At 44.1% G+C, this 62,662-nt stretch overlaps 1 protein-coding gene across 1 annotated transcript; it reads right to left on the bottom strand.

Moving 5' to 3' along the window:
- Nucleotides 1-13,484: 13,484 nt before the first annotated feature.
- LOC139413945 (dual specificity tyrosine-phosphorylation-regulated kinase 2-like) lies at nucleotides 13,485-49,813 on the bottom strand. The gene is made up of 6 exons (XM_071161836.1): nucleotides 48,854-49,813; nucleotides 41,507-41,616; nucleotides 24,788-25,192; nucleotides 22,102-22,266; nucleotides 19,528-19,917; nucleotides 13,485-16,942 (listed from the first exon to the last, which is right to left on the bottom strand). Exons 1-6 carry the CDS (start codon nucleotides 48,894-48,896, stop codon nucleotides 16,229-16,231), a joined length of 1,827 nt encoding a protein of 608 aa, XP_071017937.1. The 5' UTR covers nucleotides 48,897-49,813; the 3' UTR covers nucleotides 13,485-16,228.
- Between the last annotated feature and the right edge of the window lie 12,849 nt (nucleotides 49,814-62,662).

The following is a 62,662-nucleotide window of genomic DNA, read 5'->3' as shown; positions in this document are numbered from 1 at the left end:
TAGCCAATAGAAACACATTGAATAACAGAGTCCTTACTACTATTAGAAACACAATGAATAACAGATAGTCCTTACTGCTATTAGCCCCTCCTGTTCAACCTGTACATTAATGATCTGCCTTCTGTCTGTACTGGGTCTGAAGTTCAAATGTATGCAGATGATACAGTGATATATGTGCATGCAAAGAGCAAACTACAAGCTGCACCAGAACTCACTACTGTAATGGTCCAGGTTACATAGTGACTCACTACTGTAATGGTCCAGGATACATAGTGGCTCAGTGACTCAGTACTGTAATGGTCCAGGTTACATAGTGACTCACTACTGTAATGGTCCAGGTTACATAGTGACTCACTACTGTAATGGTCCAGGTTACATAGTGGCTCAGTGACTCACTACTGTAATGGTCCAGGTTACATAGTGACTCACTACTGTAATGGTCCAGGTTACATAGTGACTCACTACTGTAATGGTCCAGGTTACATAGTGGCTCAGTGACTCACTACTGTAATGGTCCAGGTTACATAGTGACTCACTACTGTAATGGTCCAGGATACATAGTGACTCACTACTGTACTGGTCCAGGTTACAAAGTGACTCACTACTGTAATGGTCCAGGTTACAAAGTGACTCACTACTGTAATGGTCCAGGTTACATAGTGACTCACTACTGTAATGGTCCAGGTTACATAGTGACTCACTACTGTAATGGTCCAGGTTACATAGTGACTCACTACTGTAATGGTCCAGGTTACAAAGTGACTCACTACTGTAATGGTCCAGGTTACATAGTGACTCACTACTGTAATGGTCCAGGTTACAAAGTGACTCACTACTGTAATGGTCCAGGTTACAAAGTGGCTCACTACTGTAATGGTCCAGGTTACATAGTGACTCACTACTGTAATGGTCCAGGTTACATAGTGACTCACTACTGTAATGGTCCAGGTTACATAGTGACTCACTACTGTAATGGTCCAGGTTACATAGTGACTCACTACTGTAATGGTCCAGGTTACATAGTGACTCACTACTGTAATGGTCCAGGTTACATAGTGACTCACTACTGTAATGGTCCAGGATACATAGTGACTCACTACTGTAATGGTCCAGGTTACATAGTGACTCACTACTGTAATGGTCCAGGTTACATAGTGACTCACTACTGTAATGGTCCAGGTTACATAGTGACTCACTACTGTAATGGTCCAGGTTACAAAGTGACTCACTACTGTAATGGTCCAGGTTACAAAGTGGCTCACTACTGTAATGGTCCAGGTTACATAGTGACTCACTACTGTAATGGTCCAGGTTACATAGTGACTCACTACTGTAATGGTCCAGGTTACATAGTGACTCACTACTGTAATGGTCCAGGTTACATAGTGACTCACTACTGTAATGGTCCAGGTTACATAGTGACTCACTACTGTAATGGTCCAGGTTACATAGTGACTCACTACTGTAATGGTCCAGGATACATAGTGACTCACTACTGTAATGGTCCAGGTTACAAAGTGACTCACTACTGTAATGGTCCAGGTTACATAGTGACGCACTACTGTAATGGTCCAGGTTACATAGTGACTCACTACTGTAATGGTCCAGGTTACAAAGTGACTCACTACTGTAATGGTCCAGGTTACATAGTGACTCACTACTGTAATGGTCCAGGTTACATAGTGACTCACTACTGTAATGGTCCAGGTTACATAGTGACTCACTACTGTAATGGTCCAGGTTACATAGTGACTCACTACTGTAATGGTCCAGGTTACATAGTGACTCACTACTGTAATGGTCCAGGTTACATAGTGACTCACTACTGTAATGGTCCAGGTTACAAAGTGACTCACTACTGTAATGGTCCAGGTTACATAGTGACTCACTACTGTAATGGTCCAGGTTACAAAGTGACTCACTACTGTAATGGTCCAGGTTACAAAGTGACTCACTACTATAATGGTCCAGGTTACATAGTGACTCACTACTGTAATGGTCCAGGTTACATAGTGACTCACTACTGTAATGGTCCAGGTTACAAAGTGACTCACTACTGTAATGGTCCAGGTTACATAGTGACTCACTACTGTAATGGTCCAGGTTACAAAGTGACTCACTACTGTAATGGTCCAGGTTACAAAGTGACTCACTACTGTAATGGTCCAGGTTACAAAGTGACTCACTACTGTAATGGTCCAGGTTACAAAGTGACTCACTACTGTAATGGTCCAGGTTACATAGTGACTCACTACTGTAATGGTCCAGGTTACATAGTGACTCACTACTGTAATGGTCCAGGTTACATAGTAACTCAGTGACTCACTACTGTAATTGTCCAGGTTACAAAGTGACTAAGTGATTCACTACTGTAATGGTCCTGGTTACAAAGTGGCTCAGTGACTCACTACTGTAATGGTCCAGGTTACAAAGTGACTCAGTGACTCACTACTGTAATGGTCCAGGTTACAAAGTGACTCACTACTGTAATGGTCCAGGTTACAAAGTGACTCAGTGACTCACTACTGTAATGGTCCAGGTTACAAAGTGACTCACTACTGTAATGGTCCAGGTTACATAGTGACTCACTACTGTAATGGTCCAGGTTACATAGTGACTCACTACTGTAATGGTCCAGGTTACAAAGTGACTCACTACTGTAATGGTCCAGGTTACATAGTGACTCACTACTGTAATGGTCCAGGTTACAAAGTGACTCACTACTGTAATGGTCCAGGTTACAAAGTGACTCACTACTGTAATGGTCCAGGTTACAAAGTGACTCACTACTGTAATGGTCCAGGTTACAAAGTGACTCACTACTGTAATGGTCCAGGTTACATAGTGACTCACTACTGTAATGGTCCAGGTTACATAGTGACTCACTACTGTAATGGTCCAGGTTACATAGTAACTCAGTGACTCACTACTGTAATTGTCCAGGTTACAAAGTGACTAAGTGATTCACTACTGTAATGGTCCTGGTTACAAAGTGGCTCAGTGACTCACTACTGTAATGGTCCAGGTTACAAAGTGACTCAGTGACTCACTACTGTAATGGTCCAGGTTACAAAGTGACCTCTACTGTAATGGTCCAGGTTACAAAGTGACTCAGTGACTCACTACTGTAATGGTCCAGGTTACAAAGTGACTCACTACTGTAATGGTCCAGGTTACATAGTGACGCACTACTGTAATGGTCCAGGTTACATAGTGACTCACTACTGTAATGGTCCAGGTTACAAAGTGTCTCAGTGACTCGTGAATCACAATGTGAAAAAAAAACTGTCTGCATGTTTTTCACAAAGAGGGCAACAGATGCTACTGAACCAGATGTCTATATGTCAGGGGAGAAGCTCCAGGTGGTATCTGATGCCTCTGAGCCAGATGTCTATGTGTCAGGGAAGAAGCTCCAGGTGGTATCTGATGCTACTGAGCCAGATGTCTATGTGTCAGGGGAGAAGCTCCAGGTGGTATCTGATGCTCCTTAGCCAGATGTCTATGTGTCAGGGGAGAAGCTCCAGGTGGTATCTGATTTTAAGTACCATGGCATCATACTCGATTCCAACCTCTCTTTTAAAAAGCAAGTGAAAAAGGTCATTCAAATAACCAAATACAAACCTAGCTAATTTCCGATTTATATGAAATTGTTTGACTACAGAGGTAGCAAAACTGTACTTCAAATCTATGATACTCCCCCACTTAACATACTGCTTGACTAGCTGGGCCCAAGCCTGCTGTATAACATTAAAACATCAAAACCTATTCAGACACTACCTCATTTAGCAGACAAGATTTGCTTAGAATTCCGTGGCATAATTTTATATTATTTTATAGTATGAAGAATACAATTGAACAAAGCTGAATAAAATAGGAAGTTGTTCTCCAACCAATTTGAGGGAGTGTCACATGGCTGTTCTGTGCTGAAGGGTTAACAAAGACACAGGTACTCCTACATGCTTAATTTGGAGTAATTCATGTAACTTTAGTTGTTCTACAAACGTTGGGATATATGTTTTCATTAATACATTGTAAGGCTGCATGACGAGAATAATGGTGATTTGAAAAATGTTGCTTGAAAAGGCATGAGCTCTGCTTTGTTTTTTTTTGCGCAGGCTGTACACCAGTCACTCATTCACACACTTCATCAGTCTCTCATTCACAATTTGACAAGCGGTTGATAATGCCTCGAATTTCCCGGCGGCATCCCCTTTCTGTGGCCGTAACGCCCCCTAAAAGAATCCCTGCCTTTTGCGGCCAGTAGCCGTTGTGCCCTTGGGATGAATATAACAACACACACATGCCTCTCTCTGATATCTAAATTCTTATTAGCCAATGACCGTCACGTGATCGGCTCTTTCTCACAGGCTACAAGTGAAGACAGACACATCGGAGACGCAACTGCGCGCATCCTTATCTGAGGCGCATGTTGAAGATATTGGAAGAACTGTCCACATTTACTTTTCATCAGCCAACAAGATGAGTAAGTCTAACGAACAGTAAAAGCACTAGCCTATGTCAATCTACTATCCCCCATAGTACAAAATTCATCCTATTCTATTCGAGAAAGAAATATTCCAAACATAGTCTGGGACAGTTGTGGGATGCGATTTGATACCACAACCACAACCACAACCACTAGCATATTTTTTTTTGTTTTTAATTAAGCCATGAGGCTGACGCAACAGATCATAACGTTTATCTTAAAATGTTGATAAACTATTAGGCTATTACTACAGTTGCAGTCAGAAGTTTACATAAACTTAGGTTGGAGTCATTAAAACTTGTTTTTCAAGGCCTCCACAAATTTCTTGTCAACGCACTACAGTTTTGGCAAGTCGGTTAGGACATCTACTTTGTGCATGACACAAGTCATTTTTCCAACAAATGTTAACAGACAGATTATTTCACTTATAAATCATTGTATCACAATTCCAGTGGGTCAGAAGTTTACAGACACTAAGTTGACTGTGACCTTTAAACAGCTTGGAAAATTCCAGAAAATTATGTCATGGCTTTAGAAGCTTCTGATAGGCTAATTGACATCATTTGAGTCAATTGGAGGTGTACCTGTGGATGTATCTCAAGGCCTACCTTCAAACTCAGTGCCTCTTTGCTTGACATCATGAGAAAATCAAAAGAAATCAGCCAAGACCTCACCTCAGAAAAAAGTGTAGACCTCCACAAGTCTGGTTCATCCTTGGGAGCAATTTCCAAACGCCTGAAGGTACCACATTCATCTGTACAAACAATAGTATGCAAGTATAAACACCATGGGACCACGCAGCCGTCATACCGCTCAGGAAGGAGACGTCTCTTAGAGATGAACGTACATTGTTGCGAAAAGTGCAAATCAATCCCAGAACAACAGCAAAGGACCTTGTAAAGATGCAGGAGGGAACAGGTACAAAATTATCTGTATCCATAGTAAAACGAGTCCTATATTGACCTGAAAGGTCACTAAGCAAGGAAGAAGCCACTGCTCCAAAACCGCAATAAAAAAGCCAGACTACGGTTTGCAACTGCAGATGGGGACAAAGATGGTACTTTTTGGAGAAATGTCCTCTAGTCTGATGAAACAAAAATAGAACTGTTTGGCCATAATGACCATCGTTACGTTTGGATGAAAAAGGGGGAGGCTTGCAAGCCGAAGAACACCATCCCAACCGTGAGGTGGTACGGGGTGGTAGCATCATTTGTTTTGCTGCAGGAGGGACTGGTGGACTTCACAAAATAGATGGCATCATGAGGGAGGAAAATTACGTGGATATATTGAAGCAACATCTCAAGACATCAGTCAGGAAGTTAAAGCTTGGTCGCAAATGGACAATGACCCCAAGCAAACTTCCAAAGTTGTGGCAAAATGGCTTAAGGACAACAAAGTCAAGGTATTGGAGTGGCCTTCACAAAGCCCCGACCTCAATTCTATAGAAAATTTGCGGGCAGAACTGAAAAAGCATGTGCGAGCAAGGAGGCCTACAAACCTGACTCAGTTACACTAGCTCTGTCAGGAGGAATGGGCCACAATTCACCCAATTTATTGTGAGAAGCTTGTGGAAGGCTACCCGAAACATTTGACCCAAGTTAAACAATTTAAAGGAAATGCTACCAAATAGTAATTGAGTGTATGTAAACTTCTGACCCACTGGGAATGTGATGAAAGAAATAAAAGCTGAAATAAATCACTCTTGACTATTATTCTGACATTTCACATTCTTAAAATAAAGTGGTGATCCTAACCGACCTAAGACAGGGACATTTTACTAGGATTAAATGTCAGGAATTGAGTTTAAATGTATTTGGCCAAGGTGTGTGTAAACTTCAGACTTCAACTGTACATGGCAGTAGACTGTGAATGTTCTAAAATGCAGTCAAATAACATTAAACTTTTGAAGAAAAAAAAACATGCTGTTTGTCCACGTGTCCTTCAGACAAGGAAGTGACTGAAAATGTTGTTGTGTTGTTTGATGTAAAAAACATGCTGGGCTGTTTGTCCACGTGTCCTTCAGACAAGGAAGTGACTGAAAATGTTGTTGTGTTGTTTGATGTAAAACACCACATGACAACATAAAATGCATTATTATTACAGAGAATCAGTCAAATTATGCTACCTTCGGCCTATTGGCTACTTAGCTTGTTAATACCTTTCTCAAAATACAGCACTGCTCCTTTAAGACATAAAAAAAGCTCTTTACCTGACTCACTTTTTAAAGATGTCTAGAAATGTACACGTTTTGTGCTCTTGTAGGAAGAAACCACTCCCCCATTGTTGACTAGAAATTATCAATAACTGGGCTAATAACTCACTATCTAGCAAACTATATTAACAAAATGTGCACACATCACTACATGCACCTCTCGCCTTGATCTCAAAACAAGTGCATCTACTCATGACCGATCATGCTGTAAACACAGTCCAGTTCAAAAGAAATGGCACAGATCCATATATGGCAATGGTCTATTTGCATATAGGCCTACTGCAGCTCTGATGGTTTATGCCACACTGGTCTGTGTAAAGTATGGGCTGAGTAGTGCCTGTCAATGCAATAGAATCCTACTCCGATGAGTTCTGGCTACAACAAAATCTCTTGCATAGTTTGTTTTGTTCTGGTGTGTTGCATTGAAAGTGAAGAATATCACATTGATTCGATCGCAATTGCCACAGTACAGGGACACGTTGATAGTGTTAACAGGGAAAACTCTAGAACAGTGGGAACTCTAGAACCTTTTCTGAGTGAAGATCAATGTCATTTGAGGTAGGCTATATGATAACAAATATAATAGACCCATTGTTTTATTTATGTGAAGCACATCTGATTGAGCATACATGTAAATCATTAGCTTTTTATTTTACTGGGCTGATGGTGCCTGCATCAAATGGTCAGTCTCAGCAGAGGGAGAGAGCAGCAGACTGAGGGTCAGTCTCAGCAGAGGGAGAGAGCAGCAGACTGAGGGTCAGTCTCAGCAGAGGGAGAGAGCAGCAGACTGAGGGTCAGTCTCAGCAGAGGTAGAGAGCAGCAGACTGAGGCTCCATCTCAGCAGAGGGAGAGAGCAGCAGACTGAGGGTCAGTCTCAGCGGAGGGAGAGAGCAGCAGACTGAGGCTCCATCTCAGCAGAGGGAGAGAGCAGCAGACTGAGGGTCCGTCTCAGCAGAGGGAGAGAGCAGCAGACTGAGGGTCCGTCTCAGCAGAGGGAGAGAGCAGCAGACTGAGGGTCCGTCTCAGCAGAGGGAGAGAGCAGCAGACTGAGGGTCAGTCTCAGAGGAGGGAGAGAGCAGCAGACTGAGGGTCCGTCTCAGCAGAGGGAGAGAGCAGCAGACTGAGGGTCCGTCTCAGCAGAGGGAGAGAGCAGCAGACTGAGGCTCCATCTCTCAACCTCCCTCCGCTCTCCCTTTCCTCCGCTGACACTGACCAAAAAGGTACACAAGGTCTTCCAGCTGATTGCGAAACTCGAGTCGCACCGTATTATTTCAGCCTCATTTATTAATTTTTTTTAACCTTTATTTAACTAGGCAAATCAGTTAAGAACAAATTCTTATTTACAATGGCGACCTAGGAACAGTGGGTTAACTGCCTTGTTCAGGGGCCGAAAAACAGATTTTTTTCCCTTATCAACTCGGGGAGTCGATCTTGCAACCTCTCAGTTACTAGTCCAACGCTCTAACCACTAAGCTACCCTGCCACCCCACAAATTGTAGTTGATACTCTTATGAACAAGTGAAATATTAATAAAGACCCATCAATAATAACACAAGCCTGATGATACACGTTCCTACAGGAAGAACGTTCAACACTTTTATAAGCCGTAAAGAGCTGAGTAAGAACTTAAACATGAAGTCACTCATAAAAAACAACAGCACTTTGCTGTATTCGTTGACAGTCTCTCTAGTCATGGTTTTAAATGTTTTGAAATCAGTATCAAGTTTGCTGTAACTTTTTTTTTATGCCTGCTACGTTACTGCAGACATGGTCATCTGAGCCATCCGATTGGCCAGCGGTAGGCCTATAGTACACTTGATTTGCTCTCTGGGCCTGCCAGGAAGGCAGAATTTGTAACTTCAGTCACATGGAATGGTTCAAAATGGCAACAGTTGCCCACCCGACACGCAGGATGGCTGAATCACCTACTGCCAACAACAACAATAAAAAAAATAGCAAGACAAGGCTTTATCGTTGTTTTTTTTACAGAAATGTTTGGCGATCGACTAGGAATGCCTTGGAGATCATAAGAAACTAGCTACCTGGTATACAGAAAATACCCGAGCTCTGAAGCAAGCTACCAGAAAATTAGAACGGAAATGGCACCACACCAAACTGGAAGTCTTCCGATTAGCTTGGAAAGACAGTACCGAGCAGTATCGAAGAGCCCTCACTGCTGCTCGATCATCCTATTTTTCCAACTTAATTGAGAAAAATAAGAACAATCCGAAATTTATTTTTGATACCGTCGCAAAGCTAACTAAAAAGCAGCATAACCCAAGTGAGGATGGCTTTCACTTCAGCAGTAAGGAAAAGATCATTAGAAAGCAAATTACGGACTCCTCTTTAAATCTGCGTATTCCTCCAAAGCTCAGTTGTCCTGAGTCTGCACAACTCTGCCAGGACCTAGGATCAAGAGAGACACTCAAGTGTTTTAGTACTATATCTCTTGACACAATGATGAAAATAATCATGGCCTCTAACCCTTCAAGCTGCATACTGGACCCTATTCCAACTAAACTACTGAAAGAGCTGCTTCCTGTGCTTGGCCCTCCTATGTTGAGCAGGCTACCCTGGGCGGCAGGGAAGCCTAGTGGTTAGAGCATTGCACTACCAACCGGAAGGTTGCAAGTTCAAACCCCTGAGCTGACAAGGTACAAATCTGTCGTTCTGCCCCTGAACAGTCAGTTAACCCACTGTTCCTAGGCTGTCATTGAAAATAAGAATTAGTTCTTAACTGACTTGCCTAGTTAAATAAAGGTAAAATAAACGGCTCTCTATCCACTGGATGTGTACCAAACTCACTAAAAGTGGCAGTAATAAAGCCAAACCTTGACCCAGAAAATATTTTAAAAACTAAATCGGCCTATATCGAATCTTCCATTCCTCTCAAAAAAAAATGAAAAGGCTGTTGCTGTCACTGCCTTCCTGAAGACAACAATGTATACGAAATGCTTGAGTCTGGTTTTAGACCCCATCATAGCACTAAGACTGCACTTGTGAAGGTGTTAAATGACCTTTTAATGGCGTCAGACCGAGGCTCTGCATCTGTCCTCGTGCTCCTAGACCTTAGTGCTGCTTTTGATTCCATCGATCACCACATTCTTTTGGAGAGATTGGAAACCCAAATTGGTCTACACGGACAAGTTCTGGCCTGGTTTAGATCTTATACGTCAGAAAGATATCAGTTTGTCTCTGTGAATGGTTTGTCCTCTGACAAATCAACTGTACATTTCGGTGTTCCTCAAGGTTCCGTTTTAGGACCACTATTGTTTTCACTATATATTTTACCTCTTGGGGATGTCATTCGAAAACATAATGTTAACTTTCACTGCTATGCGGACGACACAGCTGTACATTTCAATGAAACATGGTGAAGCCCAAAAATTGCCCTCGCTAGAAGCATGTGTTTCAGACATAAGTAAGTGGATGGCTGCAAACTTTCTACTTTTAAACTCGGACAAAACAGATGCTTGTTTTATGTCCCAAGAAAGAAAGAGATCTTCTGTTGAATCTGACAATTCATCTTGATAGTTGTACAGTCGTCTCAAATAAAACTGAAGGACCTCGGCGTTACTCTGGACCCTGATCTCACTTTTGACGAACATATCAAGACTGTTTCAAGGACAGCTTTTTTCCATCTACGTAACATTGCAAAAATCAGAAACTTTCTGTCCAAAAATTATGCAGAAAAATGTATCCGTGCTTTTGTTACTTCTAGGTTAGACTACTGCAATGCTCTACTTTCCGGCTACCCGGATAAAGCACTAAATAAACTTCAGTTAGTGCTAAATACGGCTGCTAGAATCCTGACTAGAACCAAAAAAAAATATCAAATTACTCCAGTGCTAGCCTCCCTACACTGGCTTCCTGTTAAGGCAAGGGCTGATTTCAAGGTTTTAATGCTAACCTACAAAGCATTACATGGGCTTGCTCCTACCTATCTCTCTGATTTGGTCCTGCCGTACATACCTACACGTACGCTACGGTCACAAGACGCAGGCCTCCTAATTGTCCCTAGAATTTCTAAGCAAAGGCTTTCTCCTATAGAGCTCAGTTTTTATGGAATGGTCTGCCTACCCATGTGAGAGACGCAGACTCGGTCTCAACCTTTAAGTCTTTACTGAAGACTCATCTCTTCAGTGGCTCATATGATTGAGTGTAGTCTGGCCCAGGAGTGTGAAGGTGAACGGAAAGGCTCTGGAGCAACGAACCGCCCTTGCTGTCTCTGCCTGGCCGGTTCCCCACTCTCCACTTGGATTCTCTGCCTCTAACCCTATTACAGGGGCTGAGTCACTGGCTTACTGGTGCTCTTTCAGCCGTCCCTAGGAGGGGTGCATCACTTGAGTGGGTTGAGTCACTGATGTGATCTTCCTGTCTGGGTTGGCGCCCTCCCTTGGGTTGTGCCGTGGCGGAGATCTTTGTGGGCTCGGCTCTACTCGGCCTTGTCTCAGGATGGTAAGTTGGTGGTTGAAGATATCCCTCTAGTGGTGTGGGGGCTGTGCTTTGGCAAAGTGGGTGGGGTTATATCATCAAATGGGGCCACAGTGTCTCCTGACCCCTCCTGTCTCAGCCTCCAGTATTTATGCTGCAGTAGTTTATGTGTCACAGGGCTGGGGTCAGTTTTTTTATATCTGGAGTACTTCTCCTGTCTTATCCGGTGTCCTGTGTGAATTTAAGTATGCTCTCTAATTCTCTCTTTCTTTCTTTCTCTCTCAGAGGACCTGAGCCCTAGGACCATGCCTCAGGACTACCTGTCATGATGACTCCTTGCTGTCCCCAATCCACCTGGCCCTGCTGCTGCTCCAGTTTTAACTGTTCTGCCTGCGGCTATGGAACCCTGACCTGTTCACCGGATGTGCTACCTGTCCCAGACCTGCTGTTTTCAACTCTCTAGAGACAGCAGGAGCGGTAGAGACACTCTTAATGATCGGCTATGAAAAGCCAACTGACATTTACTCTTGAGGTGCTGACTTGCTGCACCCTCGACAACTACTGTGATTATTATTATTTGACCATGCTGGTTATTTATGAACATTTGAACATCTTGGCCATGTTCTGTTATAATCTTCACCCGGCACAGCCAGAAGACGACTGGCCACCCCTCATAGCCTGGTTCCTCTTTAGGTTTCTTCCTAGGTTTTGGCCTTTCTAGGGAGTTTTTCCTAGCCACCGTGCTTCTACACCTGCATTGCTTGCTATTTGGGGTTTTAGGCTGGGTTTCTGTACAGCACTTTGAGATATCAGCTGATGTAAGGGCTATATAAATACATTTGATTTGGAGATGGACCAGTGGATCGTGATCGACTAGGAATGCCTCGGAGACGGACCAGTGGATCGTGATTGACCAGTTGGTGACCATTGCTCTAGAAAGTGGAGTTAAGTTCAGTCTCCTGCTTACCTCTGTGGGCTGAAATTTCGGCGCTGAGCTGTAGTCTTGGGGCTACTGCACCCGTGTCCGCACACGCTCAGTTTAGAGGGAATATTGTTCACAAGCTAATATTGTCACCCACAGACTATTCTTGATTTAATCTTGTCCTTACATATACTAAATAATGTGTGTTAGAATAGACCATTGTCATACAGCGGTATCGAAACAGGGGGAAAATACATGTCATCTATGCACTTAAATATCAACTGGAGGACGCTTTTCATGCCAGCCAGGTAGACTATACTCCTGTTGTAAAGAGAAGCAATGTGCTTCATATTAAGAAGGTTGAGAAATTTAGTAGGCCTAGCCTATAGAAAGCTGATGGGATACTCCTCTTTTTAGTAGAGGCCATCACTCTGTTTTCCCACACAATTGCATAACCTATAGAAATGTTGCGCAACATGAGCTCAAGGGGTCTTATGAAGTGTTTGATTAGATTTTCTATTCCATTTGCATTGATATCAGAGTGATTAGAGGGACAATAGAGTGCTGAGTACTCCAGGCAGGTAACAAGTTTGGTAGGCTGCTAATGACCATCAGCAGCATCAGAGCTTGGAGAAGACTAATTACTGTGACTAAATAGTCACGTGGAATTTGACTGCCTTCATGACTCGTGACTGCTGGTGTTGTAGTAATACGGTCACCGTAACAGCCCTACCTCTGACCACCGTAACGTTCTACAAGGCGCTTGGTAGTTAAGACTAACGTTCTACAAGGCGCTCGGTAGTTAAGACTAACGTTCTACAAGGCGCTTGGTAGTTAAGACTAACGTTCTACAAGGCGCTTGGTAGTTAAGACTAACGTTCTACAAGGCGCTTGGTAGTTAAGACTAACGTTCTACAAGGGGCTCGGTAGTTAAGACTAACGTTCTACAAGGGGCTCGGTAGTTAAGACTAACGTTCTACAAGGCGCTTGGTAGTTAAGATTAACGTTCTACAAGGGGCTCGGTAGTTAAGACTAACGTTCTACAAGGGGCTCGGTAGTTAAGACTAACTAACGTTCTACAAGGCGCTTGGTAGTTAAGACTAACGTTCTACAAGGCGCTTGGCAGTTAAGACTAACGTTCTACAAGGGGCTCGGCACTTAAGACATGTCCGTGCTCTGAACTCAGTAATAAGTTTTATCCTGCTTACCATATAGAGACTCAGCAGGATCTCACGGTGCACACAGCTGAGTACGTGCCTACATGGGCAGAGCAGCTGCGTTATAAGGAGGGGCTGTGAGGGTCAGTTGCCCACCCAACCCAACCCACCATTCCATACCACATACACACACCCACACACACTGCTGGGGAGAGGGAATGTGGTGTGTAGCAGTGTACACCGACACAACAGGACAGAAATGTGAGGAACATGAAGGTTCAGTTAATATTTTATTACAGCTCACCGGTTAACAGTAGGTCTTCATCTCAGTGTTGAAACAGTTTCATGTGATTCCATCATGCTGAAACAGCCTACAACACACATCACCACCGTTAGCGCTATACACACATCACCACCGTTAGCGCTATACACACATCACCACCGTTAGCGCTATACACACATCACCACCGTTAGCGCTATACACACATCACCACCGTTAGCGCTATACACACATCACCATCGTTAGCGCTATACACACATCACCATCGTTAACGCTATAAACACATCGTCACCTTAATTTATGCTTTTAAAAACCTCTCGTCGTTGAGTAACAAAAAGCTATAAAAAAAAAAACATTTCTATAAAAAAAGAAAGAAAAGGAAGGAATAAGTCAAAATAAAAACAAACCCTGACAGTGTCGTTGAGTGAAGGAGAAACAGAAAGGAGGTTGAACCCTGAACTATAACCTCTGTGACCTGGTCCATACAACATGCACCTGATGCATACATGTCGTCTGTGTGTGTAGTGACAGCACCATTTACACAATGTGTGTGTCTAAGAGTATCAGCAGTGTCCGTGATCTGAGAGTGAGAGACTGAGCTGCACTGCCTGACCTCATGCTAAATGTATAACCACATTACAGATACATATTTCACACAGAAACACAAAGAATTTGAAAAGAAAAATCAAACATGGACTATTTGAAATGTTGCTATTTTTTGTAAAAACCTTTTTGAGTGCAATGTTTACTGTTAAATTCAAATCGTTTTTTTGTTGTTGTTGATGTTTTGCCTTCTCACTTTTGTTTAATATTTCTCACTTGTAAACATGTTTCCCGTGCCAATATAGCCCCTTGAGAGCGAGAATGTCTTTTAAATCAGCCTCCACCATCTCAGGATGTAGAAATGTATTGTGTAGAACAAACACGGTCAGGTCTGTTATGTAGAACAGGGAGTCGTTCCAGCTCTAGTTAATCTATTTCTATCTGCAACGTTCTGAACGCTTCACGTCAATGATAAAGCCCTGGAGCTGACAGAGAGTATGTCGTCACTCTTCTGTCTCCTTTAACCTATCCTACTGCCCCTCTTCTGTCTCCTTTAACCTCTCCTACTGCCCCTCCCCAACAACACCATGGCAACCACGGCAGGCTCCATAGCGACCATTGAGTGACAGGGAGGTGTGGCATGTGCTACTTCTTTCCTCTCGCCTTTCAGTGTAACCTCCCTCCCCCCCAGGCTGCTTCCTACATGTAACATCCTTCCCTCCCCAGGCTACTGTAAACGACAGAGATATACCCACATTAGTGTTAAAGAGCCGCACTCTCCCTCTCCCCCCCCCGCCACATACCAACAGGGAGCGATAACGAGAGATAAACAACTCTGGACACAATGATTTAATAAACATTGTGATTTAGCAGAGAGATAGCCCAGTCTCTGGCTCAGCTCAATGATCTAACGAGGTGGTCTGTGATGAAAGATATTTTTCTGTGCAGGAGTGTAGGTGCAGAGAGGTTCCTATCTCTTCAGAAGGACCTGTCTCATCAACATGTAGGAGCAGAGAGGTTCCTGTCTCATCAACATGTAGGAGCAGAGAGGTTCCTGTCTCATCAACATGTAGGAGCAGAGAGGTCCGTGTCTCCTCAGAGGTTCCTGTCTCATCAACATGTAGGAGCAGAGAGGTTCCTGTCTCATCAACATGTAGGAGCAGAGAGGTTCCTGTCTCATCAACATGTAGGAGCAGAGAGGTCCGTGTCTCCTCAGAAGGACCTGTCTCATCAACATGATTCAATGATTTTTATAAGCTGGTTGTTGCTACATGATCCAACAGATCTCCTTTAGCCCTTATATATATATATATATATATATATATAGACACTACACCGTACAAACAAGGGCAGACATATGTGTGTGTGTGTACACACGTTTTAGTTGTTGTCCTAGCACAACATAATCAAAGCTCGATGAGTTGGTTATTTGAGTCAGCTGTGTCGTGCTAGGACAACAACCAAAACGTGTACCCAAGAGGGGCCCCGGGACCGAGTTTGAGAAACCTGCTGTACAGCAAAACACACTGGAGATGAAAACAGCTGATCCTGGCTGATTAAACCCATATAATAACATGTAGAACAGCTATGACCTCTAGGACCCTGGAGCTCCAAGCCAGCGCCACTGTTCTCCTCTCATCAGGGTCTAGACCTGGGACACCAGGTGGGTGATTCTCCTCTCATCAGGGTCTAGACCTGGGACACCAGGTGGGTGATTCCCCTCTAATCAGGGCCTAATTTAGACCTGGGACACCAGGTGGGTGATTCCCCTCTAATCAGGGACTGGTTTAGACCCGGGACACCAGGTGGGTGATTCCCCTCTAATCAGGGCCTAATTTAGACCTGGGACACCAGGTGGGTGATTCCCCTCTAATCAGGGCCTAATTTAGACCTGGGACACCAGGTGGGTGATTCCCCTCATCAGGGACTGGTCTAGACCTGTAATGAATGATGAGGTAGGAGAGCAGCAGGGCCAGAGCTGCTCTAAGGTGTCTATGTAGTAATCACTGAGTCAGTTAACCTGCTGTAAACACCTTTATATAGTCTGTCCAACGGCCGTTCATCAGATACAATTCTAAATCAACACCTGGAGTGTCCACACGTTCCAAAATAATTAAAAACACAGAAAACCAAAAGAGAAAAGAACAACCCAACTAATTTAAAACCTCCTGGTTCTGTCCCTCTCTCCATCTGTCTATGAGACCAGTTTGGGCAGCACGGTGCGGAGGGGTATGGACCCTGCTGAGTCTCCCATCATGTTGGCTCTCAGTTTGTGATTTGCCGCTGTGCCGCTCCCTCCTTTAGCCGGCAGGATGGATGGGAAGGAGGTAGAGTGGTGTTCTGTCGCTCCCTTCCTCTCCCCAGCGGCGAGGGCCAGGGGCTTAGGCAGGCGTCGGTAGAGCCAGGGGTGTCTGAGGGCCTGACTAGGGGTCAGTCTGCTGGAAGGGTCCCAGTCTAGACACCTCTTAATAAAGTCTGTAAAGGTGAGATCTTCACATCCCTTCAGGGCCGCGCTCCACTCTTTACTGGCAGGGGGACCCCGGAGCTTCCCCCTGCGCGAGCGGGAGCCCGTGAACACCGTGGCCCCACTGGGCAAGGTGTTAGCCCCGCAGTAGCGCGGGTGGCCCTTGGAGGAGATGAAGTTCTTAGCCCTCTTGGCTTGCTCCAGCAGCTTGGTAGGGGGCATGCCCAGTAGCTCCATGACACAGGCCAGCTGGTCCCCCTCGTCCTCGCCTGGGAACATGGGATACCCTGTCAGCAGCTCAGCCAGGATACAGCCAAATGACCACATATCAATGGGGAGACCGTAGCGTGACCCCAGGATGACCTCAGGGGCACGGTAGAAGCGGGACTGGATGTACGTGTAGACACGCTGGTGATGGAAACATGACGAACCAAAGTCTATCACCTGGACAGAGAGACCGAGTCAGACACAGAAATAGCAAGGCAAGGAGAAAATCCTGTGTGTGTGTTTCTTTCTGTGTCTGTGTGTAGTGTGTGTTCCTGTGTGTGTAGTGTTTTCCTGTTTATGTAGTGTGTGTTCCTGTGTGTAGTGTGTGTGTGTGTAGTGTGTGTGTAGTGTGTGTAGTGTGTGTGTAGTGTGTAGTAGTGTGTGTGTGTGTAGTGTGTGTGTAGTGTGTGTGTAGTGTGTAGTGTGTGTGTGTAGTGTGTAGTGTATATAGTGTGTGTGTAGTCGTCCCATCCTCACCTTGATTCCACTCCGTCCCTGCTGTTTCAGCAGTATATTCTCCGTGTGTAGTGTGTGTGTAGTGTGTGTGTGTAGTAGTGTGTGTGTAGTGTATAGTGTGTAGTGTGTAGTGTGTGTGTGTAGTGTGTGTATAGTGTGTGTGTGTAGTGTGTATAGTGTGTAGTAGTGTGTAGTAGTGTGTAATGTGTGTGTAGTGTGTGTGTAGTGTGTAGTAGTGTGTAGTAGTGTGTAGTAGTGTGTGTAGTGTGTAATGTGTGTGTAGTGTGTGTGTAGTGTGTAGTAGTGTGTAGTAGTGTGTAATGTGTGTGTAGTGTGTGTGTAGTGTGTAGTAGTGTGTAGTAGTGTGTAGTAGTGTGTAATGTGTGTGTAGTGTGTGTGTAGTGTGTAGTAGTGTGTAGTAGTGTGTAGTAGTGTGTAATGTGTGTGTAGTGTGTGTGTAGTGTATATAGTGTGTGTGTAGTCGTCCCATCCTCACCTTGATTCCACTCCGTCCCTGCTGTTTCAGCAGTATATTCTCCGTGTGTAGTGTGTGTGTAGTGTGTGTGTGTAGTAGTGTGTGTGTAGTGTATAGTGTGTAGTGTGTGTGTGTAGTGTGTGTATAGTGTGTGTGTGTAGTGTGTATAGTGTGTAGTAGTGTGTAGTAGTGTGTAATGTGTGTGTAGTGTGTGTGTAGTGTGTAGTAGTGTGTAGTAGTGTGTAGTAGTGTGTAGTAGTGTGTGTAGTGTGTGTAGTGTGTGTGTAGTGTGTGTGTAGTGTGTAGTAGTGTGTAGTAGTGTGTAATGTGTGTGTAGTGTGTGTGTAGTGTGTAGTAGTGTGTAGTAGTGTGTAGTAGTGTGTAATGTGTGTGTAGTGTGTGTGTAGTGTGTAGTAGTGTGTAGTAGTGTGTAGTAGTGTGTGTAGTGTGTGTAGTGTGTGTGGTGTGTGTGTGGTGTGTGTGGTGTGTGTGTAGTGTGTGTGTATAGTGTGTAGTAGTGTGTGTGTGTAGTGTGTAGTGTGTGTGTGTAGTGTGTGTGTGTGTGTGTGTGTAGTGTGTGTAGTGGTGTGTGTAGTGTGTGTATAGTGTGTGTGTAGTGTGTAGTAGTGTGTGTGTGTAGTGTGTAGTAGTGTGTGTGTGTAGTAGTGTGTGTGTGTAGTAGTGTGTGTGTGTAGTGTGTATAGTGTGTAGTAGTGTGTGTGTAGTGTGTGTGTGTAGTGTGTGTAGTGTGTAGTAGTGTATAGTGTGTAGTGTGTGTGTGTAGTGTGTGTGTGTAGTGTGTGTGTGTAGTGTGTAGTGTATATAGTGTGTGTGTAGTGTGTGTATAGTCGTCCCATCCTCACCTTGATTCCACTCCGTCCCTGCTGTTTCAGCAGTATATTCTCCGTGTGTAGTGTGTGTAGTGTGTGTGTAGTGTGTGTGTGTAGTGTGTGTAGTGTGTAGTAGTGTATAGTGTGTAGTGTGTGTGTAGTGTGTAGTGTGTGTGTGTAGTGTGTGTGTAGTGTATAGTGTGTGTAGTGTGTGTGTGTAGTGTGCGTATAGTCGTCCCATCCTCACCTTGATTCCACTCCGTCCCTGCTGTTTCAGCAGTATATTCTCCGTGTGTAGTGTGTGTGTAGTGTGTGTGTAGTGTGTGTGTGTAGTGTGTGTAGTGTGTAGTAGTGTATAGTGTGTGTAGTGTGTGTAGTGTGTAGTAGTGTGTAGTAGTGTGTGTGTGTGTAATGTGTGTGTAGTGTGTGTATAGTGTATAGTGTGTAGTGTGTGTGTGTAGTGTGTGTGTAGTGTGTAGTGTGTAGTGTGTAGTAGTGTGTGTGTAGTCGTCCCATCCTCACCTTGATTCCACTCCGTCCCTGCTGTTTCAGCAGTATATTCTCCGTGTGTAGTGTGTGTGTAGTGTGTGTGTAGTGTGTGTGTGTAGTAGTGTGTGTGTTGTGTATAGTGTGTAGTGTGTGTGTGTAGTGTGTGTATAGTGTGTGTGTGTAGTGTGTATAGTGTGTAGTGTGTAGTGTGTGTGTAGTGTGTGTAGTGTGTGTGTAGTGTGTGTGTAGTGTGTGTGTGTAGTAGTGTGTGTGTAGTGTATAGTGTGTAGTGTGTGTGTGTAGTGTGTGTATAGTGTATAGTGTGTAGTGTGTGTGTGTAGTGTGTAGTGTATATAGTGTGTGTGTAGTCGTCCCATCCTCACCTTGATTCCACTCCGTCCCTGCTGTTTCAGCAGTATATTCTCTGTGTGTAGTGTGTAGTGTGTGTAGTGTGTGTAGTGTGTGTAGTGTGTGTAGTGTGTATAGTGTGTGTATAGTCGTCCCATCCTCACCTTGATTCCACTCCGTCCCTGCTGTTTCAGCAGTATATTCTCCGGCTTCAGGTCACAGTGGATGATCCGGTGTCGGTTCAAAGCCTCCAAACACTGCAGGATGCTGTGGGCAAACTTCCTGACCAGCGGCAGACTGAAGCCCTGGAACTTATTCCTCTTGATCAGCTCATACAGGTTCATGCTGAGCAGTTCAAAGGTCATGCAGATGTGGTTTCTGAAGGTGAAGTGTTCTAGCATGTGGACGGCGTTCATGGTTCCGGAGCGGTCCTGCTTACGGAGGTGTTCGAGGATACGGATTTCTTCCTGGGCTTGGCGGTGGAAACGCTTCTCGTTACGGACCATCTTCAGAGCCAGGTGCTGCTGCAGCTTGTGGTCGTACACCTTCGCCACCTGGTCATCAGATCAATATTTATATTTATATATGTCAATACGTCAGTTATCCCATCAATACATCTATCGGGTAATCAATCAAAAACCCAACCAATAGGCTGTTGTAGCACCTTGAGGGGACTAGGGTTAGGGTTCATGGGTTAAGGGTCAGGTTGCATAAAACCTCTTAAGTGTTTCACTTGTAGTTTGATACCAAGGAGATCACTGATTAGTAAGGAACTCCCCTCACCTGGTTGTCTAGGTCTCAGTAAGGAACTCCCCTCACCTGGTTGTCTAGGTCTCAGTAAGGAACTCCCCTCACCTGGTTGTCAAAGGTCTCAGTAAGCAACTCCCCTCACCTGGTTGTCTAGGTCTCAGTAAGGAACTCCCCTCACCTGGTTGTCTAGGTCTCAGTAAGGAACTCCCCTCACCTGGTTGTCTAGGTCTCAGTAAGCAACTCCCCTCACCTGGTTGTCTAGGTCTCAGTAAAGAACTCCCCTCACCTGGTTGTCCAGGTCTCAGTAAGGAACTCCCCTCACCTGGTTGTCCAGGTCTCAGTAAGGAACTCCCCTCACCTGGTTGTCCAGGTCTCAGTAAGGAACTCCCCTCACCTGGTTGACTAGGTCGCAGTAAGGAACTCCCCTCACCTGGTTGTCTAGGTCTCAGTAAGGAACTCCCCTCACCTGGTTGTCTAGGTCTCAGTAAGGAACTCCCCTCACCTGGTTGTCCAGGTCTCAGTAAGGAACTCCCCTCACCTGGTTGTCCAGGTCTCAGTAAGGAACTCCCCTCACCTGGTTGTCCAGGTCTCAGTAAAGAACTCCCCTCACCTGGTTGTCTAGGTCTCAGTAAAGAACTCCCCTCACCTGGTTGTCCAGGTCTCAGTAAGGAACTCCCCTCACCTGGTTGTCTAGGTCTCAGTAAGGAACTCCCCTCACCTGGTTGTCCAGGTCTCAGTAAGGAACTCCCCTCACCTGGTTGTCCAGGTCTCAGTAAGGAACTCCCCTCACCTGGTTGTCTAGGTCTCAGTAAGGAACTCCCCTCACCTGGTTGTCCAGGTCTCAGTAAGGAACACCCCTCACCTGGTTGTCTAGGTCTCAGTAAGGAACTCCCCTCACCTGGTTGTCTAGGTCTCAGTAAGGAACTCTCCTCACCTAGTTGTCTAGGTCTTAATTGAAAGGAAAAACAAAAACCAGCAGACACTAGGCCCTCCATGGAATGAGTTTGACACCTGTGCTTTAAGGAATCATTTCCCCTTGTTTAATTGTTTAAGGGTGTTACTAACATTTCCCCAGGTAAGGGCACAATTTAAGGGTTTTACGGTAGTTTGAAGGCAAGTACTGCAGAAAGAGTCTCTGGTTACCATGGAGACGACCTGGTTCATTGACAAAGTCTCCCCAAAGAGATTGCCTTTATTTTGGGAGATCACAAAACATAACTTCTATATTCAAGACAGGAGAAACAAATTGATTCAGAAGATAAAACAATTTTCTTGTAGTTGCTTTTCCTCAACTTGTTTTTATTCCTTTCTAGTACATGAAGCTAGCTCACAGAGTAGCTAACTAGCCAGCTAGCTCACGGAGTAGCTAACTAGCCAGCTAGCTCACAGAGTAGCTAACTAGCCAGCTAGCTCACAGAGTAGCTAACTAGCCAGCTAACTCTAGCTAGCTAGCTCACAGAGTAGCTATAGCTAACTAGCCAGCTAGCTCACAGAGTAGCTATAGCTAACTATCCTGCTAGCTCACAGAGTAGCTATAGCTAACTAGCCTGCTAGCTCACAGAGTAGCTATAGCTAACTAGCCAGCTAGCTCACAAAGTAGCTATAGCTAACTACCCAGCATTGATTGTGCACTTTTCATTGAATAGCTAAGTAGCTAGCTGGTTGATATTTTCCTTTTGTAAACAGAGCAGATGAAAGCAACATTCACCTACACAAATGCAGTTTACATTGATATCCATACTGAATGAAGCCGTTAAGGGACCTCATGGGCCTTTTGCCTCTTGGTAGGCCATCATTGTAAATAACAATTTGATCTTAACTGACTTGCCTAGTTAAATAAAGGTTAAATAATCAAAAATATAAAAATGTTTCACTTAATTTAAGGGGGAAATAAAAAGTTTGGTGCAACTAATTAAGTTAAGGAAACATTAAGAGAAAAGATGAGGGGGAAATTAACTGGGTCCAGGGGTCAGAGGTTAAAGCGTTACCTGTCCGAAGCTGCCCTTGCCGATGACTTTGAGGAACTCGTATCTGAAGGCCAGGTGATCGTGGGGTACATGGATGTACCCGCCCTGCTCGTCATCAAAACCCCCATTGTTGTTGCCCCCAGCGACTGCAGGACGCTTCTTAGCGTTGGGACCCAGGAAATACACCTGTTGGAACCATAATATCATTAACAAATTAATCACAGAATTGTTTTAATGTAACAAAATACATGTTTGTATGTGTGTGTGTGTTTGTCGGTGTCTCAGTGTGTGTGTGTGTGTGTGTGTTTGTTTGTCGGTGTCTCAGTGTGTGTGTGTGTGTGTGTTTGTGTGTGTGCACGTGTGCTTGTCTCAGGAGGCTGAAGAAATTTGGCTTGGCACCTAAAACTTTTACAGATGCACAATCGAGAGCATCCTGTCGGGCTGTATCACCGTCTGGTGCGGCAACTTCTCTGCCCACAATCGTAAGGCTCTCCCAGAGGGTAGTGAGGTCTGCACAATGCATCACCGGGGGCAAACTACCTGCCCTCCAGGACACCTACACCACCCGATGTCATCTTTATTTAACCAGGCAAGTCAGTTAAGAACACATTCTCATTTTCAAATACGGCCTAGGAACGGTGGGTTAACTGCCTCGTTCAGGGGCAGAACAACAGATTTCCACCGTGTCAGCTCGGAGGATCCAATATTGCAACCTTACAGTTAACTAGTCCAACGCTATAACCACATGTCTCTCGTTGCACTCCACGAGGAGACTGCCTGTTACGCGAATGCAGTAAGCCAAGGTAAGTTGCTAGCTAGCATTAAACTTATCTTATAAAAAACAATCAATCATAATCACTAGTTAACTACACATGGTTGATGATATTACTAGTTTATCTAGCGTGGCCTGCGTTGCATATAATCTGACTGAGCGGTGGTTGGCAGCAGCAGGCTCGTAAGCATTCATTCAAACAGCACTTTCGTGCATTTTGCCAGCAGCTCTTCGCAATGCTTCAAGCATTGCGCTGTTTATGACTTCAAGCCTATCAACTCCCGAGATGAGGCTGGTGTAACCGATGTGAAATGGCTAGCTAGTTAGCGGGGTGCGCGCTAATAGCGTTTCAAACGTCACTCGCTCTGAGACTTGGAGTAGTTGTTCCCCTTGCTCTGCATGGGTAACGCTGCTTTGAGGGTGGTTGTTGTTGTTGTGTTCCTGGTTCGAGCCCAGGGAGGAGCGAGGAGAGGGACAGAAGCTATACTGTTACATTGGCAATACTAAAGTGCATGTAAGAATAACCAATAGTCAAAGGTTAATGAAATACAAATGGTATAGAGAGAAATAGTCCTATAAATACTATATTAACTACAACCTAAAACCACTTTCCTTGGAATATTGAAGACTTGTTAAAAGGAACCACCAGCTTTCATTTGTTCTCACGTTCTGAACAAGGAACTGAAACATTAGCTTTATTACATGGCACATATTGCACTTTTACTTTCTTCTCCAACACTTTGTTTTTGTATTATTTAAACCAAATTGAACACGTTTCATTATTTATTTGAGGCTAAATTGATTTTTATTGATGTATTATATTAAGTTAAAATAAGTGTTCATTCAGTATTGTTGTAATTGTCATTATTACAAATAAAACAAATTTTTAAAAAAAATAGTCCGATTAATCGGTATCGGCTTTTTTTGGTCCTCCAATAATCGGTATCGGCGTTGAAAAATCATAATTGGTCGACCTCTAATGAAGAGTGTCACCGCACAGCTGGTTAATAGGTCTCTCCAGAGATGTTTGATTGGGTTCAAGTCCAGGCTCTGGCTGGGCCCCTCAAGGACATTCAGAGACTTTGCTTAGGGTCGTTGTCCTGTTGGAAGGTGAACCTTCGCTCCAGTCCGAGGTCCTGAGCGCTCTGGGGCAGGTTTTCATCAAGGATCTATCTGTCCTTTGCGCCATTCATCTTTACCTCGATCCTGACTAGTCTCCCGTTCCCTGACACTGAAAAACATCCCCACAGCATGATGCTGCCACCACCATGCTTCACAGTAGGAATGGTGCCAGGTTAACTCCAGACATGATGCTTGGCATTCAGGCCAAAGAGTTCCACACTTGGTTTCATCAGACCAGAGAATCTTGTTTCTCATGGTCTGAGAGTCTTTAGGTGACTTTTGGCAAACTCAATGGGCTTCCATCTGGCCACTCTACCAGAAATGCCTGATTGGTGGAGTGCTCCAGAAATGGTTGTCCTTCTGGAAGGTTCTCCCATCTCTACAGAGGAACTCTGGAACTCTATCAGAGTGACCATCAAGTTCTTGGTCACCTCCCTGACCAAGTCCCTTTTCCGCCCATTTCTCAGTTTTTCCGGCCAGCCAGCTCTAGGAAGAGTCTTGATGGTTCCAAACTTCTTCCATTTAAGAATGCCTAAGCTCAACTTCGAGTCTCATAGCAAAGGCTGTGAATACTCATTTAAATAAGTTTTACATTTTAACATTTTATAAATTTGCAAACATTTCTAAAAACCTGTTTTGGCTTTGTCATTAACGGGTATTGTATATATATTTTATTTGAATCCAGTTTAGAATAAGGCTGTAATGTAACAACATGTGGGTAAAGGGAAGGGGTCTGAATACTTTCTGAGTACAATGGTCACACTGTAGAGCGCTGGTGTGAATGTGTGTCTGTGAGTGAGTGTGTGTGTGTACCTCTGGGTAGGAGTGTATCTCAGTCTGTTCCAGGATAGTAAGTTGAGAGCGGTACTGTCTGAGGGCCTGTTCAGGAGTCAGGGGTCCCACCAGTTTGCCTCCCCAGGGTCCGGTACTCTCTGACGACCCTTTACTGGAGCCCGTACTGTCTGAGCTGCGTTCTTTAGACAGTCCAGACACCGGGGCGGGTTTACCGGTGGTCTGTCCGGCGGTGCGCTCTTTAGACAGCCCAGTCACCGGGGAGGGTTTACCGGTGGTCTGTCCGGTGGTGCTGTTGCCGTTGTGTGTTGTCGTGGTAATAGCATTGACCTTGCGGTTGTAGGTGGAGTCTTCGTACGGGTACTTGACTTTCAGCTGACCCCCACTAACACCGATCTGGTCCCGCATCACACCTGTCTTATTCACCTGGGGAAGGGAGAAGAGAGAGTTAAAGAGAAAGTGACAGAGAAAGAGAGAGGGGGAGAACCAGTGGAACAGGAACCAATTCCTGCCAGACAATGTTGTCCGGTAATAGGGTCAGGTGCAACAAAGAAAGACTCATCAGAGCTGTAGCTGGCTCAAAACAGAGGTGTAGCTGGCTCAAAACAGAGCTGTAGCTGGCTCAAAACAGAGGTGTAGCTGGCTCAAAACAGAGCTGTAGCTGGCTCAAAACAGAGCTGTAGCTGGCTCAAACGTTGTAGTGGTTTATTGGTTGTAATGGTGGTATTGAGGTTGCGCCTTGTGGTTATTTTTGTTTTATTTGTAATGTACATTTTTCTTCCTGTTAATCAAATAACACACAGCTCAGACACCCATACATACCCCACAAGACCTGCCATCAGGGGTCTCTTCAGACACCCATACATACCCCACAAGACCTGCCATCAGGGGTCTCTTCAGACACCCATACATACCCCACAAGACCTGCCATCAGGGGTCTCTTCAGACACCCATATATACCCCACAAGACCTGCCATCAGGGGTCTCTTCAGACACCCATACATACCCCACAAGACCTGCCACCAGGGGTCTCTTCAGTCACCCATATATACCCCACAAGACATGCCACCAGGGGTCTCTTCAGTCACCCATATATAACCCAGAAGACATGCCACCAGGGGTCTCTTCAGACACCCATACATACCCCACAAGACATGCCACCAGGGGTCTCTTCAGACACCCATACATACCACACAAGACATGCCATCAGGGGTCTCTTCAGACACCCATATATACCCCACAAGACATGCCACCAGGGGTCTCTTCAGACACCCATATATAAACCACAAGACATGCCTCCAGGGGTCTCTTCAGACACCCATATATAACTCACAAGACATCCAACCAGGGGTCTCTTCAGACACCCATACATACCCCACAAGACATGCCACTAGGGGTCTCTTCAGACACCCATACATACCCCACAAGACATGCCACTAGGGGTCTATTCACAGTCCCAAAGTACATTAAGCCAATGCACAGTATTACACAGAGCCATGATCGCATGGAACTCCCATCTCCAATTACTCAAGCAAACAGATAAATGACCTTTACAAACAGATTAAATAACATCTCATGGAACGGACCATGAGGGGACACAAACACACTAACATTATTCTGTTGTATTGTTAATATATTCTTGTATTTTAAAATTGGTCTGTTCTTGCCTATCACTGTTTTGTTTACTTGTCATGTTTTGTGTTTCTTGTGGATCCCAGGAAGAGTAGCTGCTGCTTCTGCAGATCAACGAGGACAAACACAAACTCTCCATGTGTCAGCTGTTATCAGACTGGGAGGGTAGAGACAGTTAGACAAGACACATGCACGGACTATAAAAACCTAGTTACATTTCAATCTGTCCCAGAAGTCTACCAAGAGATCTAACTCCCGAGTCTGGTTCAAACTTCCTCAAGCTCAACAGGGATAAAACAGAACTTCCTCAAGCTGAGAATGAGAACTTGTTATCAACTGGCCTACCTGGTTAAATAAAGGTGAAATAAATGAAAGCTCAACAGTGATAAAACAGAACTCCTCATAGGCACCAAATCCACCCTCGCCAAAGCTGAGAACCTCACCATTGACAACACCTCCACTGTTTCTCCCTCCCTCCACGCACACAACCTTGGTGTCACCCTGGACTCTCATTTGACCACCACATAAGATAGACCGTCAAATCCTCATTCTTCCACTTCCGCAACATTCAGATCAACTGTATTATCCCACCAGGGGGACATTCATTCATGTGCTTAAAAAAAAAAGACGGTACATAACACATGAAACACACAAAGAAAACATTCATTCAAAGCGCTATAGCTACACATTGAAAGTGAATGTGCAGTATACTGGAGGGACCAACAGACTATCTATTATACAGCCTGATGGCTGTTGGAATAAAATAGTCCCTATGTCTATCTGGTTGAATCTTCTATTGAACAAGTCTCTTTCCCCTTGTCTGGCTGCTGCTTTCAATCAGTTTTCAGTGATGAGTACTGTCCTGTAAAACACTTTCAAGTTCTACGAGGATGAGTTTTGAGTGAAGGGGGATGAATACTGTCCTGTAAAACACTTTCAAGTTCTACGAGGATGAGTTTTGAGTGAAGGGGGATGAATACTGTCCTGTAAAACACTTTCAAGTTCTACGAGGATGAGTTTTGAGTGAAGGGGGATGAGTACTGTCCTGTAAAACACTTTCAAGTTCTACGAGGATGAGTTTTGAGTGAAGGGGGATGAGTACTGTCCTGTAAAACACTTTCAAGTTCTACGAGGATGAGTTTTGAGTGAAGGGGGATGAGTACTGTCCTGTAAAACGCTTTCAAGTTCTACGAGGATGAGTTTTGAGTGAAGGGGGATGAGTACTGTCCTGTAAAACGCTTTCAAGTTCTACGAGGATGAGTTTTGAGTGAAGGGGGATGAGTACTGTCCTGTAAAACGCTTTCAAGTTTTACGAGGATGAGTTTTGAGTGAAGGGGGATGAGTACTGTCCTGTAAAACGCTTTCAAGTTCTACGAGGATGAGTTGAGTGAAGGGGGATGAGTACTGTCCTGTAAAACGCTTTCAAGTTCTACGAGGATGAGTTGAGTGAAGGGGGATGAGTACTGTCCTGTAAAACACTTTCAAGTTCTACGAGGATGAGTTTTGAGTGAAGGGGGATGAGTACGGTCCTGTAAAACACTTTCAAGTTCTACGAGGATGAGTTTTGAGTGAAGGGGGATGAGTACTGTCCTGTAAAACGCTTTCAAGTTTTACGAGGATGAGTTTTGAGTGAAGGGGGATGAGTACTGTCCTGTAAAACGCTTTCAAGTTCTACGAGGATGAGTTTTGAGTGAAGGGGGATGAGTACTGTCCTGTAAAACGCTTTCAAGTTCTACGAGGATGAGTTTTGAGTGAAGGGGGGTGAGTACTGTCCTGTGAAACGCTTTCAAGTTCTACGAGGATGAGTTTTGAGTGAAGGTGGATGAGTACTGTCCTGTAAAACGCTTTCAAGTTTTACGAGGATGAGTTTTGAGTGAAGGGGGATGAGTACTGTCCTGTAAAACGCTTTCAAGTTCTACGAGGATGAGTTTTGAGTGAAGGGGGATGAGTACTGTCCTGTAAAACGCTTTCAAGTTCTACGAGGATGAGTTTTGAGTGAAGGGGGATGAGTACTGTCCTGTAAAACGCTTTCAAGTTCTACGAGGATGAGTTTTGAGTGAAGGGGGATGAGTACTGTCCTGTAAAACGCTTTCAAGTTCTACGAGGATGAGTTTTGAGTGAAGGGGGATGAGTACTGTCCTGTAAAACGCTTTCAAGTTCTACGAGGATGAGTTTTGAGTGAAGGGGGATGAGTACTGTCCTGTAAAACGCTTTCAAGTTCTACGAGGATGAGTTTTGAGTGAAGGGGGATGAGTACTGTGTACAGGTTGGCGGCTGGTTCTTGTTCTATACCAATTTTTCTTTCCTGCCGCCTTAAGCAAGCCCTGAAGCTTGTTCTCGCATGTTTCTGAACACGCATATCAGACCAAAGGTCAGCACTCTCTGCAGGACAGGTTTTTAGAACATTTGTAAGATATGGCGGTCGACAATAAAATGGTTCAGTTTGCATAAAAAAAAAAGAACTCCTGCAATTTCTTTATCTTTGCAAAGGCACAGACAGAGGTTAGAGGAACAGGGGGGAGGGGCGCAGCTTAGAGGAACAGGGGGGAGGGGCGCAGCTTAGAGGAACAGGGGGGAGGGGCGCAGCTTAGAGGAACAGGGGGGAGGGGCGCAGCTTAGAGGAACAGGGGGGAGGGGCGCAGCTTAGAGGAACAGGGGGGAGGGGCGCAGCTTAGAGGAACAGGGGGGAGGGGCGCAGCTTAGAGGAACAGGGGGGAGGGGCGCAGCTTAGAGGAACAGGGGGGAGGGGCGCAGCTTAGAGGAACAGGGGGGAGGGGCGCAGCTTAGAGGAACAGGGGGGAGGGGCGCAGCTTAGAGGAACAGGGGGGAGGGGCGCAGCTTAGAGGAACAGGGGGGAGGGGCGCAGCTTAGAGGAACAGGGGGGAGGGGCGCAGCTTAGAGGAACAGGGGGGAGGGGCGCAGCTTAGAGGAACAGGGGGGAGGGGCGCAGCTTAGAGGAACAGGGGGGAGGGGCGCAGCTTAGAGGAACAGGGGGGAGGGGCGCAGCTTAGAGGAACAGGGGGGAGGGGCGCAGCTTAGAGGAACAGGGGGGAGGGGCGCAGCTTAGAGGAACAGGGGGGAGGGGCGCAGCTTAGAGGAACAGGGGGGAGGGGCGCAGCTTAGAGGAACAGGGGGGAGGGGCGCAGCTTAGAGGAACAGGGGGGAGGGGCGCAGCTTAGAGGAACAGGGGGGAGGGGCGCAGCTTAGAGGAACAGGGGGGAGGGGCGCAGCTTAGAGGAACAGGGGGGAGGGGCGCAGCTTAGAGGAACAGGGGGGAGGGGCGCAGCTTAGAGGAACAGGGGGGAGGGGCGCAGCTTAGAGGAACAGGGGGGAGGGGCGCAGCTTAGAGGAACAGGGGGGAGGGGCGCAGCTTAGAGGAACAGGGGGGAGGGGCGCAGCTTAGAGGAACAGGGGGGAGGGGCGCAGCTTAGAGGAACAGGGGGGAGGGGCGCAGCTTAGAGGAACAGGGGGGAGGGGCGCAGCTTAGAGGAACAGGGGGAGGGGCGCAGTTTAGAGGAACTGGGGGAGGGGCGCAGTTTAGAGGAACTGGGGGAGGGGCGCAGCTTAGAGGGACAGGGGGAGGGGCGCAGCTTAGAGGAACAGGGGGAGGGGTGCAGCTTAGAGGAACAGGGGGAGGGGTGCAGCTTAGAGGGAACAGGGGGAGGGGTGCAGCTTAGAGGAACGGGGGAGGGGTGCAGCTTAGAGGAACAGGGGGGAGGGGCGCAGCTTAGAGGAACAGGGGGGAGGGGCGCAGCTTAGAGGAACAGGGGGGAGGGGCGCAGCTTAGAGGAACAGGGGGGAGGGGCGCAGTTTAGAGGAACAGGGGGGAGGGGCGCAGCTTAGAGGAACAGGGGGGAGGGGCGCAGCTTAGAGGAACAGGGGGGAGGGGCGCAGCTTAGAGGAACAGGGTGGAGGGGCGCAGCTTAGAGGAACAGGGGGGAGGGGCGCAGCTTAGAGGAACAGGGGGGAGGGGCGCAGCTTAGAGGAACAGGGGGGAGGGGCGCAGCTTAGAGGAACAGGGGGGAGGGGCGCAGCTTAGAGGAACAGGGGGAGGGGCGCAGTTTAGAGGAACTGGGGGAGGGGCGCAGTTTAGAGGAACTGGGGGAGGGGCGCAGCTTAGAGGGACAGGGGGAGGGGCGCAGCTTAGAGGAACAGGGGGAGGGGTGCAGCTTAGAGGAACAGGGGGAGGGGTGCAGCTTAGAGGGAACAGGGGGAGGGGTGCAGCTTAGAGGAACGGGGGAGGGGCGCAGCTTAGAGGAACAGGGGGGAGGGGCGCAGCTTAGAGGAACAAGGGGGAGGGGGGCAGCTTAGAGGAACAGGGGGGAGGGGTGCCGCTTAGAGGAACAGGGTGGAGGGGTGCAGCTTAGAGGAACAGGGGGGAGGGGCGCAGCTTAGAGGAACAGGGGGGAGGGGCGCAGCTTAGAGGAACAGGGGGGAGGGGCGCAGCTTAGAGGAACAGGGGGGAGGGGCGCAGCTTAGAGGAACAGGGGGGAGGGGCGCAGCTTAGAGGAACAGGGGGGAGGGGCGCAGTTTAGAGGAACAGGGGGGAGGGGCGCAGCTTAGAGGAACAGGGGGGAGGGGCGCAGCTTAGAGGAACAGGGGGGAGGGGCGCAGCTTAGAGGAACAGGGTGGAGGGGCGCAGCTTAGAGGAACAGGGGGGAGGGGCGCAGCTTAGAGGAACAGGGGGGAGGGGCGCAGCTTAGAGGAACAGGGGGGAGGGGCGCAGCTTAGAGGAACAGGGGGGAGGGGCGCAGCTTAGAGGAACAGGGGGAGGGGCGCAGTTTAGAGGAACTGGGGGAGGGGCGCAGTTTAGAGGAACTGGGGGAGGGGCGCAGCTTAGAGGGACAGGGGGAGGGGCGCAGCTTAGAGGAACAGGGGGAGGGGTGCAGCTTAGAGGAACAGGGGGAGGGGTGCAGCTTAGAGGGAACAGGGGGAGGGGTGCAGCTTAGAGGAACGGGGGAGGGGTGCAGCTTAGAGGAACAGGGGGGAGGGGCGCAGCTTAGAGGAACAGGGGGGAGGGGCGCAGCTTAGAGGAACAGGGGGGAGGGGCGCAGCTTAGAGGAACAGGGGGGAGGGGCGCAGTTTAGAGGAACAGGGGGGAGGGGCGCAGCTTAGAGGAACAGGGGGGAGGGGCGCAGCTTAGAGGAACAGGGGGGAGGGGCGCAGCTTAGAGGAACAGGGTGGAGGGGCGCAGCTTAGAGGAACAGGGGGGAGGGGCGCAGCTTAGAGGAACAGGGGGGAGGGGCGCAGCTTAGAGGAACAGGGGGGAGGGGCGCAGCTTAGAGGAACAGGGGGGAGGGGCGCAGCTTAGAGGAACAGGGGGAGGGGCGCAGTTTAGAGGAACTGGGGGAGGGGCGCAGTTTAGAGGAACTGGGGGAGGGGCGCAGCTTAGAGGGACAGGGGGAGGGGCGCAGCTTAGAGGAACAGGGGGAGGGGTGCAGCTTAGAGGAACAGGGGGAGGGGTGCAGCTTAGAGGGAACAGGGGGAGGGGTGCAGCTTAGAGGAACGGGGGAGGGGTGCAGCTTAGAGGAACAGGGGGGAGGGGCGCAGCTTAGAGGAACAAGGGGGAGGGGGGCAGCTTAGAGGAACAGGGGGGAGGGGTGCCGCTTAGAGGAACAGGGTGGAGGGGTGCAGCTTAGAGGAACAGGGTGGAGGGGTGCAGCTTAGAGGAACAGGGTGGAGGGGTGCAGCTTAGAGGAACAGGGGGAGGGGTGCAGCTTAGAGGAACAGGGGGAGGGGCGCAGCTTAGAGGAACAGGGGGAGGGGGCAGCTTAGAGGGACAGGGTGGAGGGGCGCAGCTTAGAGGAACAGGGGGGAGGGGCGCAGTTTAGAGGAACAGGGGGGAGGGGCGCAGCTTAGAGGAACAGGGGGAGGGGCGCAGTTTAGAGGAACAGGGGGAGAGGCGCAGCTTAGAGGGAACATTTGTTATGAGATGGAAACACACTCCTGAACTATGCAATCCTTCCCCCCAGCTGAGAAGTGAGAGTGTTTGTGTGTGTGGGTGGCAGGCGTGTGTGTGTGTGGCAGGCGTGTGTGTGTGTGTATGTGTGTGGCAGGCTTGTGTGTGTGTGTGTGTGTGGCAGGCTTGTGTGTGTGTGTGTGTGGCAGGCGTGTGTGTGTGTGTGTGTGGCAGGCTTGTGTGTGTGTGTGTGTGGCAGGCTTGTGTGTGTGTGTGTGTGGCAGGCTTATGTGTGTGTGTGGCAGGCGTGAGCCCTGAATAGCTGTGGGTGTGCAGCAGCAGGCATTCCAGTGGGAGCAGACCTTCCTCCTACATCAGCTGTCTGAACGAACACAGACACACAGACACACAGACAGAGTGTATGAGGAGAGTATAACATGTTGTAGCAGAAGACTAGCACAGCGGGACCCTATTCTCTGTGCTCGTGGATTATAACTTGTCGGGAGAGAAGAGAGGTGAGGGGTAATGGTGAATGTGTTAGGTCAGATTTTCAAGCCTAGTAAATCTTTACAATCTATCGGACCTTGTTTCCTGCCTGCTTGTGGTGTGTGCCCTCCTTAATGGGTCTGGATGTAAACAGCCCCTCTGGCAGTAAGCCAATCAGAGAGCATCGTTCAAAATGACCTACTGGGTCTGGTTCCAACACTAACACATCCCTCCTCCACACCCCTCCTTCACATCCCTCCTTATGGTTCAAGGGAGAGAGAGACGAGTGGGAGGAGAGGATAAGGAGGGAGAGGGGGGATACGAAGGGAGAGGGGGGATAAGGAGGGAGAGGGGATAAGGAGTAAGAGGGGGGATAAGGAGGGAGAGGGGATAAGGAGGGAGAGAGAGGTGAATGACGAGAGGGGATAAGGAGGTAGAGGGGATAAGGAGGTAGAGGGGATAAGGAGGTAGAGGGGATAAGGAGGTAGAGGGGATAAGGAGGTAGAGGGGATATGGAGGGAGGGAGAGGGGATAAGGAGGGAGGGAGAGGGGGATAAGGAGGGAGGGAGAGGGGGATAAGGAGGGAGGGAGAGGGGATAAGGAGGGAGGGAGAGGGGATAAGGAGGGAGGGAGAGGGGATAAGGAGGGAGGGAGAGGGGATAAGGAGGGAGAGGGGATAAGGAGGGAGAGAGAGGTAAAGGATGAGAGGGGATAAGGAGGTAGAGGGGATAAGGAGGTAGAGGGGATAAGGAGGTAGAGGGGATAAGGAGGTAGAGGGGATAAGGAGGTAGAGGGGATAAGGAGGTAGAGGGGATAAGGAGCGATAGGGGATAAGGAGAGAGAGAGGATAAGGAGAGAGAGAGGATAAGGAGAGAGAGAGACGGAGGAGAGAAGATAAAAAGAGAGACGGAGGAGAGGGGATAAGGAGGGAGACGAAGGGGAGAGGGGATAAGGAGTGAGAGGGACGGAGAAGAGAGGATAAGGAGAGAGAGAGACGGAGGAGAGAGGATAAAAAGAGAGAGAGACGGAGGAGAGGGGATAAGGAGAGAGAGGGACGGAGAAGAGAGGATAAGGAGAGAGAGGAAGGGGAGAGAGGATAAGGAGGGAGACGAAGGGGAAAGGGGATAAAAAGAGAGACGGAGGAGAGGGGATAAGGAGAGAGAGACGGAGGAGAGGGATTAAGGAGAGAGAGAGACGGAGGAGAGGGGATAAGGAGAGAGAGAGACGGAGGAGAGGGGATAAGGAGAAAGAGAGACGGAGAAGAGAGGATAAGGAGGGAGAGACGGAGAAGAGAGGATAAGGAGAGAGAGACGGAGGAGAGAGGATAAGGAGGGAGAGGAAGGGGAGAGAGGATAAGGAGAGAGAGAGACGGAGGAGAGGGGATAAGGAGAGAGAGACGGAGGAGAGAGGATAAGGAGGGAGAGGGACGGAGGAGAGGGGATAAGGAGGGAGACGAAGGGGAGAGAGGATAAGGAGAGAGAGAGACGGAGGAGAGAGGATAAGGAGAGAGAGACGGAGGAGAGAGGATAAGGAGAGAGAGACGGAGGAGAGAGGATAAGGAGGGAGAGGAAGGGGAGAGAGGATAAGGAGAGAGAGAGACGGAGGAGAGGGGATAAGGAGGGAGAGGAAGGGGAGAGAGGATAAGGAGAGAGAGGGTCGGAGGAGAGAGAGAGGCGGAGGAGAGAGAGGATAAGGAGAGAGAGAGAGGCGGAGGAGAGAGGATAAGGAGAGAGAGAGACGGAGGAGAGAGAGGATAAGGAGGGAGAGGGAGACGAAGGGGAGAGGATAAGGAGAGCAAGGAAGGGGGAGAGAGATGAAGAGGGAGAGAGGAAGGAACATGTATTTGTATCGTTTTGTAACAAGGCCCTGAGAAATGGCCGTGTATGTACCTAACTGACCCGCTCTGCCCATTCATCACCATTTACCTGTAGGCCCCAGCCTCAAACTCAGGTCCTGTATGTACTTAACTGACCCGCTCTGCCCATTCATCACCATTTACCTGTAGGCCCCAGCCTCAAACTCAGGTCCTGTATGTACCTAACTGACCCGCTCTGCCCATTCATCACCATTTACCTGTAGGCCCCAGCCTCGAACTCAGGTCCCGTATGTACCCAACTGACCCGCTCTGCCCATTCATCACCATTTACCTGTAGGCCCCAGCCTCAAACTCAGGTCCTATATGGACCTAACTGACCCGCTCTGCCCATTCTCCACCATTTACCTGTAGGCCCCAGCCTCGAACTCAGGTCCTGTATGTACCTAACTGACCCGCTCTGCCCATTCATCACCATTTACCTGTAGGCCCCAGCCTCAAACTCAGGTCCTGTATGGACCCAACTGACCCGCTCTGCCCATTCAGCGCCATTTACACGTTGTTGTCTTAGCTCTCCTGATCAACACCTGTGATTGCTTTATGTCTCTCAATATGTCTAGTCTACTGCTGTCTTGGCTAGTTTTTACTGTTTTATTTCACTGTAGAGTCAAAATGCCTTAGACAGCTCTTTCGTCCCACCCCCACACACATGCGGAGACCTCACCTGGCTTAATTTGTCCCTCCAGAGACAAAACCTCTATCATCACTCATTGCCAAGGTTTACCTCCACTGTACTCTCATCCTACCATATCCCTGTCTGCCAATTATGCCTTGAATCTATTCTACCACGCCCAGAAATCTGCTTCTTTTATTATCTGTCCCCAACGCACTAGACGACCAGTTCTTATAGCCTTTAGCTGTACCCTCATCCAACTCCTCCTCTGGTGATGTAGAGGTTAACCCAGGCCCTGTAGCCCCCAGTTACACTCCTATTCCCCAGGCGCTATCATTTGTTGACTTCTGTAACCGCAAAAGCCTACGTTTGTTTTATTCACTGTTTTAGCTCACTCTGCCAACCCTGATGTCCTAGCCGTGTCTAAATCCTGGCTTAGGAAGGCCACCAAAAAATCTGAAATTTCCATCCCCAACTACATTTTCCACCAAGATAGAACTGCCAAAGGGGGTGGAGTTGCAATCTACTGCAGAGATAGCCTGCAGAGTTCTGTCATACTATCCAGGTCTGTGCCCAAACAGTTTAAGCTTCTACTTTTAAAAATCCATCTCTCCAGAAATAAGTCTCTCACTGTTGCCGCTTGTTATATACCCCCCTCAGCCCCCAGCTATGCCCTGGACACCATATGTGAATTAATTTCCCCCCATCTATCTTCAGAGTTTGCACTGTTAGGTGACCTAAACTGGGACATGCTTAACACCCAGCCGTCCCACAATCTAAGATAGATGCCGTCAATCTCACACAAATGATCAAGGAACCCACCAAGTACTACCCTAAATCCTCATATAAATCATCCTGACCAACCTGCCCTCTAAACACACCTCTGCTGTCTTCAACCAGGATCTCAGCAATCACTGCCTGCGTCCGTAATGGGTCCGCGGGCAAACGACCACCCCTCCTCACTGTCAAACGCTCCCTAAAACACTTCAGCGAGCAGGCCTTTCTAATCAACCTGGCCCGGGTATTCTTGAAGGATATTGACCTCATTCCATCAGTAGAGGATGCCTGGATATTCTTTAAAAGTGGTTTCTTCACCGTCTTAAATAATCATGCCTCATTCAAAAAATGTAGAACTAAGAACAGATATAGCCCTTTGTTCAATCCAGTACTGACTGCCCTTGACCAGGACAAAAACATCCTGTGGCGTATTGCATCAGCATCGAATAGCCCCCGCGATATGCATCTTTTCAGGGAAGTTAGGAACCAATATACACAGGCAGTTTGAAAAAGCTAGCCTTTGCTTTCCTAACAGAAAACATTAGAACAAACTCCAAAAAGTTCTGGGACACTAAAGTCCATGGAGAATAAGAGCACCTCCTCCCAGCTGCCCACTGCTCTGAGGCTAGGAAACACTGTCACTACCAATAAATCTATCGGTAATCATGAATTTCAATAAGAATTTGTATTATTATTATTATTTTTATTTTTTACAGCTGGCCATTCTTTCCACTTGGCACCGCCCTACCCCGGTCAACATCTCTGCACAGCAACTTGCCCAAGCCTCACCCATTTCTCCAGAAGATGTTCTGAAAGAGGTACAAAATCTGGACCCGTACAAATCAGCCGGGCTAGACAATCTAGACCCTCTCGTTCTAAAATTATCCGCCGCAATTGTTGCAATCCCTATTACTAGCCTGTTCAACCTCTCTTTCGTATCGTCTGAAATCCCTAAAGATTGGCAATCCCCCTCTTCAAAAGAGGCACTCTAGACCCAAACTGCTACAGACCCATATCTATCCTACCCTGCCTTTCTAAAGTCTTCGAAAGCCAAGTTAACAAACAGATCACCAACTATTTTGAATCCCACCATACCTTCTCCGCTATGTAATCTGGTTGGTGAGCTGGTCATAAGTGCACCTCAGCCACGCTCAAGGTCCTAAACAATATCATAACCGCCATCGATAAAAGACAATACTGTGCAGCCATTATTATTAACCTGGCCAAGGCTTTCGACTCTGTCAATCACCACATTCTTATCGACAGACTCAACAGTCTTGGTTTCTCAAATGACTGCCTCGCCTGGTTTACCAACTACTTATCAAACAGAGTTCAGTGTGTCAAATCAGAGGGCCTGTTGTCCGGACCTCTGGCAGTCTCTATGGGGGTGCCACAGGGTTCAATTCTCGGGCAGACTCTTTTCTCTGTATACATCAAAGATGTTGCTCTTGCTGCTGGTGATTCTCTGATCCACCTCTACGCAGACGACACCATTCTGTATACTTCTGGCCCATCTTTGGACACTGTGCTATCTAACCTCCAGACGAGCTTCAATGCCATACAACACTCCTTCCGTGGCCTCCAACTGCTCTTAAATGCAAGCAAAACTAAATGCATGCTCTTTAACCGATCGCTGCCCACACCCACTCGCCCATCTAGCATCACTACTCTGGACGGTTCTGACTTAGAATATGTGGACAACTACAAATACCTAAGTGTCTGGTTAGACTGTAAACTCTCCTTCCAGACTCACATTAAGTATCTCCAATCCAAAATTAAATCTAGAATCGGCTTCCTATTTCGCAACAAAGCATCCTTCACTTATTCTGCCAAACATACCCTCGTAAAACTGACTATCCTACCGATCCTCGACTTCGGCGATGTCATTTACAAAATAGCCTCCAACACTCTACTCAGCAAATTGGATGCAGTCTATCACAGTGTCATCCGTTTTGTCACTAAAGCCCCATATACTACCCACCACTGCAACCTGTATGCTCTAGTTGGCTGGTCCTCGCTACATATTCGTTGCCAAACCCACTGGCCCTAGGTCATCTTTTAGTCTTTGCTAAAGACGCAAGACTTCACTCTCACAGTATCTGCGCATGTGCACAGGTTTGGTTCATGCATTACAGCGTGGTAGAAACGGGACCAAAACAGCGGAGAAGTTGAGCCTCGTGCTCCAACGCTCTTAGATGTTGCGGTAATTGACCCACTATGCTGTTTATGTTCCTCATTTGAAGCTAATTTCCTGCCATTCTACACATTTTGCCATGTAGCTGAGAAAAAATTTGCAGATTTAAAGTATATTTTCTACAATTCAATGCATTTTGCCATGGCTAATACGGTGTTATTTTTCTCTACTCTCCTGGATTCTCTAGCTTTGACTTTGGTGATTGTTATTTCTCAAAGACTAAATTACTCAAATATATATGGTAGGTCCATTATCTTCCTACTTACTTTATATCTGTTTGCTGTCATTTAAGTTCACACTGAAAGCCTTTTTCCATCCGGAATTAATTCAGAAAACGTTTCTTTACACGTTGGACATAGGCATTCCGAAGAAAAAAAACTTAACGGCCCGCTCCAAGGGAGGGTCGGAGTATAAGTAAAAAATATAAAAGTATGCGAAACGGAGTACAGATGGCACTTCTCGGATACGTACTCTGCTTATACACATTTTGAAGTATGGAAGCTTCAACAAAAACTATGGACAGAAATATGACACAACCACATTAAAAAAAAAGTAATTTCTAAACTAATTTCTTGAAATCAATTGCTGCCCAGTACCATCTCATAGGCTGCCCAGTACCATCTCATAGGCTGCCCAGTACCATCTCATAGGCTGCCCAGTACCATCTCATAGGCTGCCCAGTACCATCTCATAGGCTGCCCAGTACCATCTCATAGGCTGCCCAGTACCATCTCATAGGCTGCCCAGTACCATCTCATAGGCTGCCCAGTACCATCTCATAGGCTGCCCAGTACCATCTCATAGGCTGCCCAGTACCATCTCATAGGCTGCCCAGTACCATCTCATAGGCTGCCCAGTACCATCTCATAGGCTGCCCAGTACCATCTCATAGGCTGCCCAGTACCATCTCATAGGCTGCCCAGTACCATCTCATAGGCTGCCCAGTACCATCTCATAGGCTGCCCAGTACCATCTCATATGCTGCCTGACTACAATATTTTCTCTTGATACACTAATAAATACATTCTGTGTTAATTGTGTACCTGCCTACAATACACACAGTGGTGTGCATAGATCGCAACCCCATAGTAAGTCAATAGGGCTAGCCACAAATAATTAGTAGCCAACTAGCCACAAAGAATTGTCAACTAGTCATCTACCTTGCATTACATTAGATGTCGGTTGTTTTTGCCTGTTAAAATGGCTAGTTAGCTAGATTATTACAATTCCCATATAGCTAGCTGATAATTATGAAGTTAAAAGTTTGTTTATGTGGCCATCTTGTCATCTGGGTTACCATTAGCCTGGCTGGCAGCAGGTTGAGTGAATAGGCAGTACGATACAAGGCATAGTCGTGAGGTGATTGATGCACGCACATCGTCTGCCCGCCCTCTCACTGACGAACAGAGTGCCACAACAGGCTCGGAGTGATTCCTCACACTGTCGCCGTATAGCTGCCCTCCTCCTCCGGAGGGACATCCTCCTAGCCGTTGGGTGTGTGTGTGTGTCTCATCCGGATGTTTATTTGTATCGTAGCTAGAATCAGGTTATATTTGCATATTTTCCCAGGGTTGACAGAGTCCCTGCAGGCTCTGTAGTAGCCCATGGATCATGAAAAGTGATGTGGTAGCTAGCCAGCCCTACTTGCTAAATAACCATGGATTATAATCAGGGATAACCTATAGGTACAGCCATCTCCTGCTAGAATGAACGATATGTATCTTCTATCGATCAGAATAAAGCTGGACCAGTTGATTAAAAGGTGTGGAACAGACTGAATAAAGCTGGACCAGTTGATTAAAGGGTGTGGAACAGACTGAATAAAGCTGGACCAGTTGATTAAAAGGTGTGGAACAGACTGAATAAAGCTGGACCAGTTGATTAAAGGGTGTGGAACAGACTGAATAAAGTTGGACCAGTTGATTAAAAGGTGTGGAACAGACTGAATAAAGTTGGACCAGTTGATTAAAAGGTGTGGAACAGACTGAATAAAGCTGGACCAGTTGATTAAAGGGTGTGGAACAGACTGAATAAAGCTGGACCAGTTGATTAAAGGGTGTGGAACAGACTGAATAAAGCTGGACCAGTTGATTAAAGGGTGTGGAACAGACTGAATAAAGCTGGACCAGTTGATTAAAGGGTGTGGAACAGACTGAATAAAGCTGGACCAGTTGATTAAAAGGTGTGGAACAGACTGAATAAAGCTGGACCAGCTGAATAAAAGGTGTGGAACAGACTGAATAAAGCTGGACCAGTTGATTAAAGGGTGTGGAACAGACTGAATAAAGTTGGACCAGTTGATTAAAGGGTGTGGAACAGACTGAATAAAGCTGGACCAGTTGATTAAAAGGTGTGGAACAGACTGAATAAAGTTGGACCAGTTGATTAAAAGGTGTGGAACAGACTGAATAAAGCTGGACCAGCTGATTAAAAGGTGTGGAACAGACTGAATAAAGCTGGACCAGCTGATTAAAAGGTGTGGAACAGACTGAATAAAGCTGGACCAGTTGATTAAAGGGTGTGGAACAGACTGAATAAAGCTGGACCAGCTGATTAAAAGGTGTGGAACAGACTGAATAAAGCTGGACCAGTTGATTAAAAGGTGTGGAACAGACTGAATAAAGTTGGACCAGTTGATTAAAAGGTGTGGAACAGACTGAATAAAGTTGGACCAGTTGATTAAAAGGTGTGGAACAGACTGAATAAAGCTGGACCAGCTGATTAAAAGGTGTGGAACAGACTGAATAAAGCTGGACCAGCTGATTAAAAGGTGTGGAACAGACTGAATAAAGCTGGACCAGTTGATTAAAGGGTGTGGAACAGACTGAATAAAGCTGGACCAGTTGATTAAAAGGTGTGGAACAGACTGAATAAAGCTGGACCAGTTGATTAAAAGGTGTGGAACAGACTGAATAAAGCTGGACCAGTTGATTAAAGGGTGTGGAACAGACTGAATAAAGCTGGACCAGTTGATTAAAGGGTGTGGAACAGACTGAATAAAGCTGATGTCCTTCATTCATTCGTCATAAAAAAAAGTGATTTGGGTTATTGGGGGCAGGCCTGCGGGGTGGTGTCTGTGCGTGTGTGTGTGGTGTTTTGGGAGCAGGCCTGCGGGGCGGTGTGTGTGTGTGTGGTGTTTTGGGGGCAGGCCTGTGGGGCGGTGTGTGTGTGTGTGGTGTTTTGGGGGCAGGCCTGTGGGGCGGTGTGTGTGTGTGTGGTGTTTTGGGAGCAGCCCTGCGGGGCGGTGTGTGTGTGTGTGTACTCACAGTGTGTTTGGGTATCGGGGGCAGGCCAGCGGGACTGTGTGTGTCTGCTTCTTCCTTCAGTAGGTGGTCAGTTCTCATGTAGGAGTTATAGAGGCCGTCACCATGCCGCGCTGGTGGACACAACAACACAGGTCAGAGGTCACGCTCTGGATCAACTTCATTGACATTAACAATATAATCAGACACATGTGTAATAAATAAATTGGTCTAACAGGAGCTCTCATATTGAAACATTACCCTAACAGACATACACCGAGTACACCTTATGCCCTCAGAAAAGCCTCAAATCGTTGGGGGATGGACTCGACAAGATGTCGAAAGCGTTCCACGGGCAGGGCCACATCCTCACCTTCCCGGTACCGCAATTTCAACTGCCCCAAACTTAACTTGAACCATCCCAAAATTAAAACACGTTTGTTTTTTTTGTGTGTGTTAATATGCCAACATGGGTCTAGATCATTTACAACGCTTTTAAAGTAAAGTATTTCAGTCAATATTACATCAACTTAATTTGTTAACATAAAACTTTTTTGCATCTTAACGAAAAGAAAAGAAAACATCCATTACATTATTAGAAAGTCTAACGTATTAATTGAACATGCTAACCACATGTATACAATATACATAACCAGTCAACAGTTTGGCCACACCTACTGATTTCTTTATTATAATTTTTTTTACATTGTAGAATAATAGTGAAGACATCAAAACTATAAAATAACACATATGGAATCAGTTTCATTAAAGTTTGGCTATATTTTCAGGCTCCTCCCTTATGTAAGCATGGGTCTGGACATGACAGGCTGTAGCCAATAGCCATAGGCTATCACCTACACATCGACATAAAGGCTAATTACTTATGGACATACACTTTTGTTTTTCTTCACAGAATACCTACTATTTTTCATTTTTAAAAACAATTTACTTAGCCAATTTATTAATGGCCTTGCAGCCCTGACAGACGGCCCTGGTGCCCTGGCAAAAGGCCCTGGTGCCCTGGCAGAAGGCCCTGGTGCCCTGGCAGATCGGGCACTTCTTAACTGGTACCTAGAGCAAAACAACCGACATGTAAGTGTCCGTGGGAGTCTCACCTTTCCACAGAGGTGTCACATTAGTGTGTAGAACAAACTGTTTGGACGCTACAGACAGAAGTTGGCAGAAGAGCCTGTACCGACTTCAGAAGAGTCCTGTGATGATTGTGGGGGTCGTCGAGACAACTGAAAACACCACCGTGTTCCTGAGAGTCTCATCTTTCTACAGAGTGGTAGTTTGTAGGCCAAACCAGTCGGAGACTACAGACGTTTTCGTGAGAAGACGGATTTTCAGGATGTCTCAGTCTGACAAACATCGCGCTACCTATGCCATCTTTCACCACAGATATGGAAGGGCCGACGGATGTGGTGGATTGAGACACAGCCCATGCAAAAAAAAAACAGATCTGTAGTTTAAACAGATGGGGATTTTTGCATGATGTTAATTTGATTTCCGTGGCGCCACTTGTAATAATAAAATTTCAGGCCTGTAGTTCCCCCTCCAATAACACCTCCTCTGTGTGCAGGTCTAAGGTGACACACAGTCACGCACACTGTGGCATATCATAAATCAGACTCATTTCCGGTTATCAGATCCCTTTCCGTGTTAATGACTCTATTTCTGATTACACCTGTGTCTGTGTTCCATCGTTTCAACGTGGATGCACAGAACAAAATGGTGGAGACACAGACAGACAAGCGGAAAGATGCTGCCGTCACAGTAGCATCTGCTAGCCCCATTAATAGGCCAATAATAGGCCTACCACTTTCAGCAACACTGGCTCTCTGGCAACCTTAAGCACCTGGCTAAGCCAGTCTGGGCTGTGAATGGGGTTGGCCGGTTCATGCAAGGTAACAGCTTTAACCCATAGAGAGCTGTGGGGTTAGTTATCATTTGCCAATAGGGAGCTATAGTGCTAGCATTAGCCCATAGAGAGCTATGGGGCTAGTTTGCATTAGGTAATAGGGAGCCGTGGAATTCACCTGCTAGCATTAACCCATAGACCAGGGGTGTCCAACTACCAGTAGTCCGCCGTCCACCTATAAGTAGCTCGCCAATCAATTTTGAAAGTACATGCATTTTTAAATCAAAAGCCGTCTCAAAGATCCCGGCTATTATCCAAACAAAACCACTATTGGCTTTAAAAAAAAAGAGTCAAAAAGGTAACAATACCTGCCAATTAATTTCCAGCAATATTACCCGTCTGTCTGTGGCACGTCTTTAAAAAAAAAAATGGACCTTTATTTAACTAGGCAAGTCAGTTAGGAACAAATTCTTATTTTCAATGACGGCCTAGGAACAGTGGGTTAACTGCCTGTTCAGGGGCAGAACGACAGATTTGTACCTTGTCAGCTCGGGGATATGAACTTGCAACCTTCCAGTTACTAGTCCAACGCTCTAACCACTAGGCTACCCTGCCAGTTAGCGATGCTAATCATTTTCCCTGAAAACCTTCTCAATTAAAAGTTAAGTAGTCTCACCTGACAGAAGTATAGAATGATTATTTGTTTTAATTGGGTGGTCATTGTTTTGCAAACTCTTGCCATGCCATTTGCTGCAGCAGTAGGTCTTAACATCAGCAGAAACATCTTTAGACCCACACATTCCTCCCCTCCTAGATGCGCAATTACAGGGAATTGCACTCAAAACTAAATGTTAGTTTCTCTCCTTTAAGTAAAAAATAAATAAAATGGTCTTCTGATGTGATTTAAGCCTTGACATGGACTCAGAACATTCAATTTTGTTGTTTCTCTAGGAATAATTGTAATATTGAGAGTATAAAGATAAAATCCCAAACCAAGAAAAATAAAACTGACTTTGGTTTTAACAGTTTAGTTAGCGTTAGCCCTAAAAGAGCAATCTTAGCTAGTGTTAGCCCCATAGAGAACTGTGTCACTAAGTTAGCATTAGCCCCACAGATAACTGTGTCACTAAGTTAGCATTAGCCCCATAGAGAACTGTGTCACTAAGTTAGCGTTAGCCCCATAGAGAACTGTCACTAAGTTAGCGTTAGCCCCATAGAGAACTGTGTCACTAAGTTAGCCCCATAGAGAACTGTGTCACTAAGTTAGCCCCATAGAGAACTGTGTCACTAAGTTAGCCCCATAGAGAACTGTGTCACTAAGTTAGCCCCATAGAGAACTGTGTCACTAAGTTAGCCCCATAGAGAACTGTGTCACTAAGTTAGCCCCATAGAGAACTGTGTCACTAAGTTAGCCCCATAGAGAACTGTGTCACTAAGTTAGCGTTAGCCCCATATAGAACTGTGTCACGAAGTTAGCGTTAGCCCCATAGAGAACTGTGTCACTAAGTTAGCGTTAGTGAAACAGACATCAGTGTATTGCTATCCGTTTAGTTAGAGTTAGCCCTAAGAGAGCCATGTTAACTAGTAATAACCCTTAGAGAGATGTAGGGTTAGTTAGAGCTGTGTGGCCAGGCTCCAGTCCTGTGCTGCAGTGTCAACCGACGGGCTCTGTGCGGGGGTGGGGGTACAATACACATGGCCTGCATGAAAGGGGAGTTAAGACTGTGGGTTCAGCACTTTACCCCCATATTCACATTCACTCTGGCCCCAAACATTACTACTGAAAACTCCCCACAACAAAACTCAAACCAAAAGGGTTGGCATCAATTTCATGTGAATGGCACGGTTGTTATGGAAAAATGTAGCTATTTAGCAAACACACCGCCTGGGTCTGTGTGCGGAGATGGTGGTCCAGGAGGGACAAACACCACAGAGAGTAGAGCGAAGGGAACACCCCAGAAACGTGTCATAAACCAGACTAATAACAATGGTGCAACAGCGTAGACACAGACTGCTGGCTAGACTGTAGCTGACTCAACTAGAACTAGCTAGACTGCCTGTCTGTCTGTTGTTCATACAGAACTACTGAGATATATCTATTTATTTGATAAGACTATTGACTTGCCTAGTAAGCTAAATACTTTAAAAAATATAAATACATTTTTTAAATATGATTCAGAGACCTGCAAAGAAGCATGAGTTCAGCACTTGTTCCAGTGTTGACTGGCTCTGGAGAAGAGTACTTACAGACATGCAGGAGAGTCTAGTGTTTGTCTGATCAACGGACACAAAGTTGCAAGTCAGAAAACAGCTTGTTTACCTCCACTGGGTGGAACTGATCAGCGCTATTATGACATCACAGTCTACAGGGCTCTACAGCGCTACCCTTCTGAGGGCATACACTCCTAAATATTTTGCTGTGCAACTTAGAATATTACATTTGGTAGCACCAGTGCCTCTAGAGATAAATGAAATCACCCAACTGCGTACTGCGGCTTTAATACATCCAACAACAACAACAAATGTATTGTGCGCCTTCATTTCTTTGTCACCACAGAGCCCTGATCTGCCTGACAATCAGACTGCGATACCTCTGGTTCACAGTCTAAGATCAATGCCATACAATTTGCTTGGAAAAACTTCCACTCACAAGCTATAAAGCCAGAATGTTCCAGAAAATCAATATTTTTATGTATCGGTTGTTTCGTGCGGCTGGTCTTTTTGCAGGTAGGAAGCGCTGGTATTCGAGTTCATATTTCTACCACCAGAAGCATACAAACATGCATCTATTTTCAACTTGTGTACATGCTTCAGGTGACAAACCTGAACGCACTACCAGCGCTTGGAAAAGTTCATGCAATTATACTTTCCTGTCCATATCTAGCCTCACATTCCTACCTGCAAAAGGACCAACAGCACAGACAACCAGTGAAGTATCATTGTACTCAGCATGCTGTCTTGTAGAGGTCACGAGAGGAAACTTTCCTGATCCAAAACACTCATTTCTGCCTGACGTAGAATTCCATTGCAATTCCTCTTCTGTGGAGTTTATATATAATATATATATATATATATATATGTAACATATAATTATGTTGCATTACCGCCTCCAACTGAACTATAGTAAAGAAACATTACACTTTGTGATACAAAATGGGAAAAGGGGAAACTGGAAAAAATTAAATAACTATTCAGACCCCTTGACTTTTTCCCACATTTTGTTACGTTACAGCCTTATCCTAATTTTTTTTTTTTTTTTTATCAACCTATGCACAATACCCCATAATGACAAACTAAAAACAGGTTTTTAGAAATGTTTGCAAAGATTAAAAAATACCTTATTTACATGAGTATTCAGACCCTTTCCTATGAGACTCGGAATTGAGCTAAGGTGCACCCCGTTTCCATTGATCATCCTTGAGATGTTTCTACAACTTGATTGGACTCCACCTGTGGTCAATTCAATTGATTGGACATGATTTGGAAAGGCACACACCTGTCTATATATGGTCCCACAGTTGACAGTGCATGTCAGATCAAAAAACAAGCCATGAGGTCGAAGGAATTGTCTGTAGTGCTCCTAGACTGAATTGTGTTGAGGCACAGATCTGGGGAAGGGTACCAAAAAAAATGTCTGCAGCATTGAAGAACCCCAAGAACACAGTGGCCTCCATCATTCTTAAATGGAAGAAGTTTGGAACCACCAAGACTCTTCCTAGAGGTGGCCTGACCAAACTGAGCAATTGGGAGAGAAGGGCCTTGGTCAGGAAGGTGACCAAGAACTCAATGGTCACTCTCCAGAGTTCCTCTGTGGGGATGGGAGAACATTCCTGAAGGACAACCATCTCTGCAGAACTCCACCAATCAGGCGTTTATGGTAGAGTGGCCAGATGGAAGCCACTCCTCAGTAAAAGGCACATGTCAGCCCACTGGGAATTTGTCAAAAGGCACCTAAAGACTCTCAGACCATGAGCAACAAGATGGTCTCTGGTCTGATGGAACCAAGATTAAACTCTTTGGCCTGAATGTCAAGCGCCCCTACTGTGAAGCATGGCGGTGGTAGCATCATGCTGTGGGGATGTTCTTCAGCGGCAGGGACTGGGAGACTAGTCGGGATTGAGGGAAAGATGAACGGAGCAAAGTACAGAGAGATTCTTGATGAAAACCTGCTCCAGAGCGCTCAGGACCTCAGACTGGGGCGAAGGTTCACCTTACAACAGGACAACAACCTTATCCACACAGCCAAGACAACTCAGGAGTGGCTTCGGGACAAGTCTCTGAATGTCCTTGAGGGGCCCAGCCAGAGCCCGGACTTAAACCCAATCGAACATCTCTGGAAAGACCAGAAAATAGCTGTGCAGTGACACACCCCCACCCAACTCGACAGAACTTGAGAGGATCTGCAGAGAAGAACGGGAGAAACTCCCCAAATACAGGTGTGCCAAGGTTGTAGCGTCATACCCAAGAAATGTAATCAATTTTAGAATAAGGCTGTAACTTAACAAAATGTGGAAAAAGGCAAGGGGTCTGAATACTTTCCTCAGTTGTATTAACATCTCCTAGATTTAGGACAGACACTTCAAAACCTTGTTTCATATTTATTTTTTGACCGACCACTTTGCCGAGTGCTGAAGTGCGGAAAAATATTTTACCCTCGGTTGCAACACTTACTACCAAGTTCCAAATTGCCTCTGGAAGCAACATCAGCACAATAACTTTATCGGGAGCTTCATGAAATGGGTTTCCATGGCCGAGCAGCCGCATACAAGCCTAAGATCACCATGCGCAATGCCAAGCGTCAGAGGGAGCGGTGTAAAGCTCGCCGCCATTGGATTCTGGAGCAGTGGAAACGCGTTCTCTGGAGTGATGAATCAAGCAATATGGGTTTGGCGGATACCAGGAGAACGCTACCTGCTCCAATGAATAGTGCCAATTGTGAAGTTTGGTGGAGGAGGAATAATGGTCTGGGGCTGTTCTATGAGCAGGTGACCACATTCTTGAAAATACACTACGTGACCAAAAGTAAGCAACAGTCCTTGACTCCCGAGCTATTTGAGATGATCAACTGTCTTGAACCATGGAAACAAAATAATTCAGGGACAAATGTTACATACGTTCAACAAAATGGCAAGCTAACAAATGATGCCCGGTGAAATGCCACTTTGTGCAATAGCTGATACTAGAATCACAGCTATCCTGATGCCTAACCACTTTACCCTGCATTCATGTACATATCTATCTGAAATACCTCCTACCTCTGGTACTCCCTTTTATATAGCTCAAATACTTGTGTATTTCATTGTATTCCTTGTGTTACTAACTTATTTTCATATTATTTCTAAACTCTGTGTCGTTGGGAAGGGCCCGTAAGTAAACATTTCACGGTAAAAATCTACACCCGTTGTATTCGGCGCATGTGACAAATAGAATTTGCTTTGAGTACATTCATGTAACGTTGCAGTTAAGTACATTAGAATACAGTACGAAGCCAGTTATAATCAGTTCATTACCTGCTGTTATGGGGCCTTCTGCTTTTCTCTGTAATACCATCATGATTGCAGTTTAACTTTGAAGCCAGCATCCGAGGTGGAGTTTAAAAAATCTTTAGTAAAAACAACCGTATATTAAAAAAAATAGCCAAGACTTCGGCTAGTTATAATAAAAAAGACTTCGAGGGCAGCGTGTATCACTTGCAATTCGTGCTCGTTTAGCTAGCTCAAGGGATCCAAAATAACCCCTACTAACTAACTTCATCGGATGAAATATAGCTACATAAATTAGTTTAATATAGCTTTCCTCACTTGCTCAACTTAATATTATAGCTAGGACTCTCTACATACACAATGTGACCTTACTCTCGTCCTAAAACCCATGGCTTTGTCAACTCGTTAACCCTGCAGTCTGAAAAAGTTCCAGCGATGGGAGTCGTCGTTTCTCGTTTCCGTCAGCTAACGTTGTTAGCACAGCCACACAAAAAAACACACGTCCGCGAGTTGAGCAAAAGCTAAATGACTCCCGCTGTCCGAAATAGTTTCCAATCTCAAAATGACAGCTTTAGCTGTCTGACCCCTCCTCGCCTTTCTCTCTCTCGGTTGATTACTATATATCCAACCCCAGAGAAACATTCCCCATAAGAAACACAAAATATCGAGTGTACTACGCGGTCACTGATTAGTTAGCAATGTAACTAGTTAGCTTCTGCTTCGATCGGCCCCATGATCCGTCCTCCTTCCGGAATGCTTGTGAAGCTGTTTTCGCTTTGAGAGAGGTAATCGTCGGTTAGCTAGCTAACGTTACCTCAACTCTGGGCACACGCAAAAAAGCCCCAGTTCTCGTTGAATTCAGAGACAATGGCGTCTCATTCGGGTAATATTACAATGTCCCCAGTGCGTTAACACCGTTAAAACGACTTATGTTTTTTTTAAACCAGTCTTGTCAGCAGCAGGAGCTCCAATTTTTTTTGTTGATGTGATTTGCCTGGTTTGTTGCTAAGGGCGTCTTCGCCGTGTGTTTCGAGTAGCGTCATTAAACAGGTGGTAGAAGGCTAGAGTGACGCGGGGTTACAGCGGCGCCATCTTGGCTCAAAGTAACACGCCCCCCCATCGTCCCATTGTTGTTACTATCAGGTGGTGTCTACATGGATATGGTGGCCATCCGTGTTCCTAGGTACATGAAACAAGAAGACGGATAACGTACATTTTAGTGATGGGGAAACCGAAGCTTTTCTGAAGGCTTCCGAGGTTTCACCAAATTGTGTCGGGAAAACGGTTCATTTTACTCGCAGCTTCATTAGCGGTTCACAATGAACATTAGTGACATCTGCTGGTCAGCAATAAGTGCTTGTAAGATTAATGTTTTCCCCCCGTAATTTTCATCAAAACGCTGTGGCGCAGCGGTAAACTGTTGATTTAATAGTCCATAATTAGTTGGAATACCAGGCTCGAAATCTATATCGTGCTGCCCTTTTTGCCTTCAAGTTGACTATTCTTCAAAGACGAATTATTTGAACAACAATGCAGAATGTGTGCTTTCCAGTGGCGATCCGTTATTCAGGGCAGGTGATTTGAACCCCACATTTTTGCAAAAATAAATCAAATATTAATACGTGTCACATATCAGTTTGCAAACGATGTAAAAACAAATATATATTGAGTTAATAAGTCTGCATACAAACACGGTCTCTTTTTTGTTTTCTGTGATGGTGAGGCAAGCCAGCAGAAAATACAGAGCTTTGCGCCTTGATTGGCTCAGTGTTCTGTCACTCATGGGGACACTACATCACAACTAAGTCTAAGGTTTGACCTAGAAAATTCTAGCCCCTTGGGTGCTGCCATAGAGTTACAATAGAAGTGCCCATCCAAGAAGTCTCAATGTCATTGGCCACAGATACAATGATTTCAAATCACGTTATATGTACAGTAGCTTTGATTGGACAGACTATGTCTACATCATACTTTCAAAATCTTAGCTAGTAGTCATCATCATGAATCAAGTCGACAACCTACTGGCTAATCCTTTTTAATCCTTGTCATATGAAGAGAAATAAGGAAGAGAAATTATAGATAAAACGTATCGGTGCTCATCGACCATTGGGCATAAACATTACACAACAAGTTGGAAATCGGAAATTCAACAATGAGTGGTTTGGAAGGAGACAGTGACAGTGGCTAAATGCAAGCATTGCAAATCAATCACTAGCGTGCTATTCTGTGGAGTGGCTGTGTGGTCCCAGATCTGGGATTAAGGGCCTCTTTTTCAAGTTTAAAATGACAAACATTCAACATTGGCCATGCTGTCAATGAACCCTGATTTATTCTGCGCCCAAAACAACTGTTAACTCGGAACTGCAAAAACTTGACAACAGTGAGTTCAAGGACAACTGGGAAGTCTGGAATATTACTCTCTATTATATTATGACAGATCAGCTAGATCTACTGTCTCTATTAAAATATGACAGACCAGCTAGATCTACTGTCTCTATTATATTATGACAGACCAGCAAGATCTACTGTCTCTATTATAAAATGACAGACCAGCCAGATCTACTGTCTCTATTATATTATGACAGACCAGCTAGATCTACTGTCTCTATTAGATTATGACAGACCAGCCAGATCTACTGTCTCTATTATATTAAGACAGGCGAGCTAGATCTACTGTCTCTATTATAAGTTGACAGACAAGCTAGATATACTGTCTCTATAAGAATTTTACAGACCAGCTAGATCTACTGTCTCTATTCTATTATGATAGACCAGCTAGATGTACTGTCTCTATTATAATATGACAGACCAGCTAGATCTACTGTCTCTATTATAAGATGAAAGACCAGCTAGATCTACTGTCACTATTATTTTATGACAGATCAGCTAGATCGACTGTCTCTATCATATTATGACAGACCAGCTAGATCTACTGTCTCTATTATTTTATGACAGACCAGATAGATCTACAGTCTCTATTATATTATGACAGACCAGCTAGATCTACTGTCTCTATTATATTATGACAAACCAGCTAGATGTACATTCTCTATTATAAAATGACAGACCAGCTAGATCTACTGTCTCTGTTATAATATGAAAGACCATCTAGATCTACTGTCTCATATTATGACAGAACAGCTAGATCTACTGTCTCTATTATAATATGACAGACCAGCTAGATCTACTGTCTCTATTCTATTATGACAGACCAGCTAGATCTACTGTCTCTATAATAATATGACAGACCAGCTAGATCTACTGTCTATATTATACAATGACAGACCAACTAGATCTACTGTCTCTATTATATTATGACAGACCAGCTAGATGTACTGTCTCTATTATAAAATGACAGACCAGCTAGATCTACTGTCTCTATTATAATATGAAAGACCATCTAGATCTACTGTATCATATTATGACAGAACAGCTAGATCTACTGTCTATATTATAAAATGACAGACCAACTAGATCTACTGTCTATATTCTATTATGACAGACCAGCTAGATCTACTCTCTCTATTACAATATGACACACCAGCTAGATCTACTGTCTATATTATAAAATGACAGACCAGCTAGATCTACTGTCTCTATTATAATATAAAAGACAAGCTAGATCTGCTGTCTCTATTATATTATGACAGACCAGGTAGATCAACTGTCTCTATTATATTATGACAGACCAGCTAGATGTACTGTCTCTATTATAATTTGACAGAGCAGCTAGATCTACTGTCTCTATTATAATATGACAGAGCAGCTAGATCTACTGTCTCTATTATAATATGAATGACCAGCTGGATGTACTGTCTCTATTATAATATGACAGAGCGGCTAGATGTACTGTCTCTATTATAAAATGACAGACCAGCTAGATCTACTGTCTCTATTATAATATGACAGACCAGCTAGATGTACTGTCTCTATTATTTTATGACAGACCAGATAGATGTACTGTCTCTATTAAAATATGACAGACCAGCTAGATCTACTGTCTCTATTATATTATGACAGACCAGCAAGATCTACTGTCTCTATTATAAAATGACAGACCAGCCAGATCTACTGTCTCTATTATATTATGACAGACCAGCTAGATCTACTGTCTCTATTAGATTATGACAGACCAGCCAGATATACTGTCTCTATTATATTAAGACAGGCGAGCTAGATCTACTGTCTCTATTATAAGTTGACAGACAAGCTAGATATACTGTCTCTATAAGAATTTTACAGACCAGCTAGATCTACTGTCTCTATTCTATTATGATAGACCAGCTAGATGTACTGTCTCTATTATAATATGACAGACCAGCTAGATCTACTGTCTCTATTATAAGATGAAAGACCAGCTAGATCTACTGTCACTATTATTTTATGACAGATCAGCTAGATCGACTGTCTCTATCATATTATGACAGACCAGCTAGATCTACTGTCTCTATTATTTTATGACAGACCAGATAGATCTACAGTCTCTATTATAATATGACAGACCAGCTAGATGTACTGTCTCTATTATTTTATGACAGACCAGCTAGATGTACTGTCTCTATTATAAAATGACAGACCAGCTAGATCTACTGTCTCTATTATAATATGAAAGACCATCTAGATCTACTGTCTCATATTATGACAGAACAGCTAGATCTACTGTCTATATTATAAAATGACAGACCAACTAGATCTACTGTCTATATTATATTATGACAGACCAGCTAGATCTACTCTCTCTATTATAATATGACACACCAGCTAGATCTACTGTCTATATTATGAAATGACAGACCAGCTAGATCTACTGTCTCTATTATAAAATGACAGACCAGCTAGATCTACTGTCTCTATTATATTATGACAGACCAGGTAGATCAACTGTCTCTATTATATTATGACAGACCAGCTAGATGTACTGTCTCTATTATAATTTGACAGAGCAGCTAGATCTACTGTCTCTATTATAATATGACAGAGCAGCTAGATCTACTGTCTCTATTATAATATGAATGACCAGCTGGATGTACTGTCTCTATTATAATATGACAGAGCAGCTAGATGTACTGTCTCTATTATAAAATGACAGACCAGCTAGATCTACTGTCTCTATTATAATATGACAGACCAGCTAGATGTACTGTCTCTATTATTTTATGACAGACCTTTTAGAACTACTGTCTTTTTATAGTATGACAGACCATCTAGATCTACAGTCTCTATTATATTATGACAGACCAGCTAGATCTACTGTCTCTATTCTATTATGACAGACCAGCTAGATCTACTGTCTCTATTATAATATGACAGACCAGCTAGATCTACTGTCTCTATTATATTATGACAGTCCAGCTAGATCTACTGTCTCTATTATAATATGACAGACCAGCTAGATCAACTGCCTCTATTATATTATGACAGACCAGCTAGATCTATCCTCTCTATTATATTATGACAGACCAGCTAGATCTACTCTCTTTTTATAGTATAACAGACCAGCTAGATCTATCTTCTCTATAAAATTATGACAGACCAGCTAGATCTACTGTCTCTATTATTAAATGACAGACCAGCTAGATCTACAGTCTATATTAAATTATGACAGGCCAGCTAGATCTACTGTCTCTATTATAATATGACAGACCAGCTAGATCTATCCTCTCTATTATATTATGACTGACCAGCTAGATCTACTGTCTCATATTCTGACAGACCAGCTAGATCTACTGTCTATATTATAAAATGACAGACCAACTAGATCAACTGTCTCTATTATATTATGACAGACCAGCTAGATGTACTGTCTCTATTATAATTTGACAGAGCAGCTAGATCTACTGTCTCTATTATAATATGACAGAGCAGCTAGATCTACTGTCTCTATTATAATATGAATGACCAGCTGGATGTACTGTCTCTATTATAATATGACAGAGCAGCTAGATGTACTGTCTCTATTATAAAATGACAGACCAGCTAGATCTACTGTCTCTATTATAATATGACAGACCAGCTAGATGTACTGTCTCTATTATTTTATGACAGACCAGCTAGATGTACTGTCTCTATTATAAAATGACAGACCAGCTAGATCTACTGTCTCTATTATAATATGAAAGACCATCTAGATCTACTGTCTCATATTATGACAGAACAGCTAGATCTACTGTCTATATTATAAAATGACAGACCAACTAGATCTACTGTCTATATTATATTATGACAGACCAGCTAGATCTACTCTCTCTATTATAATATGACACACGACAGACCAGCTAGATCTACTGTCTCTATTATATTATGACAGACCAGGTAGATCAACTGTCTCTATTATATTATGACAGACCAGCTAGATGTACTGTCTCTATTATAATTTGACAGAGCAGCTAGATCTACTGTCTCTATTATAATATGACAGAGCAGCTAGATCTACTGTCTCTCTTATAATATGAATGACCAGCTGGATGTACTGTCTCTATTATAATATGACAGAGCAGCTAGATGTACTGTCTCTATTATAAAATGACAGACCAGCTAGATCTACTGTCTCTATTATAATATGACAGACCAGCTAGATGTACTGTCTCTATTATTTTATGACAGACCTTTTAGAACTACTGTCTTTTTATAGTATGACAGACCATCTAGATCTACTGTCTCTATTATATTATGACAGACCAGCTAGATCTACTTTCTTTATGTCTCTATTATATTATGACAGACCAGCTAGATGTAGTGTCTCTATTATATTATGACAGACCAGCTAGATCTACTGTCTCTATTATATTATGACAGTCCAGCTAGATCTACTGTCTCTATTATGATATGACAGACCAGCTAGATCAACTGCCTCTATTATATTATGACAGACCAGCTAGATCTATCCTCTCTATTATATTATGACAGACCAGCTAGATCTACTGTCTTTTTATAGTATAACAGACCAGCTAGATCTATCTTCTCTATAAAATTATGACAGACCAGCTAGATCTACTGTCTCTATTATTAAATGACAGACCAGCTAGATCTACAGTCTATATTAAATTATGACAGGCCAGCTAGATCTACTGTCTCTATTATAATATGACAGACCAGCTAGATCTATCCTCTCTATTATATTATGACTGACCAGCTAGATCTACTGTCTCATATTCTGACAGACCAGCTAGATATACTGTATTTTTTATAGTATGACAGACCCGCTAAATCTACTGTCTCTATGTCTCTATTATATTATGACAGACCAGCTAGATCTACTGTCTCTATTATATTATGACAGACCAGCTAGATCTACTGTCTCTGTTATAATATGACAGACCAGTTAGATCAACTGCCTCTATTATATTATGACAGACCAGCTAGATCTATCCTCTCTATTATATTATGACAGACCAGCTAGATCTACTGTCTTTTTATAGTATAACAGACCAGCTAGATCTATCCTCTCTATAAAATTATGACAGACCAGCTAGATCTACTCTCTCTATTATATTATGACAGACCAGCTAGATCGACTGTCTCTATTATAATATGACAGACCAGCTAGAACTACTGTCTCATATTATGACAGACCAGCTAGATCTACTTTCTTTATGTCTCTATTATATTATGACAGACCAGCTAGATGTACTGTCTCTATTATATTATGACAGACCAGCTAGATCTACTTTCTTTATGTCTCTATTATATTATGACAGACCAGCTAGATGTAGTGTCTCTATTATATTATGACAGACCAGCTAGATCTACTGTCTCTATTATATTATGACAGTCCAGCTAGATCTACTGTCTCTATTATAATATGACAGACCAGCTAGATCAACTGCCTCTATTATATTATGACAGACCAGCTAGATCTATCCTCTCTATTATATTATGACAGACCAGCTAGATCTACTGTCTTTTTATAGTATAACAGACCAGCTAGATCTATCTTCTCTATAAAATTATGACAGACCAGCTAGATCTACTGTCTCTATTATTAAATGACAGACCAGCTAGATCTACAGTCTATATTAAATTATGACAGGCCAGCTAGATCTACTGTCTCTATTATAATATGACAGACCAGCTAGATCTATCCTCTCTATTATATTATGACTGACCAGCTAGATCTACTGTCTCATATTCTGACAGACCAGCTAGATATACTGTATTTTTTATAGTATGACAGACCAGCTAAATCTACTGTCTCTATGTCTCTATTATATTATGACAGACCAGCTAGATCTACTGTCTCTATTATATTATGACAGACCAGCTAGATCTACTGTCTCTGTTATAATATGACAGACCAGTTAGATCAACTGCCTCTATTATATTATGACAGACCAGCTAGATCTATCCTCTCTATTATATTATGACAGACCAGCTAGATCTACTGTCTTTTTATAGTATAACAGACCAGCTAGATCTATCCTCTCTATAAAATTATGACAGACCAGCTAGATCTACTCTCTCTATTATATTATGACAGACCAGCTAGATCGACTGTCTCTATTATAATATGACAGACCAGCTAGAACTACTGTCTCATATTATGACAGACCAGCTAGATCTACTTTCTTTATGTCTCTATTATATTATGACAGACCAGCTAGATGTACTGTCTCTATTATATTATGACAGAAAAGCTAGATCTATCCTCTCTATTATATTATGACAGACCAGCTAGATCTTCTGTCTCTATTATATTATGACAGACCAGCTAGATCTACAGTCTCTATTATATTATGTCAGTCCAGCTAGATCTACTGTCTCTATTATAATATGACAGACCAGCTAGATCAACTGCCTCTATTATATTATGACAGACCAGCTAGATCTATCCTCTCTATTATATTATGACAGACCAGCTAGATCTACTGTCTCTAATATATTATGACAGACCAACTAGATCTACTGTCTCATTTTATGACAGACCAGCTAAATCTACTGTCTCTATGTCGCTATTATATTATAACAGACCAGCTAGATCTACTGTCTCTATTTTATTATGACAGACCAGCTAGATGTACTGTCTCATATTATGACAGACCAGCTAGATCTACTTTCTTTATGTCTCTATTATGACAGACCATTATGACAGATTATTATGACCATTATTATGACCATTATGACAGACCAGCTAGATCTACTGTCTCTATTCTATTATGACAGACCAGCTAGATCTACTGTCTCTATTATATTATGACAGACCAGCTAGATCTACTGTCTCTATTATATTATGACAGACCAGCTAGATCTACTGTCTCTATTCTATTATGACAGACCAGCTAGATCTACAGTCTCTATTATAATATGACAGACCAGCTAGATCTACTGTCTATATTATTAAATGACAGACCAGCTAGATCTACAGTCTATATTAAATTATGACAGGCCAGCTAGATCTACTGTCTCTATTATAATATGACAGACCAGCTAGATCTATCCTCTCTATTATATTATGACTGACCAGCTAGATCTACTGTCTCATATTCTGACAGACCAGCTAGATATACTGTATTTTTATAGTATGACAGACCAGCTAAATCTACTGTCTCTATGTCTCTATTATATTATGACAGACCAGCTAGATCTACTGTCTCTATTATATTATGACAGACCAGCTTGATCTACTGTCTCTGTTATAATATGACAGACCAGTTAGATCAACTGCCTCTATTATATTATGACAGACCAGCTAGATCTATCCTCTCTATTATATTATGACAGACCAGCTAGATCTACTGTCTTTTTATAGTATAACAGACCAGCTAGATCTATCCTCTCTATAAAATTATGACAGACCAGCTAGATCTACTCTCTCTATTATATTATGACAGACCAGCTAGATCTACTCTCTCTATTATATTATGACAGACCATCTAGATCAACTGCCTCTATTATATTATGACAGACCAGCTAGATCTACTGTCTCTATTATATTATGACAGATCAACTAGATCTACTGTCTCATTTTATGACAGACCAGCTAAATCTACTGTCTCTATGTCACTATTATATTATAACAGACCAGCTAGATCTACTGTCTATATTATTAAATGACAGACCAGCTAGATCTACAGTCTATATTAAATTATGACAGGCCAGCTAGATCTACTGTCTCTATTATAATATGACAGACCAGCTAGATCTATCCTCTCTATTATATTATGACTGACCAGCTAAATCTACTGTCTCATATTCTGACAGACCAGCTAGATATACTGTATTTTTATAGTATGACAGACCAGCTAAATCTACTGTCTCTATGTCTCTATTATATTATGACAGACCAGCTAGATCTACTGTCTCTATTATATTATGACAGACCAGCTAGATCTACTGTCTCTGTTATAATATGACAGACCAGTTAGATCAACTGCCTCTATTATATTATGACAGACCAGCTAGATCTATCCTCTCTATTATATTATGACAGACCAGCTAGATCTACTGTCTCTATTATATTATGACAGATCAACTAGATCTACTGTCTCATTTTATGACAGACCAGCTAAATCTACTGTCTCTATGTCGCTATTATATTATAACAGACCAGCTAGATCTACTGTCTCTATTATATTATGACAGACCAGCTAGATCTACTGTCTCTGTTATAATTTGACAGTCCAGCAAGATCAACTGCCTCTATTACATTATGACAGACCAGCTTGATGTACTGTCTCTATTATAAAATGACAGACCAGCTAGATCTACTGTCTCTATTATAATATGACAGACCAGCTAGATCTACTGTCTTTATGTCTCTATTATATTCTGACAGACCAGCTAGATGTACTGTCGCTATTATTTTATGACAGACCTTTTAGAACTACTGTCTTTTTATAGTATGACAGACCATCTAGATCTACTGTCTCTATTATATTATGACAGACCAGCTAGATCTACAGTCTCTATTCTATTATGACAGACCAGCTAGATCTACTGTCTCTATTATAATATGACAGACCAGCTAGATCTACTGTCTATATTATTAAATGACAGACCAGCTAGATCTACTGTCTTTTTATAGTATAACAGACCAGCTAGATCTATCTTCTCTATAAAATTATGACAGACCAGCTAGATCTACTGTCTCTATTATATTATGACAGACCAGCTAGATCTACTGTGTCTATTATAATATGACTGACCAGCTAGAACTACTGTCTCATATTATGACAGACAAGCTAGATCTACTTTCTTTATGTCTCTATTATATTATGACAGACCAGCTAGATGTAGTGTCTCTATTATATTATGACAGACCAGCTAGATCCACTGTCTCTATTATATTATGACAGTCCAGCTAGATCTACTGTCTCTATTATAATATGACAGACCAGCTAGATCTACTTTCTTAATGTCTCTATTATATTATGACAGACCATCTAGATCTACTGTCTCTATTATATTATGACAGACCAGCTAGATCTACTGTCTCTATTCTATTATGACAGACCAGCTAGATCTACTGTCTCTATTATAATATGACAGACCAGCTAGATCTACTGTCTATATTATTAAATGACAGACCAGCTAGATCTACAGTCTATACTAAATTATGACAGGCCAGTTATATCTACTGTCTCTATTATAATATGACAGACCAGCTAGATCTACTCTCTCTATTATATTATGACAGACCAGCTAGATCTATCCTCTCTATTATATTATGACAGACCAGCTAGATCTACTGTCTCATATTCTGACAGACCAGCTAGATATACTGTCTTTTTATAGTATGACAGACCAGCTAGATCTACTGTCTCTATTACATTATGACAGACCAACAAGATCTACTGTCTCATATTATGACAGACCAGCTAAATCTACTGTCTCTATGTCTCTATTATATTATGACAGACCAGCTAGATCTACTGTCTCTATTATATTATGACAAACCAGCTAGATCTACTGTCTCTGTTATAATATGACAGACAAGCTAGATCAACTGCCTCTATTATATTATGACAGACCAGCTAGATCTATCCTCTCTATTATATTATGACAGACCAGCTAGATCTACTGTCTTTTTATAGTATAACAGACCAGCTAGATCTATCTTCTCTATAAAATTATGACAGACCAGCTAGAACTACTGTCTCTATTATATTATGACAGACAGGCTAGATCTACTGTCTCTATTATATTATGACAGACCAGCTAGATCTACTTTCTTTATGTCTCCATTATATTATGACAGACCAGCAAGATGTACTGTCTCTATTATATTATGACAGAACAGCTAGATCTATCCTCTCTATTATATTATGACAGACCAGCTAGATCTTCTGTCTCTATTATATTATGACAGACCAGCTAGATCTACTGTCTCTATTATATTATGACAGTCCAGCTATATCTACTGTCTCTATTATATTGTGACAGACCAGCTAGATCTACTGTATTTTTATAGTATGACAGACCAGCTACATCTATCCTCTCTATTATATTATGACAGACCAGCTAGATCTACTGTCTCTATTATATTATGACAGACCAACTAGATCTACTGTCTCATATTATGACAGACCAGCTAAATCTACTGTCTCTATGTCTCTATTATATTATAACAGACCAGCTAGATCTACTGTCTCTATTATATTATGACATACCAGCTAGATCTACTGTCTCTGTTATAATTTGACAGACCAGCTAGATCAACTGCCTCTATTATAATATGACAGACCAGCTAGATCTACTGTCTTTATGTCTCTATTATATTATGACAGACCAGCTAGATGTACTGTCTCTATTATATTATGACAGACATTTTAGATCTACTGTCTTTTTATAGTATGACAGACCATCTAGATCTACTGTCTCTATTATATTATGACAGACCAGCTAGATCTACTGTCTCTATTCTATTATGACAGACCAGCTAGATCTACTGTCTCTATTATAATATGACAGACCAGCTAGATCTACTGTCTATATTATTAAATGACAGACCAGCTAGATCTATCCTCTCTATTATATTATGACAGACCAGCTAGATCTACTGTCTCATATTCTGACAGACCAGCTAGATATACTGTCTTTTTATAGTATGACAGACCAGCTAAATCTACTGTCTCTATGTCTCTATTATATTATGACAGACCAGCTAGATCTACTGTCTCTATTATATTATGACAGACCAGCTAGATCTACTGTCTCTGTTATAATGTGACAGATCAGTTAGATCAACTGTCTCTATTATAATATGACAGACCAGCTAGATCTACTGTCTTTTTATAGTATAACAGACCAGCTAGATCTATCTTCTCTATAAAATGATGACAGACCAGCTAGATCTACTGTCTCTATTATATTATGACAGACCAGCTAGATCTACTGTCTCTATTATAATATGACTGACCAGCTAGAACTACTGTCTCATATTATGACAGACCAGCTAGATCTACTTTCTTTATTTCTCTATTATATTATGACAGACCAGCTAGATGTACTGTCTCTATTATATTATGACAGAACAGCTAGATCTATCCTCTCTATTATATTATGACAGACCAGCTAGATCTTCTGTCTCTATTATATTATGACAGACCAGCTAGATCTACTGTCTCTATTATATTATGACAGTCCAGCTATATCTACTGTCTCTATTATATTGTGACAGACCAGCTAGATCTACTGTCTTTTTATAGTATGACAGACCAGCTACATCTATCCTCTCTATTATATTATGACAGACCATCTAGATCTACAGTCTCTATTATATTATGACAGACCAGCTAGATCTATCCTCTCTATTATATTATGACAGACCAGCTAGATCTGCTGTCTTTTTATAGTATAACAGACCAGCTAGATCTATCCTCTCTATAAAATTATGACAGA

This window comes from Oncorhynchus clarkii, chromosome 7 (assembly GCF_045791955.1).
Source record: "Oncorhynchus clarkii lewisi isolate Uvic-CL-2024 chromosome 7, UVic_Ocla_1.0, whole genome shotgun sequence".
Lineage (NCBI taxonomy): Eukaryota > Metazoa > Chordata > Actinopteri > Salmoniformes > Salmonidae > Oncorhynchus > Oncorhynchus clarkii.
Note: the sequence above shows the minus strand (reverse complement) of the source record. Positions and strands in the feature narration are given on the sequence as shown.

Excerpts from the sequence above, each read along its gene's own strand:
- LOC139413945 (XM_071161836.1), bottom strand. The coding sequence starts at position 48,896 with ATGATGGTATTACAGAGAAAAGCAGAAGGCCCCATAACAGCAG. Across the intron at positions 25,193-41,506 it reads CCCCGATACCCAAACACACT|GTGAATAAGACAGGTGTGAT; the intron begins GTGAGTACACAC and ends TCCCTTCCCCAG. Across the intron at positions 19,918-22,101 it reads GCAAGGGCAGCTTCGGACAG|GTGGCGAAGGTGTACGACCA; the intron begins GTAACGCTTTAA and ends TCTGATGACCAG.